Source organism: Medicago sativa, chromosome 7 (assembly GCF_051527215.1).
Source record: "Medicago sativa cultivar Bolivia chromosome 7, Bolivia_mono, whole genome shotgun sequence".
Taxonomy (NCBI): Eukaryota; Viridiplantae; Streptophyta; class Magnoliopsida; order Fabales; family Fabaceae; genus Medicago; species Medicago sativa.
This window is the reverse complement of record NC_140755.1, coordinates 34,267,417-34,339,505: the sequence shown is the minus strand read 5'-3', so window position 1 is coordinate 34,339,505 and position 72,089 is coordinate 34,267,417. Positions and strand designations below refer to the sequence as shown.

The 72,089-nt window shown below is 36.1% G+C and overlaps 3 protein-coding genes and 1 pseudogene across 8 annotated transcripts; 1 reads left to right on the top strand and 3 right to left on the bottom strand.

The window, feature by feature from the left end:
* The first annotated feature begins 16,414 nt into the window (after window positions 1-16,414).
* Window positions 16,415-17,883, top strand: LOC146905844 (plant viral-response family protein (DUF716)). Its single transcript, XM_085724196.1, has one exon. It carries the CDS (start codon window positions 16,432-16,434, stop codon window positions 17,578-17,580), a length of 1,149 nt encoding a protein of 382 aa, XP_085580322.1. The 5' UTR covers window positions 16,415-16,431; the 3' UTR covers window positions 17,581-17,883.
* A 4,100-nt stretch (window positions 17,884-21,983) lies between these two features.
* Window positions 21,984-25,455, bottom strand: LOC146905843 (FBD-associated F-box protein At5g56370-like). Its single transcript, XM_085725167.1, has 4 exons — window positions 24,661-25,455; window positions 24,434-24,574; window positions 24,063-24,340; window positions 21,984-22,270 (listed from the first exon to the last, which is right to left on the bottom strand). The coding sequence occupies exons 1-3, from the start codon at window positions 25,390-25,392 to the stop codon at window positions 24,068-24,070; spliced, it is 1,146 nt and encodes a 381-aa protein (XP_085581293.1). The 5' UTR covers window positions 25,393-25,455; the 3' UTR covers window positions 21,984-22,270; window positions 24,063-24,067.
* On the bottom strand, window positions 22,528-42,427 carry LOC146905841 (FBD-associated F-box protein At5g56370-like). 5 transcript variants are annotated; one of them, XM_085725164.1, is made up of 4 exons: window positions 41,535-42,417; window positions 41,298-41,438; window positions 40,928-41,205; window positions 22,528-22,554 (listed from the first exon to the last, which is right to left on the bottom strand). In XM_085725164.1, the coding sequence occupies exons 1-3, from the start codon at window positions 42,264-42,266 to the stop codon at window positions 40,933-40,935; spliced, it is 1,146 nt and encodes a 381-aa protein (XP_085581290.1). In that variant the 5' UTR covers window positions 42,267-42,417; the 3' UTR covers window positions 22,528-22,554; window positions 40,928-40,932. The 5 variants fall into 5 exon arrangements, with proteins under 5 accessions (XP_085581290.1, XP_085581288.1, XP_085581289.1 ...); XM_085725162.1 differs by lacking the exon at window positions 22,528-22,554 and adding an exon at window positions 39,047-39,450 and having other exon boundaries at window positions 41,535-42,427; XM_085725163.1 differs by lacking the exon at window positions 22,528-22,554 and adding an exon at window positions 39,047-39,697.
* On the bottom strand, window positions 32,004-37,512 carry LOC146905842 (F-box/FBD/LRR-repeat protein At3g52680-like; annotated as a pseudogene). The gene is made up of 4 exons (XR_015020140.1): window positions 36,691-37,512; window positions 36,440-36,601; window positions 36,067-36,353; window positions 32,004-32,305 (listed from the first exon to the last, which is right to left on the bottom strand). The product of XR_015020140.1 is annotated as an F-box/FBD/LRR-repeat protein At3g52680-like (transcript).
* Window positions 42,428-72,089: the final 29,662 nt, after the last annotated feature.

The window sequence follows — 72,089 nt, the reverse complement described above, 5'->3', positions numbered from 1 at the left end:
ATAAACTTATGAGTCTTGGTTTATTTATCATCCCCTTATAACAACCAAACTAACTTTGAAGTACTCTTGAAGGTGGTTTTTTTATGCTTTAAAACTGAAAGAAGAGAAACCTCTTTTTATTTCTATCTCTGCATTTGTGTTATTGAAGTTCCAAATTTTATTATACTCACGCACTCATACATGTATTAAAATCAACCAATTAATCAGTGTAACATTAATTAACAAGCTAGTTTTCTTTCAAAAAAAATTTAATTAACAAGCTAGAAATAGAAAAGAAAATAAAAAAGATCAAAATTAAAATCTCAACAAGCTAATGAAGTGAAAAATACACGGACCAGGCACGGGTGCAGGTAATAGCAATTGGGGGCAGCTGACCCCACTTCTTAAGATTTTTTTAAACAAATAACCTTTTATTTTATATGTTGACCCCACATCAAATTAATAGTTGACCCCACACAATTTCTTTCAATCCACTAAAGAGAAACTATTACATTAATATTATACTGGAATACAATATTATACTGTAATACAATACCACTTGTTGGAATAAACAAAAACGGATGATCACGATAATGGGAAGTTGCCTCTCGGAAAAAACTCTACACTGAAGGTTAGTAATTACAGCCAACAACACACTACAACTATTATAAACTTATGAGTCTTGGTTTATTTATCATCCACTAATTACAACCAAACTAACTTTGAAGTACTCTTGAAGGTGGTTTTTTTATGCTTTAAAACTGAAAGAAGAGAAACCTCTTTTTATTTCTATCTCTGCATTTGTGTTATTGAAGTTCCAAATTTTATTATACTCATGCACTCATACATGTATTAAAATCAACCAATTAATCAGTGTAACATTAATTAACAAGCTAGTTTTCTTTCAAAAAAAATTTAATTAACAAGCTAGAAATAGAAAAGAAAATAAAAAAGATCAAAATTAAAGTCTCAACAAGCTAATGAAGTGAAAAATACACGGACCAGGCACGGGTGCAGGTAATAGCAATTGGGGGCAGCTGACCCCACTTCTTAAGATTTTTTTAAAACAAATAACCCTTTATTTTATATGTTGACCCCACATCAAATTAATAGTTGACCCCACACAAGTTCTTTCAATCCACTAAAGAGAAACTATTACATTAATATTATACTGGAATACAATATTATACTGTAATACAATACCACTTGATGGAATAAACAAAAGCGGATGATCACGATGATGGGAAGTTGCCTCTCGGAAAAAACTCTACACTGAAGGCTAGTAATTACAGCCAACAACACACTACAACTATTATAAACTTATGAGTCTTGGTTTATTTATCATCCACTAATTACAACCAAACTAACTTTGAAGTACTCTTGAAAGTGGTTTTTTTATGCTTTAAAACTGAAAGAAGAGAAATCTCTTTTTATTTCTATCTCTGCATTTGTGTTATTGAAGTTCCAAATTTTATTATACTCATGCACTCATACATGTATTAAAATCAACCAATTAATCAGGGTAACATTAATTAACAAGCAAGTTTTCTTTCAAAAAAAATTTAATTAACAAGCTAGAAATAGAAAAGAAAATAAAAAAGATCAAAATTAAAGTCTCAACAAGCTAATGAAGTGAAAAATACACGGACCAGATACGGGTGCAGGTAATAGCAATTGGGGACAGCTGACCCCACTTCTTAAGATTTTTTTTAAAAAATAACCCTTTATTTTATATTTTGACCCCACATCAAATTAATAGTTGACCCCACACAAGTTTCAATCCACTAAAGAGAAACTATTACATTAATATTATACTGGAATACAATATTATACTGTAATATAATACCACTCGTTGGAATAAACAAAAGCGGATGATCACGATGATGGGAAGTTGCCTCTCGGAAAAAAACTCTACACTGAAGGCTAGTAATTACAGCCAACAACACACTACGACTATGATAAACTTATGAGTCTTGGTTTATTTATCATCCACTAATTACAACCAAACTAACTTTGAAGTACTCTTAAAGGTGGTTTTTTTATGCTTTAAAACTGAAAGAAGAGAAACCTCTTTTTATTTCTATCTCTGCATTTGTGTTATTGAAGTTCCAAATTTTATTATACTCATGCACTCATACATGTATTAAAATCAACCAATTAATCAGTGTAACATTAATTAACAAGCTAGTTGTCTTTCAAAAAAGAATTAATTAACAAGCTAGAAATAGAAAAGAAAATAAAAAAGATCAAAATTAAAGTCTCAACAAGCTAATGAAGTGAAAAATACACAGACCAGGCACGGGTGCAGGTAATAGCAATTGGGGGCAGCTGACCCCACTTCTTAAGATTTTTTTTGTAACAAATAACCATTTATTTTATATGTTGACCCCACATCAAATTAATAGTTGACCCCACACAAGTTCTTTCAATCCACTAAAGAGAAACTATTACATTAATATTATACTGGAATACAATATTATATTATAATACAATACCACTCGTTGGAATAAACAAAAGCGGATGATCACGATGATGGGAAGTTGTCTCTCGGAAAAAAAACTCTACACTGAAGGCTAGTAATTACAGCCAACAACACACTACAACTATTATAAACTTATTAGTCTTGGTTTATTTATCATCCACTAATTACAACCAAACTAACTTTGAAGTACTCTTGAAGGTGGTTTTTTTATGCTTTAAAACTGAAAGAAGAGAAACCTCTTTTTATTTCTATCTCTGCATTTATGTTATTGAAGTTCCAAATTTTATTATACTCATGCACTCATACATGTATTAAAATCAACCAATTAATCAGGGTAACATTAATTAACAAGCAAGTTTTCTTTCAAAAAAAATTTAATTAACAAGCTAGAAATAGAAAAGAAAATAAAAAAGATCAAAATTAAAGTCTCAACAAGCTAATGAAGTGAAAAATACACGGACCAGATACGGGTGCAGGTAATAGCAATTGGGGACAGCTGACCCCACTTCTTAAGATTTTTTTTAAAAAATAACCCTTTATTTTATATTTTGACCCCACATCAAATTAATAGTTGACCCCACACAAGTTCTTTCAATCCACTAAAGAGAAACTATTACATTAATATTATACTGGAATACAATATTATACTGTAATATAATACCACTCGTTGGAATAAACAAAAGCGGATGATCACGATGATGGGAAGTTGCCTCTCGGAAAAAAACTCTACACTGAAGGCTAGTAATTACAGCCAACAACACACTACGACTATGATAAACTTATGAGTCTTGGTTTATTTATCATCCACTAATTACAACCAAACTAACTTTGAAGTACTCTTAAAGGTGGTTTTTTTATGCTTTAAAACTGAAAGAAGAGAAACCTCTTTTTATTTCTATCTCTGCATTTGTGTTATTGAAGTTCCAAATTTTATTAAACTCATGCACTCATACATGTATTAAAATCAACCAATTAATCAGTGTAACATTAATTAACAAGCTAGTTTTCTTTCAAAAAAAATTTAATTAACAAGCTAGAAATAGAAAAGAAAATAAAAAAGATCAAAATTAAAGTCTCAACAAGCTAATGAAGTGAAAAATACACGGACCAGACACGGGTGCAGGTAATAGCAATTGGAGGCAGCTGACCCCAATTCTTAAGATTTTTTTTAACAAATAACCCTTTATTTTATTTGTTGACCCCACGTCAAATTAATAGTTGACCCCGCACAAGTTCTTTCAATCCACTAAAGAGAAACTATTACATTAATATTATATTGGAATACAATATTATACTGTAATACAATACCACTCGTTGGAATAAACAAAAGCGGATGATCACGATGATGGGAAGTTGCCTCTCGGAAAAAAAAACTCTACACTGAAGGCTAGTAATTACAGCCAACAACACACTACAACTATTATAAACTTATGAGTCTTGGTTTATTTATCATCCTTTAATTACAACCAAACTAACTTTGAAGTATTCTTGAAGGTGGTTTTTTTATGCTTTAAAACTGAAAGAAGAGAAACCTCTTTTTATTTCTATCTCTGCATTTGTGTTATTGAAGTTCCAAATTTTATTATACTCATGCACTCATACATGTACTAAAATCAACCAATTAATCAGTGTAACATTAATTAACAAGCTAGTTTTCTTTCAAAAAAAATTAATTAACAAGCTAGAAATAGAAAAGAAAATAAAAAAGATCAAAATTAAAGTTTCAACAAGTTAATGAAGTGAAAAATACACGGACACAACAATTAGGTCCATCCTTAAAAAAGTGATATATTTAAATTGATAATATTGAAAATGAAAAAAAAAAAAAAAAAACTCTTTCAAAATATGAAAACGGGGAGTGCATCTATAAATCTTTTATATTTAGATGTCTTAAATCTATAATACTCCCTCCGTCCCGTAATAGATACTTATTTGAAAATGTGTATTATTGATCTAACATATTTTGACTATATTTTTCTACTAACATACAAAGATAAACAATATCATATAAGATGTCGTTGGATTCGTCTCGATGAATATTTTAAAAATATTAAATTTTCATAATTTTTTCTAATAAAGAATTGAAGATATTAAAGGTAAAACATATTCAAAAAACCGTGTCACTTAATATGTGATGGAGGGAGTATGATTTTTTTTAATCTCCAAAAAATATTAATGATATTTTGATAATGATGTCATCCTTTATTGGTTATTAATTTGTATATTTTATCATAAATATTTTTTATAAACGACGTTGACCCCACTAATTGAAATTCCTGGATCCGTCCCTGACTTGGTCATCTGTGATCTGCTCATGAAACCCTTACGAGTCTGTTTAAACAACTTCTGCTCCTTAACGGTGGTGGTCGTTGGTTTTGTTTGTGTTTCAAGGATTGGGTGTTGTTGTTGCAATTGCGTGGTGGTGGCGGTGGTTACACCGCTGCGTTTTCTCTTGGCTCCGATCAAAAGCTTCAAACCCCACGGTGTCGTAGTTGCCGTCAAGGGTTTCCATTAAAATCTAGTTCATTGGTCTAGATCTGTTGCGATTCCAAAAATCGATGGATATAGGAAAGAATCCAATTACACAATCGCTGAAACTTGGTGCAGCACGTAATCAAGAAACTTTGGTTGGTGCAACACGTGATTGGTGTGCAATTGGAACAAAGGCAATTGGAGATTTAAGAAGCAATGAACATAGAAAGAATACCTATGATGGTGCAAGCATCACGATTCTACTACCAATGTTATGCTACAACCAATCTGTGATTGGTCTATCAATATCATGTATTTGTATTGGATGGATACAAATTACTTGTGTGCGGGGTCCGTTTAGCTCGAAAGGGCTGATAATGCCTGCTGTGATTTGTCGCAGGGGCTGTTGGTACGTGAATCTTGGTCGTGTTGGCGGTTGATTCAGACACCATCCCTCAAAAAGATAGGCTCAGGCTTGTCTCTGATTAATTGGTTCGTTCAGTTCATATTGTTGAGTAGACGTGTCAGATAAGATGGTTTCCTCTCTGACGGCAAGCTTCAGCTCATATTCCCAACCTACTGTCATCCCCAAGAGTGTCGTCGTTATTCAAGGTCTGATAAGAGAAAACATGAGTATAAAAGAAAATATCGTAGAAATATCATTTATCTAAGACATTTAATATCACACTCTCAATTAATCGACATAGGGTCGCATAATGTTGTGAAAATTGCTCTTCTCCCATAAAAAATCAATCCCTCCCAGCAAAACTTCAAAAATACCCCCGCGTTAGCTTCCTCCTTCTTTCTTCCATTCACAAACGCTACTTTAATTCCAGTTTCAATTTCGTATAGATTTTCAATTTGCCTCCGTAAACGATATCTCTAATTTTAGTTTCTGTAATATCCCGCCTGTCATTAATTAATGGAAAGTAAGATAAAGGATAATATTTTATGAGATGCCAGTTTAATACGGGATAAAGTATCAGTGTCGTTTTTAACACGCTTAAGACAAGGGCATTTTGGTAATTTCACTTGGGAAGGATATTTATTTGATGTTGGCACCAGAATATCCCATTTCTCATTTACTTTCTCTCTCTAGGTTTTCCACCAAAAATCCTCCTCCTTCTCTCTTCTTCATCCACGCCCTTCTCTCTTTCTCTATACCAAATCTTCCAAATCTTCTTCCTTCCATGGCTTAAGAATTCATCTTGTTTTCCCTTGATCTCTTATACTTTTAGAAGTTGGATTTTTGTTGGTTTCTCTACATCTTCTCTCAAGACATGGATTAAGAAGTTAGGGTTTTGGTCAAGTTGGAAGTTGAAGCTTGATCTTGTGCAAGCTATGGATTCTTCATGGTTAAGAAACAAAGAGAAAGATGGTTTGAAGATTGATTGGTGAGCTAAGGCCTTGGATGTTGGTCAATCAAGAATTAGGGTTTGTTGAAAGAAGCTCTGGGTTGGATTTGAGTTGAGCTAGCAAGGATGAAGAAGCTTAGGGTAGCAAGAAAGCAACAAGAATGGAATGGTATGATCAAAGGAAGCAATAAGGATCAAAGCTAGGGTTTTGAGGCATGAAGTGAAGTTGATGCTTGCTTGAGCTTGAGGCTTGGAATTGTTTTAATAACTTGCAAGGTGAGTTCCTTAGTTAGATTACCACCCTTGGTTTATGTGTTTTCTCTTGTAAGATAACTATGCTTTTTCTAGGGTTTACACATAGAAAAGTTGCCCCTTTCATGTCATGTAACTTTACACATGTGAATACTTGCTCAATGACTGTTTTACAAGTTGTATATGATCTCTAGTGCCATGATATGCCTTGGAATGATTGGAATTGAGGTTTTTGAGTGAAAAATATCATTTTTGACAGTTCTGGACTGTCACAGCTCGCCACAGCGAGCAAATGGCTCGCGAGGCGAGCTTGAAGGTCGAATGGGGGTGTCCACTCGCCTCCTACTCGCAATGGCGAGCAGGTGCTCGCCTCCCACACACAATCACTCGCCATGGCGAGCAAACAGTGGGGCAGCTCATTGTTTGTTCGTTTCCGGGTGGTTCTGGCGTTTCGCGAGCGGTTCTTTTCAAGCAATCTTTTAAACTATAATCCCTCAATCATGATTCCAAGGCATAGGTTGTAAAAAGATTTTCTTGAAGGTAAAGCAAGTATTTTCTTTGTGTAAGGTAGCATGGCATATGAGCGAACTAATGACTTTGCGAGCGGGTAGCAAGATATTCCTTAAGCAAGGGAAAACTAGAGCCTCGACATAGTAGTCGAGAACTAGAATGATAGCAAGAATCACTAGGATGATTAGAAGCGAGGTATGTTATCTTCGCACATGATTAAGATAGATATAGCAAGCATAAGTCGTGGACAAGATAGTTATCTCTCCACCACGTTATGAATGAACAAGTATGAGTTTACCTTTAATCGGATCGATCAAGGTTCCGAGGTAACTCGCATGTAGGATTAGTTTTGACCTAAATTTATGACAAGTATAAGTAGGTGGCATGTCTCTTGTTATCCACATCAGGGGGATACAAGGGGTTCTCTTTATGAGAACGATTCAAGCCGTAAGGGACCCGCATGTCACCGAAACTGTAAGACTATGTAATAACCGCATGGCGGTGTTCGTGTCTCTTGTTATCCACGCCAGGGGGATACGGGAGGTTCTCGACCTAAGGGGAACGGTTCAAGCTGCAAGGGACCCGCACGACACCGAGGGAGTCTGATGTACGTACATCGGTCATGTATGGGATTGTACTCGGGGTTACTCCACCTGGGGCTCTCCGTAAAATGAACCAAGATAATGATTGTTTGTTCAACGCTAACATAATAATGAATGAACTTATGTGCGATCATGTAGCTTATGATATGATTATGTTTATGTTATACAAGCATGATTTCAAGTATGTCTAAGTTAAGAACAAGAGCGCTAGGTGCTATAAGACAAGTGCAAGTCATGAATAGAACAAGCAAAGTATGTTATGTCGATGATGATCTTAGGTTCCCCTAGTCGTCCGGTTTAGGATTGTGTCATGAATATGTCATGTTAAGTCTTGATGTGTTTAACGTATTCTTGAGTTAGCGGTCCCAGGATCCCTTGACCGCCATGACACATATGTTTATAGTAAGCCTATAACAAGTAAGATGTTTGTATGACGGCCCTAGCATGCACAACCGTCTAATTATGCAAGTCCCCACACACGTATAATCAACCGTCAGGTTGTAAAGTAGACACGTGGTGACCGTAGGTTCCCTTGAGGTTGCCTATAGCCTAGGATTAGGTGGAACTCACTGAGACATTATGTCTCATCCCAATCCTTAATTGTTTCAGATATCAGGTGGATTAGCAAGCTAGTTGCCGAATGGATGATTCAACAAGTGTTCGTTCGTACCGTTGAAGGATGAGATGGACATTCAAGGTTGCATCTTTTATGTTTTGGATAAGTTGAGCTATATTTTTATGTACGAACACATTTAGTTGTATAATGTATTCATTCGAAGTTTTATTTGTTGTAAATTTTTAATGTATCCAGTACTAAATTAACTCACTTGCTAGATTTTCTAGATACGTCTAGTATGGGTGTTACATTTGGTATCAGAGCAGGTCGATTCAGACCGTGCCTTGGGTCATTAAGTTACAACAAGAAAGTGGGACTATTGGGTTCCGGGTAAATGTTTTAATTGTTGATGTTAGTTGAGCCTGATCAACTCAAGTTAACACTCGACGGTTAGAACGGATGCCTGAGAGCTGAATAGGACCAGGAGGAACGTAGTATGTGATGAAGATGATTTGAGAATGTGGAAACTCGGAGTAATAATATTAAGAGTCTAATCGTGCCAAATGGTGGCCGGAGAGCTTATCAGTTTAAGTTTGATTTCTCTGGTAATGCAAGGTAAAGTTAAGATGGATTGATCCGACAACGTTTGGGAAATTGTTAAAGATATTTTGAATACCCGAAAGTGAAGAATTTGAAAATGTCTAAGAGTGACCGGAAGTTTCGGTAAGAGTCGTTGTTGGAGTAGGACTGTGTTATAGAAAGGAAAAATATATTTATGGAATATAAGTACAAGGCTACAAGATAAGGAGAAGTCGACATATGTGGACATAGTTAGTAGACTCTCAGAAGTAGAGTTATGTGATTGAAGTTATGGACAAGGTTCTATTGTGCGGAAAGTTACGTTAAGTGACAACGTAACGAGGTAAGCTACTTGTAGTGGAAGAAGTTAAGGAGTCAAGTGAAAGTTTTAAGTTATCAGAAATGAGGCATTAGTTTCCGACGTTCCGAGAATTGTATCGAATTAGGTTGATGCTTGCCATGCATATATTATAAAATATTTTACTATAATGGGAATGAATGATATCCATTGGGTTATTTGAGAAGCTCACCAATAGCAAACCTGGGGCGAGGTTTATGTTTTTTCGAAAACGGTTAGTTCGTCTCCAGGGTCTGCAGTAACTATTGGAGAGTTATTTTCGCAATAATATTTTGAGTGATGAAAACCTTTATGACAACAAGTGACGAATGCATATCGCACCCTAAGATTTTCAAAGGAAAAGGCATGAGCAACTATCAACGAAATTGATTTGATTCAAGGTAACTTTGGAAGTTAATGTGTTAAGAGTCAAGATGAGCTTAAACCAAGAATATAGAGGTTCCAGTATATGATTGGACGTTATGGACGTGAAGACATGAAGTAAGAAGTTAAGGTGGTGAGGAGTTATGTTAGATTACAAGATTCTCAGAGTTTGTGGAGTATCAATTACCCCTCGAATCTATTATTTGCTTAATTAATTTACTAAGGCTCGTTACCGTGATGAATTCTAGTATTTGCAATGTAAAAGATTTTAGAAAAGATGTACGCATATGGGTGATTGGAATTGGTGTTCATAATTTTTAAATAGAATTCTGTAGGTACCGGTCGGTTACAACACATGAAAAATAATTTGAACACTTGGAGCAAGAATTGATGACACTGTTGTGTTATCAACTCGTTCCACGAATTTTATGGTAACGACCGAGATCCAAAATTCAATATTTTATATATATAATAAAGAAACATCAACACCAATGATCCGTGTGCAAATTTTATGAAGTTTCTCCAAGAAGAAAAATTAACGAGCTAGTATTGGTAAGATTAAGCAAAGCGTAGCATGCGAGAAACGAAGACGCAAAGTAGGAAGTTCAAGAAAAGTATGCACGATGTGCAATATGAGCATGTTATGGGAATTCGAGTTTTGCTCAGGAATAAATTTAAGAATGGTAATGATACGATAGAAGGTAAGTCTATTAGAAAGTATGTAAAGTATAACCATAAGAAGGTAATATGAGAACACGGTAAGACTATCATGAGATTCTGTCAAACAAGGCCTTATGAAGAGAAATTTGCGGCATGGGATGCCACATGAATGGTTTAGAGAAGAGTTCAAGAAGATGATAAAGTATAAGAAAAGGAATGAGAAGTTTCACCTGTATCAATAGAATGGAGTGTTGGCTACAACCAACCGATGGGAATCAGAGAAGCGCAACGGAAGTGAACCGGATAAGTTGTAAATAGTAAGGAAGCTTAATGAGAAGCATTATGAGACGGGTGAGCAGTTCTCGAAGCATTAATTAAGTAAACAGACTTATGCAATCAGCAATGGATAAGGTAAAGATATATGGATGTATATTCATCTAATTAGATAGGAGAGGTTGAAGTCACTATAATGAAGTAATCAAGTTGCTTAATGGTGATGTCGCGTACGTACAAGAATCGCTAATTAGATAGAACGAGTACGTGTTCTAACAAGAGAAAATACATGTAAGAATCAGAAGGTTCTTTCTTGTGACTCAAATAGACAATTGAGCCATCAAGTGTTATAACCAGTATGCGGAGGAAAGGTGCTATATGGAAGAAAGTAACAACACTCGAGCATTAGTAGAATGAGATTCATACTCTCCTATGCCATAGTGGTTAAGTAATGACGATACTTGCTACAATGATGTCAAATTATGATTTTTCAACTTTTAAAGTAAAAATGGGTTTTAAGGGACTTGGAAACGAATTGTTCTAAAAACATGATATTTTCATTTTTTGAAACCGATGACACACGCCAAAAGTGAGTAAGTTCACTTAAGACGTGAGGACTTCCAGACCAACTCGTCAGTGGCGAGCTTGGGCGAGATTTAACCTTTTTCCAAACATAGAAACTCGTCTTGTGGTCTGCAGTACCGTTATCAGATTGGGTTCATAATGTTTTCTTTAAAAAGGAAATACATATATTCATTCCAAGGATCCGTATACCAATGTTTATAAGATTCCTTAAAGTAAAAAGATAGAACAAGTATCGTTATTATCTGACAGTATGTGGCATTTGAAAGTATGTATTGCACAATGGAAAATAAAGTTTGATGACATGGATAACGATGTTTTCAAAAAGACATCTGAGACGTACAAGTATATGTTAAGGATATTCAAGTGCAAATGGGTTTAGTCGGAAAATTTAAGAGCATGTGAACTAAAAGATCGGTTATCGAATGTCAAGTATAATGACAAAATCTTAAGTCGCTTATTCATGCCAAGTTATATAAGTTACCGAAGGTTACGAGTGCGTGAAATCATAATAAGTATAAGTTTTGATCATGATGTTTTAAGTTAAGTTAAGACTATGAGAAGAATGTTTCCGACGATGCAAGGATTATTTCAAGATGTTATGTTTGAACTCGTTACATGATAAGTGATCTCTAAATTTCGAGGACGAAATTTTTTTTAAGGGGGGTAGAATGTAATATCCCGCCTGTCATTAATTCATGGAAAGTAAGATAAAGGATAATATTTTATGAGATGCCAGTTTAATACGGGATAAAGTATCAGTGTCGTTTTTAACACGCTTAAGACAAGGGCATTTTGGTAATTTCACTTGGGAAGGATATTTATTTGATGTTGGCACCAAAATATCCCATTTCTCATTTAATTTCTCTCTCTAGGTTTTCCACCAAATAATCCTCCTCCTTCTCTCTTTCTCTCCACCAAATCTTCCAAATCTTCTTCCTTCCATGGCTTAAGAATTCATCTTGTTTTCCCTTGATCTCTTATACTTTTAGAAGTTTTATTTTTGTTGGTTTCTCTACATCTTCTCTCAAGACATGGATTAAGAAGTTAGGGTTTTGGTCAAGTTGGAAGTTGAAGCTTGATCTTGTGCAAGCTATGGACTCTTCATGGTTAAGAAACCAAGAGAAAGATGGTTTGAAGATTGATTGGTGAGCTAAGGCCTTGGATGTTGGTTAATCAAGAATTATGGTTTGTTGAAAGAAGCTTTGGGTTGGATTTGAGTTGAGCTAGCAAGGATGAAGAAGCTTAGGGTAGCAAGAAAGCAACAAGAATGGAATGGTATGATCAAAGGAAGCAATAAGGATCAAAGCTAGGGTTTTGAGGCATGAAGTGAAGTTGATGCTTGCTTGAGCTTGAGGCTTGGAATTGTTTTAATAACTTGCAAGGTGAGTTCCTTAGTTAGATTACCACCCTTGGTTTATGTGTTTTCTCTTGTAAGATAACTATGCTTTTTCTAGGGTTTACACATAGAAAAGTTGCCCCTTTCATGTCATGTAACTTTACACATGTGAATACTTGCTCAATGACTGTTTTACAAGTTGTATATGATCTATAGTGCCATGATATGCCTTGGAATGATTGGAATTGAGGTTTTTGAGTTAAAAATATCATTTTTGACAGTTCTGGACTGTCACAGCTCGCCACGGCGAGCAAATGGCTCGCGAGGTGAGCTTGAAAGTCGAATGGGGGTGTCCACTCGCCTCCTACTCGCAATGGCGAGCAGGTGCTCGCCTCCCACACATAATCATTCGACATGGCGAGCAAACAGTGGGGCAGCTCATTGTTTGTTCGCTTCCGGGCGGTTCTGGCCTTTCGCGGGCGGTTCTTTTCAAGCAATCTTTTAAACTATAATCCCTCAATCATGATTCCAAGGCATAGGTTGTAAAAAGATTTTCTTGAAGGTAAAGCAAGTATTTTCTTTGTGTAAGGTAGCATGGCATATGAGCGAACTAATGACTTTGCGAGCGGGTAGCAAGATATTCATTAAGCAAGGGAAAACTTGAGCCTCGACATAGTAGTCGAGAACTAGAATGATAGCAAGAATCACTAGGATGATTAGAAGCGAGGTATGTTATCTTCGCACATGATTAAGATAGATTTAGCAAGCATAAGTCGTGGACAAGATAGTTATCTCTCCACCACGTTATGAATGAACAAGTATGAGTTTACCTTTAATCAGATCGATCAAGGTTCCGAGGTAACTCGCATGTAGGATTAGTTTTGACCTAAATTTATGACAAGTATAAGTAGGTGGCATGTCTCATGTTATCCACATCAGGGGGATACAAGGGGTTCTCTTTATGAGAACGATTCAAGCCGTAAGGGACCCGCATGTCACCGAAACCGCATGACTATGTAATAACCGCATGACAGTGTTCGTGTCTCTTGTTATCCACGCCAGGGGGATACGGGAGGTTCTCGACCTAAGGGGAACGGTTCAAGCCGCAAGGGACCCGCACGACACCGAGGGAGTCTGATGTACGTACATCGGTCATGTATGGGATTGTACTCGGGGTTACTCCACCCGGGGCTCTCCGTAAAATGAACCAAGATAATGATTGTTTGTTCAATGCTAACATAATAATGAATGAACTTATGTGCGATCATGTAGCTTATGATATGATTATGTTTATGTTATACAAGCATGATTTCAAGTATGTCTAAGTTAAGAACAAGCGCACTAGGTGCTATAAGACAAGTGCAAGTCATGAATAGAACAAGCAAAGTATGTTATGCCGATGACGATCTTAGGTTCCCCTAGTTGTCCGGTTTAGGATTGTGTCATGAATATGTCATGTTAAGTCTTGATGCGTTTAACATATTCTTGAGTTAGCGGTCCTAGGATCCCTTGACCGCCATGACACATATGTTTATAGTAAGCCTATAACAAGTAAGATGTTTGTATGACGGCCCTAGCATGCACAACCGTCTAATTATGCAAGTTCCCACACACGTATAATCAATCGTCAGGTTGTAAAGTAGACACGTGGTGACCGTAGGTTCCCTTGAGGTTGCCTATAGCCTAGGATTAGGTGGAACTCACTGAGACATTATGTCTCATCCCAATCCTTAATTGTTTCAGATATCAGGTGGATTAGCAAGCTAGTTGCCGAATGGATGATTCAACAAGTGTTCGTTCGTATCGTTGAAGGATGAGATGGACGTTCAAGGTTGCATCTTTTATGTTTTGGATAAGTTGAGCTATATTTTTATGTACGAACACATTTAGTTGTATAATGTATTCATTCGAAGTTTTATTTGTTGTAAATTTTTAATGTATCCAGTACTAAATTAACGCACTTGCTAGACTTTCTAGATACGTCTAGTATGGGTGTTACAGTTTCCACTCACAATCCTTCTTTCATATAGATTTTCAATTTTAGTTTGCTCTATGATTTCTTTTATTTCACGCTGCAGTGCAAAAAATTATACCTCCTATGAATTCAATTGTTGCTACGTTCATTTAAAATCAAAATCATTCTCTCAATATTGTTGTTGTACTCGTGTGGTGTTGTTCCTTTATGTATTCTCTTAAATGGGTTGTAGATGAAGTAGGTTTCACCGATTTATTCAATAAACTCCTTCCCACTATGCTGAAAATTGAGCGTGTATTTCAACGTGACTTAAGTCATCCGAGTATAACATCTGTGTGACTTAAGTTACCTAAGGGTATTTTGGGAAGTTCGAGTGAACGATTTTTAATAGGAGAAGAGCAATTTTCTAATGTTGTCTCCCCTTCCTTTCAACCTTTCTTAAACGGAACCTTCTTCCATCAAAATCCCATTTTCTAAAGGTCATTTTCATCGCTCAGGTACAATCTCTGACATCTCTCTAAACAATCCAAGCAAACTACCTCCCCTGTTATCCAAATCTTTCTGTTTCAAACCACCTCCATCTATAACGCCTCTTGTCCCTTTTTTTGGGCGGTGGTTCTTTGGAAGAACATTTTCTTGGTGTTTCTTTCCGTGGAGTTTTGTTGCTCAGTTGTTGTACTTCCATTGTCGGTCAATCTTCGGTTGGGCTTTGATGGTTACGACAATGGTGTTCAGATCTAGCGTAGATCTGTTCTATTCGGAGGTTTGTAGTTGTTCTTGTCGACGTCTTTGTTCTTTTCGGTGTAGACCTGCTTCCTTGATGATAGAATGGATCTTTGCTGCCTTGTCTTTGTCTGTTGCGGTGTTGTCGAGTTCGTTATTGGTTTTGCCAGTTGTTTTGTGTTCGTGACTGTTTTGCGTTGCCATGATAGAATGGATATGTCCCGTGTTTTTATGTGTCAATGTAAAATAACTCTTTTGTTTTTCCAGTGATATATATTTGTTTCACATTTTATTGTGTATCAGGGGTAAATATTACTCATGTATTTTTTCATTTATTTATTGAAAATATATGTCTCATGTTTTTTTATGTATAAGAGACAAATATTTGTCCTGTTTTTTTAATATTTATCAGTGATGAATATTTGTCTTGTATTTTGTTTAAAGTAATGGTAAGGAATATTTGTCTTGTGTTATTTTTATTTTTATCTCTATCTCTTTTTTTTTGAAGGATTTTTATCTCTATCTCTTGTTTTTATTTTTATGTATCAATAACAATATTTTTCAGTTTTAGTTTTTTAATATTTATTAATGAATATTTGTATATATCATTGACAAATATTTGTCCCGTGTTTTTTATGTATCGGTTACTAATATGTCTTTTAATATATGTATTATCAGCTATAAGTATGTTTCCCGTGTTTTGTTATCTAATAGAGATAAATGTGTCCCGTACCTTTTAATATATATTAGTGAAAAATATTCGTCTCGTGATTTTTTTTAATATTTATTGGCAACAAATATGTTTCTCATGAATAACGATTAGTAAAATTTATTATTTATAATTGATTATTAACTGGATTAACTTATCTCAGACTTATGTTATCCTAGCTTATTTTTATTTTGAATAAGTGGTTTATGAGATTGATTTTAAAAGTTTGGTACTATATATTTTTGAATGAAATCATTATAATTTTTGTGTTAAGGAAAGCAGAAGAAATGTAAATCGAAGAAATGAAACTATTTTCTTAACAACTTATTAATTTTATTTCATATATCAAATCTTCTCTTATATATTATTATTCTCTTTAATGTTTATAATTCAACTGATAATTTGCTTCAATGTCAATTTTTTTTTTTGTTAAAACCTATTTGTTTTCTATTCCTATGTTTATCATTAAATTTGCCACATGTCAATTTTCTTATGTATTTCATTTTGTTATGCCATGTTTATTCTCTCATTTCACCATTCTAAAATGTATGTATATATATATATGAGTTTCTAAAAAAAAAAAAAATGTATGTATAGGAGATATATGAGTATAAAAGAAAATATCGTAGAAATTTTCGCAAATTGATCGTCAATTAATTGACATGGGGTCGCATAATGTTTTTTTTTTTTTTTTTTTGAGAGAAGGGTCGCATAATGTTGTCTCACCTTCCTTTCAACCTTTCTTAAACGGAACCTTCTTCCCTCAAAAACCCATTTTCCTCTTCAACACACCAGCTGTATTTGTTGACCCAAAAATACCACCAAATCTCATCAAATATTCCCTCCCTCAACTCCCATTACCAAGATCCCAAAATCAAACCAACCAATCCATCAATCCACCCCTAATGGCTCTCATTTCCTACGCCTTAACAGGCACAGGATTCATCATAATAGGATCACTCGAATCTCTCCGTGCATCACAATCCCACAAATTAACCAAAAACCCATCACCCCTTTACATCACTCTCTCAATTTTCACCTCTTTTATAACCCTAACTTCTCTCATATCACTCTTCAACGCACACACTTCAAACGACGCCGTTGGGTTATCCCTTCAGCTTCAAACCCTACCAATCTCACTACTCTTCTTAATTCACTCTCTTCTCTCCCTTCTTTTCCCTTTTCTCCCTTCACCTTTGCTTAATCTCGTTCTCCTCTTCGGTTTCGCCGAAGAGTTTCTCTTATTTTATCTTCAGAGAAAAGATCCTACTGGAGTTGAGAATCGGTATTATGATTTATTGTTAGTTCCTATAGCGGTTTGTGTGATCGCGACGGTGCTTGAATTGGGTGAATATGCATCGAATGTGACGAAATTAGGGCGTGGGATTGGTCTTTTACTTCAGGGGACATGGTTTGTGCAAATGGGTTTGTCTTTGTTTTATAAGAATTTTGTTGCTGAAGGGTGTAATTTGCATCAAGTTAGTATGGGGAATTATAGTTTGAGATGTAAGGGGCATGGGGAGTATCATAGAGCGAAAGCTATTGCGACGCTTCAGTTTAATTGTCATCTTGCTCTTATGGTTATTGTGCTTGTTGGGTTTTATTCGTTTGTTTGTGGGAAGGTTGGGAATTCGGCGAGGGAGGAGATGAGTTTGAGGTATAAGCCGCTTGGTGCTGAGATGCAGTCTTTGGAGAATTTGGATGGGAATTTTACTTTGGAATCTGATGATGAAATTGAAGAGGTTAAAGATGGTAATGTGGGGAATTTGAAGGTGATCAATGGTGTTAATGGTAATTCATATAATCATTGAAATACGAACTTGTTTGTTGTGTTTTTAGATTATGGTGAAAGCAAAGGGACACCTTAGTTTACTTTGTGTAGAGGGGTTTATGATTTCTTGTTATGGTTTAGGGTGTCTCTATGTAACATAATGTTTTTCACATTGAATAATATTTCCTAGTAGTGTTGTCAATTAAGGATCATGGAAAATAGTTTGTTTAAATTCTGCTATGCAATAGTGATATAGTGCTAGCATGCTGATATTTGACAATATTTTGTACTAAATAGTGTAACATAAACAAATAATGATTTGTTCAAACTCTGTTTTGCTATAGTGTCGCTTATTTGACAACTTTGATTTCTATTACATGCGTCTCGTTGCATTTTTTTTAAGTGGCTATAGAGTATGATTTGTGTGATTCATAGTAGTTGTGATTGGAAGTTCTTTTGTGGGTTATTGGTTTGATACAACATAATAAATTAAATATTTGTCATTCCTTAGCTCAAAGCCTGCAAAAGTTGGTTTAGTTGTTGCCATTATGGAACTTACCATAAAGAAATAAAGGGTAGAATAGTCTTATTTGAAAGTGTTGAGTATGACTTATTTTCTCTGATAAGTAGGTAGCTACTCCGTAATCTTCCTGTTAGCAAAATACAGCAGCTACTCTGCTGTCAGAGACGTTGGCACAACCTATGAAGCACAAACACGGACATGAGTCACACGACACTGATTACTGACACTACGTCAACAACTGTAATTATTTGAAAAAATGGCATAATTGAATGTAATCACATGTGTTAGTGTTAGTGTCATGTTGGTGTCAGACACCGACATGTGTTGGACATCGGACACGGCTTCTATTAGAAGTGTCGGTGCTACGAAGGGCACAACTAACCGAATATCTGTGATCAATCTTTGTGATCTTATGTGTGTTAATTTATCTATTTTCATTAGAGCCTGGTTTGTTGTTCTAATAGGAAGACTTGTGGATGCCAAACTTACCAGTGAACATGTAGAATCATGCTAGTTTACAATGTCGGGTATGATTATTGTGCTGATTCACCTTGTTTACTAGCCTGGTTTGTGCATATATATAGTTCGATGGTTTTGCTACTTCATAAAATTGACTAAGTATTTGTCATTCCTTAGCTCAGAGCCTACAAAAATTGGTTTAGTTATCATTGGACTTAATATACATTATACAGAAATAAGGGGTACAATAAATTTATTTGGAAAGATCTATGGATGAAAAACCTACTAACCAAGAATCTTTCTAATTTACAGTTCTGGATATCAAAAATTGTGTTGACTCACTTTCTTGCTTGTTTCCTGTGTTATCTGACTAGACTTGTTTGGATTCACTCAAACTCACATTTATTAAATTAGCAACTCAATAATTAAGTTTTACCACCGAACTGCTAAAGACTTAATGTTGTGAGCTGTTTATACATAATCGAAAGTACAAAGCAGACTCTCCTCCTACGCAATCAAATCCTCCCTTTCTGACCCAAGCCCTATGATCAAAATGTTTTCTGTCATTTGTTCATGAACCAGCAAATAATTTTCTGCATGTTTGCAACTCATGAAGACCTGAACATATTGCATTAGTTTCAAAATGATTTGTTTTCTGCCATTTAGATTCTGGTGAAAGTAAAGGGACAACACAGGTCACTTTTGTGTAGTGTTTATGATTTCTTGTTATGGTTTAGGGTGTCTCTATGTAACAGATTTGTGTGCATTTCGAATAATTTATGTGATTTACATCAGTGTTGTCAATTGAGGATAGTGGAAAGTAGTTGTTTGTTTAAATCTGCTATGCAACAGTGGTGTAGGGCTGGTATGCTGTATTGCTTCTGTTTGATTATATTTTGCACTAAACAGTGAATCATAAGAAAAAAATAGTGATTTGTTCAAATTCTGCTATGTTATAGCGACACTATAGCCGTTATTTAACAACTTTGATTTGTAGTATATTTTCAGATGATTTTTGTGATTCTCTGTAGTTGTGATTGGAAGTTCTTTTATGGATTATTGATTGTAGTGTATATAGTTCAATGGTTTGCTACAACATGATTATAATTACTATTTATCATTTGTTAGCTATACAGAAATAAGAGGTAAGATATTTTTATTTGGACAGCCATTTTGTAGTCGTAAGTATTACTTTGTTGTCAAAGATGTTAGCATAATTTTCCGAATATCCATGATCAATCGTTGTGTTCTTGTGTGCGTTTCTTTATCTATTTTCTTTAGAGCATGGTTTGCTGTCCTAATAGGAAGACATGTGGATACCAAACTTACTAGTCAACATTTAGAATGATGCTAGTTTACAATACCAGATACAGTTATCGTGCTAAATTAGCTACTCAATGGTTCTGATTTGAGATCCATGTTTTGCCCCCAAACTGCTATGAATGCATAAATGTAAAAAACAGAGCACACTATCCCCTATCCCTACACAATCAAATCCTCTCCAAGTGCATAATCTTCTATGTGACTCATGAAGAAGCTGATCACTTTTCATTTGTTTCGAAAATCAAAATCCAATTATCTTTATGTTCTGTTTCAAATCGATCGGACATGTTCTTCAATCTAGTTTTAATGCACTTTGTGTGATGAAGTCTGTTATGTGCTATTACTTGAAACCATAAAGGCATAAACAATTTCCACCATTCTGCTATGCTGGTCATACTTATATGATGAACAACTAATGGACAATTACAAAACATTCATTAATGATATATAGGTGTTATAACCGTTATTTGACAATATTTTTTACTAAATAGTGTATCATAAAACAAAGTGATTTTTTCCAATGTTGATATGCCATAGTGCTATTCCACTGCTATATGACAACACTAGCTTCCAGTACGTGTGACTCATACAGTATAACTTCTGTGATTCACTGTAGTTGTGATTGGAAGTTATGTATATAAATAGTTCAATGGTTTGCAACTACATAAAATTTTGATTTAAGTATTTGTCATTTCTCAGCTCAGAGCCTGCAAAAGTTGGTTTAGTTGTTGTCATCGTTGAACTTATTATACAGAAATAAAGTGTACAATAATTTCATTTGGAAAGATCTTTGGATGAAAAACTTACTAGCCAATACTTAGAATCTTGCTAATTTACAGTTCTGGATACCAAAAATTGTGCAGTTATCTGACCAGACTTGTTTAGATTCACTCATACTCACATTTACTAAATTAGCAACTCAATGATTCTGATTTGAGATGCAAGGTTTGCTACCATTCTGCTAAAGACTTCATGTTGTGAACTGCAAGCCCTATGATTGAAATGTTTTCTGCCAATTGTTCATGAACCAGCAAATCACTTTCTGCATGATCTTTTCTTTGCATCCCATTAAGAAGCTGAACATACTGAATTTGTATTATATTTATGTCCTGTTTCAAATTGATCGTACCTGCTCTTCCATCTGGTTTTAATTTCCATTTACATTAATGAATGTCTGCAAATCATGATTCAAGATCCTCAAGCAACGGAACTTTGTTTCGACATACCATGATCTGGCCGTTTATGTATGCTATTAACGTGTACTATCTTAAGATATTTTGTTCCTTCATTATCTTCCCATCAACTGTTTTGTCTGATTCAAAAATAGCAGGTTCATAATTGTTGGCAAATTGATAAAATAAAAAGATAAAGCAAAATGATGTCTAATGAACGTATGCTCTTTTTTCTGAGTGCATGTCACGCAAGTGTTGATGTAGAGACGATATGTTTGGTGCTGAATTGGAGTATTTGATGTGCTGAATCTGTATATCCACAATATTATTATTGCATTGATAGTTATACTTATAATGTGAAGCAGGTAAATACATCACTTTAAAGACAATATGAAGAAACAGAAAAAGGTTCAAAACACAATTTAACTCTCCTTGTGTTTTCTTTTTTGTCTTTCTATAACACCAACCTAAAGTTGACACTCAAATCAGGTGCTCAAAAGCAACCGAAAACAAAATTGTTTGAAATAGTTTTTCTCAATTTTTTAGTATGCACATTCCCCGGCAGACATTAGAATTTAGGGTTAATTTGTGATTGTGCGACTTTAACACTACTTTTTTTAGCGATTTTAACCTCTTATTTAGCGATTGTGACACCTAACTCTTATAGGTAATATGTCTTTTCTTTAAAAGTAAAATTTAAAAACTCCAAAAAAACGTCAAAAAGTTTGTAACACTAGTTTGAAATTTTACTCACTCTTATTTTGAGTTGACTTTTCACATTTTTTTAAATTTTAATGGAAGTTCGTGTTGGGTATGTGACTAGGGTGTCACATCAATAATTGATGTCACACTTTGGCGTAAAATTGGGAGAGGGCTATCAAATAACAAATGAGAAAAACATAAGGGGCCAAATTGCTCGGGAAAAAATTATGGAAGACCAAAACATCAACATCACAGTCGGGTTGGTTATGGGGTCAAAAGTGCAATTAACAAAATGAAAATATAATAGATCTAGTTCTTTCTTGAGATGGGAATTAGGCAAATCAAGAGAAAGACATATAGCTTATCATGAAACAATTTAACGCACACGCATAAACTTAACCTAAGTTTCCTGTCAATAGCTTCATTTACAATACACATACGGGTTTCAACATATTCCCACTCACCGCCTTGCATGGAAGCATTCCTTTATGCTGTAGTTGTATACTTGTATCCATCCTCTTGCCCTTATGTGCTGATTTGCATCCCATACCCTATATTTTGTAGCATAGACTTTAGTTAGAACAAGGAAGTCTATAAGAAATACTATAAAATTTGGTCAATTCCTAAGACAAATGGCATATATCAGAATTCAAACGAAGAATGAAATCAAACATCTCTAGTAACTTAAACAAATTAACTATATGGAACATTACAATATTGTGAACAAGGAGTCCAGATAACACTCGAACTGCAGAATTATGCAGTGAGTGATACACAAAGTTCTGAGTCTGCAACTCCCCCACAATATTGCAGTAGCCTATGTAGTTGATGCCAACTAACATAGCAGGCAGATTAAACGACCATCATTATTGAGAAATCAGCCATATTATATACTCATCACCCTCCCATGTCCATTATTCCAACAGCAGCATAAATTTAGAGTAAACAAGACTAGAGCCACACCACATCATCATCTAAATCGCTTCAACCAAGCCATACCACTGCCCTTCAATTTTCTTAACCGACCCACACCAATTCCACACTCTAATTTTGTCCAGCTTGCAAACACACTAAACAACTACTAAATGCCACTATAAAATAAGTTACTTTGCCAGCATTCCAGTCTTGTAACACCAAGCACTCGCCAATCACACATAGCCAAAAACACAACAATGAACCCCACCCTACTAGACACTATTTTGACAAAGCAGCACCAACTGCCATAAAACAACTTACTAGTTTCTACTGATAGACAAATAACAGCAAACAAACCAGGCATTTTCCTCCATAAATCCCCCCCACTCCTCAATTAAGACTCCCAATGATATCCTACGTGCAAGAAGGTTGTATTTAGTTGGAAACCAATTTTGAATTAATTTCCAAAAATAATAATAAACCACTTTAAGCGTTAAATTGCTCAGAATGCTCATTTGCCTCCCTCATCAAACACCTATATGACGACCTAAGAACTAACAGTACAAAAACCTGACGGATCGTCTTTCCAAACAACTGTCTCTAACACCATCTCTAAATCTCACCCCTTCAGACTCCACTAATAACTGAGATACCAACTCTTATTCCCATTGGAACAAATCTCTCCGCCACCACAACTCCCACCTCCTATCTACCACTCTTGTAAAGTAACACTCTGACCTCTTTATAAAAAAAAAAAAAAAATAGAGAATAACCTACCAAACTTATTTCTTAACGTTCCTCGGTCAGCCAAGTTTTCATCCCAAAAAAGAGTATCCCCCTCATCCCCCGCCACTTAGGTGATAGCCAAAGAGCACAAATTTTGTTTGAACCCCAAATGTTCTTTGTTCAACATTCCCAAATCACCTAACCATGCTGGTCCCCCTCTCCCTCTTTCCAAATTTCACCTCGGAACTCATCATACATTGAATTTTAAACATTTGTACCACAGTCCATTCTACTTGGTCATTCTATTTGGTCTTCAATCTCCAAACCCGTTTTCTTAATAAAACAAAATTAAAAGCCCTCAAATTCTTAATACCCGACCACATTAAGATTTTTAGGTAACACAAATTCAAAATTAAAACCCTTCATTGTTCGTGGTTTTGTGTCATATCAATATTTTTGAATAACCATAATACAATGACTTGACAAGCATCACTGCAATTCAAAACTTAAACAATTATCAGTAAGAAAGCAAAGTTCACAAAGGTTTGGAGGAACAAGAATCAAAATATATATATTTGAAAATATATGACATATAGACCTAATGAAACTGGGTTCATGTATTTCAAACCATTCCATAGTCCATACTATTGTTGCAAATCTAGAAATTAGAATCTACGGTAACTAATGTAAACATGCCCTAACCTTCGTCAATAAAATGAAAGTATACACATAGCAGAACCCCTTGGACATGAAGATAATTTCATTAGCATTTGGTGCTTTATATTTATACCCACTAGCAAGGCATTAATTGTCATGGTGCGCATTACTTTTGCATTCTTCATAATATACTTTGCAAACTGAAGCTCACACTCCGTGCCTGTATAAGATGTAAGTGAGCATGTTCTAAGTTGAGAGGAAATGCATTCTGGAACAATTTTTGGTTCCTTCCAATCATCCTTGTCAATTCCATGTCCATGAAGCTATTAAAATCCACGAACTTAAATTAGAAAAAAAACGTCTAAAATACAGTTAAAACTAGAGTTAAAAAATATCATCATTAGCATAAGTAAGACCTGATCAATAGTAAGATTTTGAAGCTTAGGGCAATGTTCGAGCAATTCTACCAACCACTTCCAGCTGATACGCCAATTTGATTCAAATATAAGCTCCATATGAGTTAAGTTATGAAAAGTGTGAACTTGTTGCTCGTTGCTCTGTGTGGGTTGCAAAGAGAAATTAACATTAGAAATCAAGTTAAACTTCTTGTAATATTAGCTGGTGAGAAGAGAGTTACTCGTACCAGTTTTACTCGTAGAAACTTTGCATTACAAATCCAAAAAAATGGAATATTCGAATCAGGGTTAGAAATGTCGGCTCTGACCAAATTGGATAAGCCTTTAAACTCTATTTCATCATTTGGCAACGCAAATCCTATATCAATGGTTTGTAATTCCTCTAGAATGGGACATCCTTCTATAAGCTTATTAAAATCTCTTCGCAAAAAGAAAACGCAGTCCAAATGGAGAGTTTTGAGTAGTGGAAAATCAAATTGGGCAACAACAGTCACTATTACAAACTTCAATTTAAGAAACACAAGGTTCCTGCCGCAATTGAAGACACTTGAAATTGTAGGACGTAATCTGATTAGAAAATCGTGATCATCAGCGCCGGTAAAATCTAAGATGAGATTCTCAATTCCTTTTTTAACAGCAACAGGAACAAATAGATTGATATCCTGTGAATCACATCCCGCGGAGGAACCACATTTGAGGTGGAACAATCGGATGGGCAAAGTGGGGTCACGGGTGAGCATGACTGAGTAGACGAAAAGTCGAAAAGTGTTGAAGTCTGCAAACTCGTTGTCGATAAAGTAGAGGGTGAGGACTGAACGCCACAAAGGGTTCCATCTTTTGGAGAGGATGGTTGTCGCAGCAGATTGTTTGGTGGAGAGAAAAGAAAGGATGTGGCAGATAACGGAATCCGGAAGGGCGCTGATTCTGTCGACAGTTGGAATTGAACGTGGGGAAGACATCGCAAGGGGGTGAGAATGAGAATCAAAAAGCAGGGTTCGGGAGATAGAAGATGAGAAGCAGAAGGGAGGGTTTGGGTCGTATATATAATGAGATTTCATTGTCTAAAAAATGTCCTTTTTATCAAGGTGTTAAGATAAAAATAAAAAATAAATGGTTAATTTAGTAAATGGGTCCTATAAATATTCAGAATTTTGTTTTTAGTCCCTACAAAATATAATAACATTTTTTAGTCTCTGTGATATTTTTTTTAAATATTTTAGAGACCAAAAATGTTGACGGAAATTTTTGATAGGGACTGAAAAATGTTGATGGAAAATTTTATAGGGACTAAAAATACTGACGGAAAATTTTATAGGGGCTAAAAAGTGTGATTTTTTTTTATAAGGACTAAAAACGAAATTCTGAATATTTATAAGGACCAATTACTTAATTAACCCAAAAATAAAATAAAAACTATTTATGTGCTCTATTTTTTTTCCTTCTTTCAAGTACCTGTGTTTGGATTATACAAAATAATATAAAAGATATTGAGCTTATAAATATATCAAAAAATTATTATAGTTCCAACCTTCTTGTTTCTACGAGGTACAACTACATCATATATTTGTCGCCCGACTTTGTTCATTATAGGAAATCATCCTACCAACATATCTTTCATCTCATTTTATTACATCTTCTCGACAGCAGGGCCGGCCTAAGGGTCAAGCAACCCAGGGCTTTAGGCTTCAAAATTTTGGGTGAAATAAAGGTCTCTAAAAAATTAATTTGGTTATAAGTGTATTATATGACAGATAAATTACAGAAAATGGCATAGCTTAACTGATTACCAAAGAGGCCTCAATTAATCTTGGTCATGAATTCAAATTTTAGTCTCCACAAAATTGATTTTATAAAAATATTCTGTTATAAAAAATATATTTTTAAAGGCCACATTAATTTTTTTTTTGCTTTAGGCTTCTTAATCTGTTGACCGACCCTGCTCAATAGTGTTGTCTATGTGCTAAGTGGGAGAATTAGACACTAATCCTTTAAATATAACATCATAAAATGATTGTTATTCACATATGCAAGAAACATCATTCGATTTCTATGCGAAGGTGCACCGCATAGAGGAAAAAAGTTTTTGATTGCCATTAATTTATGGACAGTAGAACCACCACATTCTTGTATCTCTGTTAAGGTCGTCCCTATGAAATTGGTGTCCCGACTCTCATAGTAAACATAGGTCTCTAATAAAAAAAAACACTTTTTTTTAAAAAGAGAACAAAAAAAAATTATAAAGTCCTTAAAAAAAAGTTTATAATGTTTTTTTCCGACTACCATTACAAGAAGTGTTTTTAAAAAATAGACAAAATTACAAGAAAATAATAATTGTTCTGGACAGGCCAAAAGGAGTTGTACAACACCATGTGCCGGGTAATTGGAATTGTGTTTGGAGCTTAAAATTGCCGCCGAAGGTTAAGAACTTCATGTGGAGAGCTTGTCGTAATTGTTTGCCCACGAGAATCCGCTTGCAATCAAAAGGAGTTCAGTGTACTGATAGGTGTGCGGTGTGTGAAGAATTTGGTGAAGATAGTACTCATTTGTTCTTTATGTGTAGTAAAAGCATGCTTTAATTTGCTGGCAGCGCATTGGTTTATGGAGCCCTTTGATGGCTGCCTTTGATGCTAATGCTATTTTACAACATATGGATCAACAGCAAAAGCAAGTATTCGGTGTGACTTTATGGAGTATATGGAAGCACCGAAACAATAAGGTATGGAACAATGTTACTGAAACAGCTCAAGCTATTTGTGATCGTGGAGGTTCTCTTCGTACTAGCTGGAGGAATGCTCAGATTATTCGTCATCCCATATCCCTCAACACTCCATTACACCGAATGATTTGAAGTGGGTCATACCAAGTACCGGTAGGTTTAAATGTAACGTAGATGTGTCCTTTTCTCAAGCTTTGAATCGGGTCGACATTGGTGTGTGTATTCGAGATGATGAAGGTCATTTTGTTTTAAGCAAAACTGAATAGACGACTCCGCTCATTGATGTGGATTTGGGTGAGGCCTTAGGTTTATTATCAGCAATGTATTGGGTTCGTGATCTGCAACTGGGTATTGTGGACTTTGGGCTTGATTCCAAAACTGTGGTGGATAGTCTTTATGGTAGTAAAAGTGGCGTCTCTAATTTTAGCGCAGTAATTAATGCCTGTAGACGTCTGTTAGCTTCTGATTTAGTAACCTCTGATGTTAGGTTTATTCGGAGACAAGCCAACGAAGTCGCTCATACATTTGCTAGGGTGGCTTCATATCATGCTAACTTTCATATTCATATTAGGATTCCATCTTGTATCTCTACTATTATTATGAATGAAATGCAATAAGTTTCTTCTTGTAAAAAAAAAAAAATTTAAATAACTTAAAAGACTTAAGTGGTAAAAAAAACTTTCTAGACCAACTTATTACAATAAAATAACTTAAAAAATCTCCTATATAATTTAGCCCAAAAGTTTGGTTTATTTCTAAATAGTAGCTGTAGTATTTTTTAGGCAAAACCATGTACGCGGTTCTTAAACCTTTGCTCCCGTATGAAAGCATTTAGACTAGCATTTGTACAAAAAAAAAAAAAAATTAGGTGCTTATGTTAAAAAAAAAAATTAGTTTGATTTTTGGATTTTAGAATTTAAATTTAAAAAGAAGTGAAGGGAGAAAGGAATGGGTCAAATTTAAACTCTATTTTCAAGCACAATATCCTGATCATGTTTGAATCATACATTCAAATTTCTGCATCAAAATGCAATGAAAAAGATGAAGAGTTAAGATAGCTCAACTGATTGGAGCTAATAGTTAAAACACTTAAAAAGAATTAAAGGATTGAGGTTCAAATTTTAGTGAAAGATAAAATACTAAATTTGCCTATCAAACAAAATGCAGTAAAAAAAGATTTAAAATTTGAACCTTGGATGCACCAAACATGTCCTCCAAAAGATTGGCAGCTAGAGATCATGTTATTTTCTTTTATATTGGGAAGAATGAACTTAATTTAAGAAGAAATGGAAAATAAATTTTATACTGTTATTACAAATATTAAAAATAAAAAATAAATGCATATTTGAATGGTACAAGGAAGTGATATTAGTCATATTATATAAAACTTGCAAACTAGAGCCAAATGTTGTTTCATCTAAGTTGTTGCTTCAAGATAAAATGAAAATAATTCAATACTAATAAAGAACCAACATTTTTCCAACAAAATACATAAGCTATTTGATAGACCAGCAGCAGAAGGAGTAGCAAGCTGATCTCCCACATTTTTCCAAGACGATTTTGCACACAGAATGCTGCCAATTAAGAACCAACACATCGACGTCAAAAACAGTTTTTAATTTGTACTTTGCTATTTCGAATGAAATTGTAATAAAGAAAAGATGCACTTGATCTATCTAGAGATAATATTCTATATGAAAATTAGTTGGTTTCATGAAACAGAACCTTGTTCTTGTAATGCTTGTTTTGCCTTTATTAGCACAGAATGGATATATTCAATAAAAGTTAATACAATGATTCCTAGACATAATGAAGCTCAAGCTAGCATGATGACTGATATGACTCTTTCGGTTTCTTATGAGACCATGACAGCTCCATCACATTCTCCATTTCCCTCTTTGTGAGGTCAGGATCAGAGCAAAATCATCCCTCAGAAGCAATAATGCATCAAATCCAGGTGATAGCAGAAAAAATTCAAAAGCATTTCAACTTCCAACGGTATAAAACTAGGGCAACGTTACTTGACTAAATTTTACATTTCCTTATTTAGACCTCTCAATTCCTTTGAATATTCAATTTAGGGACCCTAATCCCAGATCAAGTTCTTAAAGTCCATGCACCCTACATTTTGACATGGAGTTATCCTTTGAAATATTGTGTACAAAGTCAGATTCAAATCTTAACATCAGAGAGAGAGAGGGTTTTGGGAATGAACTAATAAAAAATTCTGCTCTTTACCCAACAAAAAATTGCTCGCTCCCAACTGAAAAGATGACATTGTCCCTGTGTGACTTAACTCACGCTGGTTGTGTTCTCTGCGTGACTTAAGTCACGCTGCGTGATTTAAGTCATATATCAGCAAAACAGAAACACAGTTCCTTATTTTCTAAACTTCCCAAGTTCGATTTTTTCCCCTCCAAATCCGAATTTCATCATTCTTGCGCCATTCAAATCCAATTTCTCCACAATATCAAGTAAGTGATGATTATCCTACTTCATTGCATTTTTTTGGTTGAAATTTCAGTTTTCTTTAAGAAACTTAACATTTTTAGGTTTTTATAAATTTGTTTTGCATGTTAGTTTTTATGATTGTTAGTGATGAATTAAGTTAGGAATTGTATTTTAGATGTTGTTTAGAGTGAAATGTGGTAGTTTTAGGTATTTGAAATTGTTTGATTTTAAGTTGATTGAAAGTTGCACCGTAGGTGTTTGATAAAATGTTTCAATGATTTTTTGTTTTTGTTTTTTGGATTGTTAATGATGAAATTTGTTAGAAATATGTTTATTAATGTTGATTATAGTTAGTTTGACTGCAATGTGATAGTTTACGGATTGAAATGACATTGCAGAAATTTAAGTGTTGTTGAATTGTTAGAAATGTTGTTGAATTGTCCGTATGAAAATGTCTCATTGATTTTTTGCTTTTTGAAATGTTGTGTAGATATGTCTCAGAGGAATACGTCTCAGAGGTCTGAGGAGAGGAGTGACAAACTTAGGTTAGGGAGAGTGTAGTCCTCTACTAGTAGTGCACGGAGGGAGAAGCAAGCACTACACAGTATCAACAACATTATTAGGAGCAGGCGTATCAGCCTCAATATTAGGGAGGGTATCAGCCTCAGTATCACGAGGGGTATCAGCCACAGTATCACGAGGCGTATCAGTATGAGCAGCCTCATTATGAGCAGCAACAATATGAGCAGCCTCCTCAGCAGCAGTATGAGCAGCCTCCTCAGCAGCAGGTTGAGCCTGGTATGGACGATGATGATAGGGGCTTTCCAGAGGGGCCTTATGAGTTGTCTCTTTTACCGGACTTTGGTAAACACATGACATGCAAACTTTGAAGCGATAAAGTAGTAAGTATAATTGCTTTATTTACTTTAATGATATTTTTACGTAGAATATTTCATGTTTATTTTACGTATTATTTTTTTTAACGGTGTTTGTTAGAATACGTGACATTTATTTTTTACGTAGAATATTTCATGTTTATTTTACATATTATTTTTTTTAACGGTGTTTATTAGAATACATGACATTTATTTTTTACGTAGAATATTTCATGTTTATTTTACTAATTATTTTTTTTAACGGTGTTTGTTAGAATACGTGACATTTATTTTTTACGTAGAATATTTCATGTTTATTTTACATATTATTTTTTTTTAACGGTGTTTATTAGAATACGTGACATTTATTTTTTACGTAGAATATTTCATGTTTATTTTACTAATTATTTTTTTTAACGGTGTTTGTTAGAATACGTGACATTTATTTTTTACGTAGAATATTTCATGTTTATTTTAAATAATATAATTTTTAACGGTGTTTGTTAGAATATGTGACATTTATTTTTTCCTTAGAATATTTCATGTTTATTTTACATACTCCCTCCATTCCTTTTTATTTGATGTTTTAGCTCTTAAGTTTTATTTCAAAATATTTGATGTTTTAGAATTGTTGGTATTGTTTGTCCAATTTTACCCTTGTCACAAACCGTTCACTTTTTAAAAGTGTCACCTTATACTTTTTCAATTGTATACTCCCACCATTATTTTTTGGATGAAAAAATTGTATACTCCCACGTTCATTTTTTGGAAGTGTAAGTAATAAATGTATTGAAATCAGAATTGTATACTCCCACCGTTCATTTAAGAAGATTTGGAATTTTGAGAAGAAAAAAGCAAGGAGTAATCATGGCAGCCAAAAAATAAAATAAGGGTATTGTAGTCCAAATCTACAACTATTTTCATTCTTTAATGATTCCTTAATATGTGTGTAATCAGCTAAAACATCAAATAAAAAGGAATGGAGGGAGTATTATTTTTTTTTAACGGTGTTTATTAGAATACGTGACATTTATTTTTTACGTAGAATATTTCATGTTTATTTTACTAATTATTTTTTTTAACGGTGTTTGTTAGAATACGTGACATTTATTTTTTACGTAGAATATTTCATGTTTATTTTAAATAATATAATTTTTAACGGTGTTTGTTAGAATATGTGACATTTATTTTTTCCTTAGAATATTTCATGTTTATTTTAGGCTAAACTGCACTTTTCGCCCCCTAAGTTTCAAAATGTTGCGATTTTAACCCCCTATTACAAAATGGCAAAAGTGACCTCATGTTTAGGGAAATATGCTCTATTGACCCCTAACATATGGGAAATATGTCTTTTGACCCCTTATCTTTACAAAAAGTTTTTCTGCATTGCCACGTTTGGCCGACATTAATTAAAATCATTAATTGATTTGGTAATTCAAAATGTTTTGATTGGTTGTGTGCAAAACTGTTTTGGACCGTCAACCCACCACTATTAAACTCTTATTCATATTATATAAAACTTGTAAACTAGAGCCAAATGTTGTTTTCAACAAAGTTGTTGCTTTAAGATAAAAGGCAAAATGTTGTTTTCAACAAAAAGGAAACCCAACAGAAGGTGATCTTCCACGTTTTAAGTACACAACATATTACAACCATGGGAAGCAGATAACAAAATACACATTTCCACACCTTCAAACAAGTAGCCATAACCTCATTACACCCAATCTAAACTAAAACCAACAGCAAAACAGAATAGAACAATATACCAGCAGCATATGATTGGCAAGGCGATCTCCCACATTTTTCCAAGATGATTTTGCACACAGAAGCCTGCCAAATCAGAACCAACGACATCGGCATCAATAACAGTTATTAATTTCCATGAGTTATTGCTTCTTGATAATAATCCAGATTCATGAATCAACATGCATTCTTGTAATTTGTCCTTCAAGTTTCTACTAGTACTTTACTATTTTCAATGAAATGCTAATATAGAAAGGATGCACTTGATCTATCTGGAGATAATATTGTATATGGAAAGTAGTAGGTTTGATGAAACAGAACTTTGTTCCTGTAATGCTTGTTTTGCCTTTGTTAGTACAGGATGGATATATTCGATAAATGCTAATACAAGGATTCCTTGGAAAGCTAAAACAATAAATTGAAAAAGAAAATGAATCAATTCCATCCATAACAAAATAGGTTTAGACAACAAAGCATATAAAAAATTTTAACCCAACAAAATGTTTCAAACATGGACACTAGATTAGACCATTGGAAGAAAGAAAAACTTATGTTGCATAATGCATATAATAAAGGATCCACGTGTTGTCTAAATTCAAATTTCAAGTATATACAAAACAGAATATAATGAAGCTCAAGCTAGAATGATGGCTGATATTATTCATTCGGTCTCTTACGAAACCATGACCAGTTATCAAAATTACGAAAAAGTTACATCACATTCTTCATTTCCCTCTTTGTGAGCTCAGGATCAGAGCAAAATCATCACTCAATGCAATAATGCATCAAATCCATGTAATAGCATATAAACATCAAAAGCATTTCAACTTCCAACAGTCTAAAACTAGGGCGACGGATAAGATGAATTACTTGATTGAATTCTACATTTCCTTATTTAGGCCTCTCAATTCCCTTTGAATATTCAAATTAGGGACCCTAATCCCAGATTAAGTTCTTAAAGTCTATGCAACCTGCATTTTGACATGGAGCATACTCGTACCTTAGAGATATTGTGTGCAAAGTCAGATTCAAATCTTAACATCAGATTTGAGTTATCCTTGAAGCCCCTCATTTAAGCCTTAATGTCAGGAATTTGGTGTTCTTGGGGGTCCAATCTCAGCTATGGTTGTCTAACAGAATTAACTTCTATTGTGAATCTACGGTTTATCAAATTAAATCCGCAGGACAACACCCAATGTCAAAATCAATTTTTGTTTGAAAACTATCTGACTCCAAAGTTGAACTTTTATTAGCATTTTTGTACATGAGTCCTCTGTAGTCATTGAGTAATGGTTTGCTGCATAAACTTGGTATACCGCTTTAAATCACTATTTTGAAGTTGTAGGGAACAGCCTAATGATCACCTTCATTCGATTCATTAATCCAATAGCTAGCACTTGGATGCCTAGAAATCACTTAGCTATTTAATCAAAGTTTTGAATTAAGTATAAGGCACACAAGGTATCATCGATTTGAAACAAGGTATCAATCAGAATGTAGGATAGCTAGCAACCATATTATCTCAAACACCAATCAACCAACACATGAAACAAACATGATAGGCAACATCCTAAAATACATATGCAGACATTTGTCCCTGATTTAATTTTGGGCCCTCAAAACTTTGGACACTAGAATTGGTATATGCATGAATTTGGGCCCTTAAACACTTTGGAGGAATCAATTGAGATTTGTTTATATAATTAAGTTCAAAATTTTAAATTTGATTAAAATTTGGGCCCTTACGTTTCTATTTAATGTTTTTGGGGGAATTTGGGACCTCAATTTTGAGGCCGTATGCAATAGCTCGGCTTGCACATGGGGTTAACCGTCCCTGTACATATAAACACATGACTGCTTTTAGCTTTTCCAGAAATCATTATAGGAAAATGCATGATTAATTCGAACATAATTGGTTTTCAAAATTTTCCTGCAGAAAACTAATGGAACATTTTACCACATTTGAACCTCCAAAAGACCTTCTATTCAACAAGCAGTATTTGTTTTCAGTAGAAAAACTTGAACAGAAACCAGGTAATGTGAGACATAGTGTTAAAGCTTTAGAATATATATAAAAAAAAAAAATAGTGTTAAAAGTTTTGAATATAGAAAAAAAGTTTTAATAATAAATAATATGTGGTTCGGCACCCTCTTCATAGATTTTAATAGGAAGATATAAGGTCATTTAATATGGTATTTGAGCCGGACTAAAGATGGAAATGTGGGAATTAGATCCAGGACTCACGCCAGTTTGAACATGGTAGGTGCAGTAATTAAAATGTGTCAACAATTAGGAATATCCAGTGAATTGATTAGACTGAACACAGTGTATTAAAGATATTCAAAGTAAATAAATCAAAAATCCATTTAACTGCTAAGATGAGGCTAGCATATGGCTAGCTACCTTACTTTTTACACAGAAAATGAGACCTCCCTCTATATATATATGCAGGGTCTGCTCTATTCAATTCTAGTTTTGAGTTTTGACACTTTTTGCAAATGACGAGTTCAAACAAATAACCCATGTGACCTCTTGGTCCCTTCTGCACAATATTCAGGACAACTTTCATGTGCCAACTTGCAGGGGAAGTTCACACATTTTCATTATCTTGACAGTAAATTGTTTTTAACATCCAAAGTTTGTTGTAAGTAATTGTTAAAAAATTAATGGATGAGGATAAAGACAAATCTTATACCTTCAACTCCTAAATTCCTCGCTCAATACTATATAAATCGAAATTGCTAGACATTTTTCTCAATCACTTTTGGTCATAGCCATTCTTTTAGCCTATTTGTTTGTGTTGAATAGTCATAATTCCGTGTTTTAATTAGTTCTAACATTCACTATCATTTGATTATATAAACCCTCCATGTGCCTAAGCTAATAACAAACTTGTTCACACATATTTTTAGATAAGCCTAATGACCACCTTCATTTGGTTCTTGAATCCAATACCTAGCACTTGGATGCCTAGACTTGGACACCACTAAGCTATTCCATCAGAGTTTTAAATTGTACATCTTATACTATATATCTAATCTGAAATGAACACAAGTTGCTATCAGCAATTTTAAACAATGCAAACAAGATATCAATCACAAGAATGTAAGATAGCTTGCAACCATATAATCTAAAAACCAATCAATCAACACATGAGCGAAACTTAATAGGCAACATCCAAGCATCAATTGTCATAGGCCAAGCAAGTGGATGCATTTAGTTAAAACAAGAAGTTACTAACGATAAAATTATAATAGCTAAGATCATACTGCCCATTTTTCGTTGAAAACATGTTCACATTCAACTACTTTAGTCTTTTTTTGGTGGTGTCCGGGATTCGAACCCCAAACCTTGCATATATTATGCATTATCCTTACCAACTGAGCTAAGTTCACAGAGATATTCAACTACTTTTGTCTATCTAGCTGCAAATTATGCCATATATTACTACTTTCCACAAGTCCACAATAAACATAATTAGTGCACGCTGTATACTCATTTGCAATCTGTAAACCTTGGTAATGTCAAAAGAGAAAAGAAATTACTTTTATAGCATTAGCAAAGAGCCGTAGAACACATGTTTACTATTAAGTCATACATTGTTGTGCACAACCTATATCTTTATGTGGGAGAGATAAAAGGCATGATAGACAAACTTAAGAAACAAAAATTCAGAATTGACACCCTTTGTATGTAGTGATATGCATCTATATAACTCAAAACATTCACGTTTACCTGGTAAAACAAAGTTTTACGTATTTCAAAACATTCAATTTTACTGTTGCACATCTAGAATCTCGAATCTAAATAAAGTATGAAGTAGAAACTAATGTAGACATGCCCTAACCTTCTTCAATCAAATGAGAGTTTACATGTAGCAGAGCCCCTTAGACACAGAGATAACTTCGTAAGCATTTGGTGCTTTATATTGATATCAACCGGTGAGGCAGAAATTGTCATGGTGTGGAGTACTTTTGCATTCTTCAAAATGTACTCTGCAAACTGAAACTCGGACTTCATACCTTCATAACCTATAAGTGAACATGTTCTAAGCTCGGATAAAAGGCATTTTGAAACAATTGGTGGGTCCATCCAATCACCATCACCAACTTCATTTTCATACGTAGAATCGTGTCAACAACAAAAAAAAAAAAATCTTAGAGAAAGTAATCAAAACGAAGGAAGCTAAATTAAATAAATGATCAACATTTAGCATCGACAAATAAGACCTCGTGAATGATAAGATTCTGAAGCTTAGAACAGTTTTGGAGCACTTCTATCAACCACTTCCACTTCCCAAGCCAATCATTTGTAAGTTGAAATACAATCTTCATGCGAGTTAAATTAAGAAAGGTAGGAACTTGGTAACAATATGGGAGCTTCTGCATGAGTTGCAAAAACAAACATTAGAAATCAATCAATCCAATTTGTTTTAATTTAACATTATGTTAGAAAGCCATGGTATTCATACCAGCCTTGTGAATAGAAACTTTGCATTACAAACCCAAGCAAATGGAATGTTCAAAATTGTTGAGTTAGAAATGCTTGCTTCGACTAATTTGAGTAAACCATTAAACGCTTCATCCTTAAAACGAGACTGCACTAAACCATATGTTCTCAAATACTCTAAAGCGGGACAACCATTGAGAAGGTTCATAAGAAAGTAAGTAGTGCGACGTCCGTTGAATGAGATTCTATCCAAATGAAGAGTTTTGAGTAAGGGAAAATTGGCATCCAACACACAATTTATAGACAGCTTAGTTAACTTAAGAACAATGAGGTTACTGCAAGTGGAAACACATTGAGGTAAGTTAAAGAGAACAGGCGTGGGCGTAGGCGTCGGCGACATGTCAAGCTTGAGATTCTGAATTCCACGCTTGACAACAGATTGAATAAATAAATTGACATCGTGTTTGTTGAAGCCAGAAGAGTACCACATTTGAGTCGGAACGATTGGATTGGCGACACCGGGTCACGGGTGAGCATGACTGAGTAGACGAAAAGTCGAAAAGTGTTGAAATTTGTAAAGTCATGATCATCGAAGTCGAGAGTGAGGACTGAGAGCCACAATGGTTTCCATCTTTTAGAAAGGATGGTTGTCGCAGCAGATTGCTTGGTAGAGAGAAAAGAGAGGATGTGGCAGATAAGGGAGTCTGGGAGGGCGCTGATTCTGTCCACAGTTGGGATAGAACGTGGGGAGAGCATCGCAAGAGGGTGAGAATGAAAATCAAAGCAAGCTAGGGTTCGGGAGATAGAACATGAGAAGCAGGAGGAGGATTTGCTGAAAGAGAGAGAGAGAGAGAGAGAGAGAGAGAGAGAGAGAGAGAGAGAGAGAGAGAGAGAGAGAGAGAGAGAGAGAGAGACAAGGCTCTAGTCGGCGAAGTCAAGAAGTTAGCTTGCTTACGGCGGATATCTTATAAACTTCTTTAGAAAGAAAGAAAAAGTCATGTTTAACAAGGTCATTTCACAACGGACTTATAGTTTATTTCAGGAGTTTTTAGCTTATTTTTCAGACGTTATTGTAAGTAACATTTGAGTTTATAGTTTATCATCTTTTATTTCTACGTTACCTTTGTTAGTTTAACTAAATTCTATTTTTACCCGGTATCATTTATCTATACTATATATACTATCAGGGTTTTTATATCATGTGCAAAATCACAAGTGTTAAGAAATTTAAAATGGTAAGTTTGTCTTAGAACTTGTGTATTTTATGTTAAAATATACTCCTTCCGTCTCATATGAAGTGACACAGTTGACCTTGTTACTATATATACAATTCCACTGTTATTTGTTATTTGTTGGAGGGTGTAAATCATTCATGATACATTCAAAACGCTCATCCAAACCAAATATCGGCAAATAATCACTCTTATTGCTTTTCAACTCATGAATAAGTGCACTACAAACCTATATGTGATTTTCCTCATTCAGACCAAATATTGGCAAATAGTCTCTCTTAAAAAATATTAGAATTTTTGTTATATTCTACTAGATCATTAGAGTTTCCAGGATCATCATGATTAATACACATTTATGAATGGCAAAAACAGAAGTAAAACATTATTGAAAAACTGCCAATGATGATACATGTAGAAGCTAGGATATCACATTCAAAATTTCAAATACCTCCGTCTCTGTAGCAAAATATCTTCTTTTTTTCAATAAAAAAAAAAGAGAAAGAAATCGGAGCATTCATAAAACTCCTAGAAATAAATTGAATAAATGTGATAATCACGAAAATTAAAATTAAAATCTTAGCTTATAATCTATATTTTTGTAATTACTCAAAATTCTTTTTGCAATGGAAGAGATAACCAAATGCAAAACAATAACAGTAATTACCACAATTTTTCAATTTTTCTGTTTAGTAGAATATTTTTTCACGTTTTCCTCTTGAAATGCTCCATAGACAGAGAAAACGAAAACCAATAAAATGTAGTTCATTGGACCCTAGCTATTTCTTTATGTGCCTTGTTTGATCGAATTGTTGCACATACCAACTAAAATTGCTTAATCTGACCAGAATACTTGCAACATCAAAGCTAAAACCACAAAATCATCCTGCTTACTAAATTGTATACAACACAAATTAGGAACTGAGAAGAGATCAAACAAAGAGTGAAATCAAAGATGAGATCAAACAAAGAGTGAAATCAAAGATTAGTGATAAAATTCTAAAAGGTACTAATAGTGAGAGTCATATTGAACTTGACTCTGAGGATTTAAAACAATCAAAGATTGTACTACCCATTTTCCATTGAAAGCATGCTTGGAATCAACTACTTTAGTCTTTTTTTTTGAGGAAACTACTTTAGTCTATGTAGTTGCAAATTAAGATATACATAAACCTTTCCACAAGTCCACAATTAAAGATGTTCATTGTACAAGGTACAGACACATGCGTTAAATGCAAACCTTAATTCTATCAAAAGACAAAAGAAAGTTACATTTATAGTATTAGGATAGAGCCATGGAATCATGAATCATGAACCATGCACAAAGATAAACCTCTACTAACCACACCTACTGATGCAATGGTAATACGCAGAAAACCAAGATCAGTTTGAGATGCCAAAGATCCGCACTTTCATAACCGAAAGTGCTCACTCTCTCAACTTTCCAAGATCCACACTACACAAAGGCCAAAGCTCGAACACTGTAACTCCCCCCACAATATGCTCAGCATCTCTATAGCATCTTGTGCAACATCTTATGTAGTTGATGCCGACTAAAGTAACAGGAAGAAAATGATTCCATTAGATAACAATCATTACTGAAAAATTCCATCAGTAGCATGAACTTAGTGTAAAAAGACTAGAGCCACGTCAAAGCACTTTGACCAAAGCCAAGAAAACTTGAGAGAATTTTCAATGGAGATAATCCAAATCATACCAACTGCCCCTCAATTTTCTTAACTGACCCATACCAATTCCACACTCTCAGTTTGTTCAGCACGCAAGTTAAAAACCAGATCACTACAAAATAAACTTCGTTGCCAACATTTTAGTCGTATAACACCAAGCACCTAACCAATCACACATTATCAAAAAGACACCACTTTGGCAAAACAACACCAACAAGCACAATACAATTAACAAGTTTTTATTGATAGAGATATAACAGCAAACAGACAAGTCATTTTAAAAGATCCAATTAAAGAACCATTGCCGATAGAGTACCCAAAACTAGCATGATTTGAGTGTAACAAATTACATAAATATTGGCTACCATTATTATGATATACCATGGACAATCCCAACCAAATTGCCAAGACTAACCAAACATTCTAAAATACAAGAAATTCAAAGAATAAATGGTTGACTGACTCATTTGCACCTCACCCTCATACACACTGATGAACGTCACTCCCATGATATCCCACACACGTGTTAAATTGCTATAAACGCTCATTTGTCTCCCTCATCAAACTCCTATATGCCAACCTAATAGTATAAAAACCTGACAAATCATCCTTCCAAACCACTCCATCTCAAACACCATCTCTAAATCTCACCTTTCAATCTCCACCAGTAACTGAGATACCGACTCTCAATTCCCACCTCCCATCTACCACCCTTCTAATCTTCTCAAGTTTTGCTCCCAAAGAGAAAGAGAACAACCAACTAAACCAGTTTTCCTCCCAAAAAAGAGTATCTCCCCTACCACTTTGGTGATAGCTAAGAGGCACCAATTTTGTTTGAAACCCCAGCATTCTTTGTCCAACTTTCCCAAATTACCCCACCATGTTGATCCCCCTCTCCCTGCCTCCCGAATTTCACCTTGGAACTCACCATATTTGAACTTGAATTTTAAAAATTTGCAGCACAGTCCATTCTCTTCGGTCTTCAATCTCCGAACCCTTTTTCTAACAAAATGGACCTAATAATAGTACACAACCCCTTAAGAAACTTAGGAAACACAAATTCAAAATTTAAACCCTTTGCCGGTTGTGGTTATTTATCATACCGATATTTATGAATAAACGCAATACAATGATTTGATACGCATCAATATAATTCAAAACAAAAACAATTATCAACAAGAAAGGAAAGTTCACAATGGTTTGGAGGAGCTATAATCAAAATATATATTTGAAAATATGACATAGAGTGCCTAATAGAACAGAGTTCACGTATTTCAAACCATCCCATGCTACCACCGCATACATTTAGAATCTAATGTAACTACTGTAGACATGACCTAACCTTTGTCAATAAAATGAAAATTTGCACGTAGCAGATCCCTTTGGACATGAAGATAATTTCATTAGCATTTGGTGCTTTTTATTCATATCCACCGGCGAGGCAATTATTGTCATGGTGCGCATTACTTTTGCATTCTTCATAATATACTTTGTGAATTGAAGCTCACACTTCTTACCTTTATAAGATGTAAGTGAGCATGTTCTAAGTTGAGAGGAAATGCATTCTGGAACAATTTTTGGTTTCTTCCAATTGTCCTCGTCAGTTCCATATCCATAAAGCTATTAAAATCCACATACGAAAATTAGAAAATAAATATCTAAAATATAGTTAAAACTAGAGTTAAAAAATTTCATCATTGACATAATAAAACCTGATCGAGAGTAAGATTGTGAAGCTTAGGACAATGTTCAAGCACTTCTACCAGCCACTTCCATTTCGTCTGCCAATTTGATGCAAATGCAAGCTCCATGTGGGTTAAGTTATGAAGAGTGTGAACTTTTAGTTCATCGCTCTGTGTGAATTACAAAGACAAACATTATAAGTCATTCAAATCATGTTCAACAATTCATGTAACTTAAGCTATAGTGAAGAGAAATAATCGTCGTACCAGTTCTAGACGCAGAAACTTTGCATTACAAATCCAAGAAAATGGAATATTCCAATTGTAATTAGAAATGTTAGCTCTAACCAAATTGGAAAAACATTTAAATTCTCCTCCATCACAATCAGTCGGAACCCTAAATCGCACATCAATGGTTTCTAATTCCTCTAGAACAGGACATCTTTCGACAAGCGTATTAAAACTTTCATTATCATCTCCCATAGGGTAAACACTATCGAAATGGAGAGTTTTGAGCCGTGGAAAATAAAATTGAGGAACAACATTGAGTAATAGTTTCTTCAACTTGAGAACCACGAGGTTCTTGCAATTGAAAACACTGGAAAATGTGGGATCTAACCTGATTTGAAAATGAAAATCAGTGAAAGAAAAGTCTAAAGAGATACTCTCAATTCCTTTCTGGACTGCAACAGGAACGAATCGATTGATATCATGTGGATCGCATCGGGAAGAGAGACCGCATTTGAGGTGGAAAGATTGGATGGTTTGACGGGTGAGCATGACGGAGTAGACAAAATGTCGAAAAGTGGCGAAATTTCTGAAGTTTCTGTCGTCGAAGTCGAGAGTGAGGACTGAATGCCATAATGGTTTCCATCTTTTGGAGAGGATGCTTGTTGCGGCGGATTGTTGAGTAGGGAGAAATGAGAGAATGTGGCAGATAATGGAGTCTGGTAGTGCGCTGATTCTGTCCACATTTGGAATTGAATGTTGAGAAGACATTTCAGATGGTGAGAATTGGAATCAAAGCTAGAGTTTCTGCAACAAGAGGAGAGGCGGAGAAGTAGCAGGTCATTGAGCGTGAGCAGGAGACAAAGGGTTTGCAGAGAGGGGAGAGGTACTACTTAATCGTGTGCGCTAGAATTTTGGGAGTGGACTTAGTCAGAAGCGTTTCAACCGTTTGATCATGGTTTCGTGGGTGATGTGTGGTGTGACGTGAGGTGTCTACAACCCATAAAATAGTTGAGTATAATAACTTCGGAGGAGTGTTATTTGAACAACCAATTTGATGACAACTTATTTGACAACCATAACTTACAAAGAAAAAGTAGTATTGGCACGGAAACCATAACAATAGAGAGATAAAGTGAAAAATAATGTGAGTATGAGAGAGAAAGTTGTCACAAAAGTTGTTAAAAAATGGTTGTACAAATATCATTTCTCAAAATTATTATACACATGTGCTCCTCCGTTCTTATATACAAGCATTTATTTGATTTTATTTTTGTTTTTAAATGTAAATATTTTTTAAATTATTTTTTTGAAGACATATTTTTTAAATTATTAAATCTATTTATTATTGTCTAGAAGCCCTAGCTCAACTGACAAATGACGAAATTGCAAGGCTGAACGTCGTGACATGGGTTCGAACCTGGGATCTCAGTTGTGTGAGTTTAATTTCAGTGGATTACCACTTCATCTAAGACAAAAAAAAATCATACCACTTCATCTAAGACAAAAAAAAATCTATTTATTATTTTTTTTCCTAAACATACCCCTAATTAATACTATTAATTTGTCTTGGAATATGAAAAGTCAAATTTGATACACATACAAACAAATGACAATTTGATAATATTAACACTAAAAAAAATTAATTACACTAACAAATTTTTTAAGAAATGTGAAAAAAGCAAATGAGACTTACATGTAGAGACGAAGGGAGTATATGCCAATGAATTTGTAAAAAAAAAAAAAAGTACTACTCATTCTGGTCATATTTATAAAAGAAAGTTAGGTCAACAAAAGTTAATGTATTTAGACTGAATTTTTAACCAGATACATCAACTTTTGTTGACCCAAGTTTCTCTTATAAATAGGACCAGATGGAGTATATGATAAGAGTTTAAAGGTAGCGCACCCACATCGTAAAACATTCTTTACATAGACATCCAATCACAACACATCAGATTATACTTTAGTCACATTTTCATTATCTCGCAAAATTGGTCCTCTCATTTTAAAATTCATTAGCTTTAGTCCCTTTCTCATATTTTTGGACTATTTTTATGTTTAAGGGATAATCCCTTACCTCTTGAACCAATTATTGTTGGTATTTGTTCTGTACCGGTCAGAAGACCAACTGCACGATGACACGTGGCCGAACCTAAACCATCTTAAGGTTCCGCGCCTGAAGGAGCACGCTAGCTTGAATATACCATGTAACGCCCTACTTCTATTAAAGCAATACAGCATGCGAATAATACAAATATTCAAGAAATAGACGTCACGTCTTCAATAGTTCTCCAAAACATGCATACTAAAAATTTCACAAAACGTCGCAGTGGATAAATAGCATACATCTCCAAATAGCCATGTCATAAGCATTATACATAAATCATCAAATAAATCTCCAATTTCCACATGTGAGTAAAATCTCAACAACATAGTGTTATACCCTAATTTTGGACCTAAAAATACTAGATCAATTCTTCTTTTCTTGCATTTCAAGTCATCCAAAATATTTTTCTTGCATTTCAAGTCATTTGAATTTGCCCTTGATCAATTGCATCTTTCTCTGCATCTTATTTCAATGTTATTTGCAAAAGTCATGAAGAAGGGTATTTTAGTCATTTCCTGCATTCAAACTCATTTTAGTCCTTGACAATTATTTGAGTCTTTTCAATTGGTTTGTACAAGTCCTTGTTTCAATTCCATGTTAAAATCCATTTCAAAAAATTACATTTGAAGTCATTTTGAGTCAGTTTTAGCCCCTAGGGGCATTTTAGTCATTTCCTATGTTAAAAATTTCTTTCAAACTTTGAAAAATTGTCTCCGAGTCTTTTCAATTCGTTTAAATAAACTCTTGCCTTAATTCCCTGTTAAAAACCATTTTAAAAAAATTGCATTTGAGTCATTTTGGGTCATTTTAGTCCCTAGGGACATTTTGGTCATTTCACATGAAATTTTGACAGAGAGAGGTTACTTTAAAGTACCTCATTTGTGTAATTGGTTCATTTTAGTCCGTTTTGTTTTTTATTTGTTTCACTTTACGTTTAGTCAAAATTACCAATTTTAATTCAATTTTAGTTATTTTATTTTAGTCCTTTTTTGCATTTTAGTCCCTCTAGATTTCTAATTCTGCTTTTAGTCCTTTTTTGCAAATTGCATTTTTGTCCTTTGTTTTTTTAAAATTGCATATTAGTCCCAAAGTTCCAAAATTTGCAGAAAGGTCCCTATGTCCAAAACAATTCAAGGCCGAGCCATTATTCAATCCAGTACAGGTGTCAAATTGTTATTGGTCCAGGGATACACATGGCAGCCTATAAAAGGCCACATCACTGTACAAGTCAGAAAAAATAACCATTCATTCATTGCCAACTCAATAAACACCTTTCCATTCTCTCTCCAGAATCAAACAAATCAAAACCCAGAAAACTCAAGAACACGATGAAGGTTGAAGCAAGCTTCAAACCCTAACCGTTTCCTTCATCCACAATTCCAACAAAAATCATTGAATCCACGTCCAAAACTCATCAATTCATACAGAATTAAGCACCACAAGATCATTAGAAGCAGCAATTTCATCAAGAACGAAAGAAACAATCACAAGCCCTAAGTTTCCAGAATCAAATTCGAAGCTAAGATCAAGCAAGTTCTTGACGGTTCTCAGTGATTCTTCGCAGAATCTTCATCCCTGAACCGTCTCTTCTGCAATTCAAGCTTCAATTCGTCACGTAGGTGACAAGTTCGAAGCGATCACAGAAGGAAGAGAAGAAGAGAGAACGAGTTGAAACGGTACCGATTCGAGCAAATTCACAGAGAAGAAGCATAAGAAGAAGAGAAGATTTCTTCGATTAAAACCAAAGTACGAACTCTTTCTTTCGTTCTTCACCTTTTCATTTCAAAATTTTGGCCGAATCAAAGAATCATAGATCTACTCCGATCTAAGCTTCTCCTCTGAAAAATAATTTCAAAATCGTAAAGAGGAAGAAGAGGCGAACTCAACGATGTGAAAAACATTAAAAACCACTTCAGTACGGTGGCGCCACCGGCGAACCACCGTACCGGCACCGTTGAGGTCACCGGAGAAGAAGATCGGAGAAGACGAAGGAAGTTGCAGAGCTTCTCTCTCTAGAGAAGCTTAGAGAGAGAAGGAGAGGAATGAAATGAGGTTTGGACCGGTTCACGTTCTTTTATAGAGCGTAAACCAGACCGGTTCTTGCGAACCAGTTCGGTTCAGTCTTGGTTCATTCATCCCTGCATCCTGGCCTTTGGATCTAGGGTTCGATCCATCTGGATCAATCCTACGGCCTTTGCTGCTTCCCTGTAACCCTGATCCAATTCATGTGTGGGCTTGGGCTTCTTTCTGCGCAGACTTTAGTTTTCTTGTGATTTTATTGCTATTCACACATTGTTTCTTGCTTTTTACACCACTGCCTTGCCTAAAATTTTTGTAAAAATTCCTAAAAATCTTCTACGTGTTCTTGACAATTTTTTGACATTTTGTGATATTGTTACATGTTAAAACTTGAGGGAAAATATGTGTGGTATTTCTTGTTAGTTGTTTACTATTTTTTGTTAAAATTTGTGAAGTTGCATGTTCCTGAGCCTAAAAATCCTTTAAAAATTCTAGAAAATTTCAAACATGTTTCTTATCCATTTTGTGATGTTTTTGTGGTGATTTTGCATATCAAAAGTTAATAAAAATAATGTGATGATTTTCTTGCTTCTTTGTGATGTTTAGTGTTAAAACTTGTGGAAAATTGCATGATCTTGATCCTAGTTTTGATGCACATTCTTGAATTGGTGTTATATGAATTTACAATGTGTATGTCCCTGATTTGGTGCTATTCTCTGCTGTTTTGTGAGTTGACTTGTTAGTTGCTTGTTTCACAAGTTATGTGAACACTTTAGTATGTGAATAAATGGTAAAATAGACTTATAATGAGTCATAATTTTGGAGCTTGACATTGCTTTGTAGTTTTCATGTTGTGGCTGAAATAAACCTTTTGAAAAACTTGTCACAACATGAGAATTATAGGACATGGTCTTGCTTTGATATTATGATGCATATTAGGTATATTTTACTACCTTGTTGATGAAGTCTTTTGCTTCTTGCTTGTTAACATTGCATTTGTGTCTAGTATTTCTTTTACCTATGATTCTTTTACCACTCATTGCCTTATGCTACTAACCCTCTACTTCATGTTTCATACATCCATAAGCATCTCATCCTCCATCTTATATTTTTAGCTTTTGTTTCTTGCACTTTAAATTTTGCCAAGGCTTAGCATGTAAAACTTAGGGATTTTGTAATTTCTTTTATGCAATTTAAATTCTTGCAAGACCATAGCATGTAAACTAGGGCCTATGTAACGGACAATGGACTCTAATATGAACAATATCACTCAAATCACTTTCCAAATAAACCTTGGGTTCAAAATCCCTTTGTATTTTCCCTTTATTTTCTTAAACAAAAACTTTAATGAATTCTAATAATACTTAGACTTTCTTTTGCAAAATGGCTAATTCAACCTCATATTTTCACAATCTTATGCCCTTGAGGCCTCTCTCTCTCATTCTTCAAAATTCCATTTTTAAAATTAAAATCAACCAATGAAAACAAAAACATTTTTGGAAGAGAACTACGATGGATTTGATCCCTTAAAAGGGTACGTAGGCAAGGAACCAATATTCCTTCAATTCAAATAAAATAAAAATTCAAACACATCTTCTTCTCCCTCCAATTCTTGGCTTAGAAAAACTCTTAGGTGTGAATATCACTTTTCAAATAGCACTTAAAAATAGAGCGCGCGCGTAGAAAGTAAAGACGGTTCCTATAGGATACTATAGTCGTTATGGGTGCCTAACACCTTCCCGTAGCGAAAACAACTCCCGGACCTCGATTCTCAAGGTTTTTGCTTATTTTTTCCCTTCCCAAGAAAAATAAGATATCAAAGGTTAAAAAGGTTCAAACGTAATCAATGTTTGACACCCGAAAAACCAAGATAAAACAGCTGGCGACTTCACTGGGGAGATTCGAGAGTTACGCCTAGTCTTTATTTCCACGCTTGCGCTTTCATTTTTACTTGCTTCTTTCTTGCTTTCTTATGTGAATAAATGTTTAAGTTTCTTGCTAACGTGTGGGGGTGAGAATATCAAAAGTCCTACACCCGTGCTGAGTGAACTTAGGATTTAGGGGGGATATAATCGACAATTCATTCCGAGGGTTGCCTCGTGTATTGGATTATGCGATCAATCCCACATAGCTGAGGCATTTTGGAGGTAATGTTGTCGGCGCGTGTTGTCGCGTTTAGGCACTTTACTTCTAATTGTTCTATGACGCTATGAACCATAGATAACCAAACCCATCCATGGCCATTTTCTAGGATGTAGTGCGGAGGCTAAACCGAGTGTCGTCTCGAGTTTTAGTCGTCACGCGATACTACACTCAAGTTAGACCTTCTTACGGATAATCATGGAGCGAGTGTTTGTCTCGTGACACCGTGATATACGTTGGAGAGGTTGCGACTTGGGAACTTTTAGAACCCGGTTACTATTATCCAAAGTCCTAGATTCACCGGACACCGTGTCCACCCATGACTCCTTGACTTTGAATTTCAACCCACCATGTTTTCTCCGTACTTGAATGTGATCATGCATACATGCATAAATTTTTCCCATGCATTTATCGAAGGGCTTAGACGAATTGAATTTGTAAACATTGTAGGAATGGGGAAGACTAAGCCCTACAAGTTCAAGGAAGTGGATTTGGCTAGTTTCAGAGATTTGGCACTCAAGATCAAGGATCCAACCGGTTTCCGACATCGTTACGGGGCCTTACTTACTCTTCTCCGGACTAATGTGGATGAGAAGCTTATGCACACTCTAGTGCAATTCTATGATCGGGACTATCAGTGCTTCACTTTTCCCGACTTTCAGTTGGTGCCCACACTCGAGGCTTATTCTTGCTTGATGGATCTATCTATTGCTCAGGGGGTACCCTTCGCGGGACTTGAGAATCCTCCTACTCCTTTGGTTATTGCCCGTGATCTTCATCTCAAGACCACCGATGTCTCCAAGAATCTTGTCACTAAGGCTCACATCCGAGGGTTCACTTTGGAGTATTTACTTGAGAAAGCCAACCTCAAAACCACTTGTCAGGACACTCTCGAGGCTATTCTTGCACTACTCATCTATGAGCTTATTCTCTTCCCGAATCTTGATGACTTCGTGGACATGAATGCTATTATGATCTTCGACTCCAAGAATTCGGTTCCTACCTTGCTAGCTGACACATACCATGCTATTCACGATCGATCCGGCAAGGGTCGTGGATACATTCTTTGTTGTGTACCTCTCCTCTATAGGTGGTTTATTTCGCACCTTCCGAAGTCTTTCCATGATAATCCAGAGAATTGGACTATTTCACAGAGGATCATGGCTCTCACCCCTAATGAAGTGGTTTGGCTCACTCCCGCTGCTAGAGTCAAATAAATCATCTTCGGTGGTGGGAAGTTTCTTAATGTACCTCTTCTTGGTACCTGGGGTGGAATCAACTATAACCCGGAGCTCGCCTTGCGACAATTTGGTTTCCCGATGAAAGAAAAGCCCATCCATCTTGCTACATCTCCTTACTTCTTCCATTACTCCAATGCACCCACAGGAATAAGAGAAGATTTCATAGAGGCTTGGTCTAAGCTTCGGAAGAAAGAGGTGAAGCATATGGGTGTGAGGTCCGGTATTGCTCATGGGGCCTATACTCAGTGGGTGATAAACCAAGCTGAGAAGATTGGCATGCCTTACCCCGCCATGCGATATGTGTCTGCATCTATTCCAACCATGCCTTTGCCTCTACTACCACCTACTCAGGAGATGTATCAGGAGCACCTAGCTATGGAGAGCCGAGAGAAGCATCAGTGGAAGACTAGATACTATGAGGCGGAGAATTTGATCATGACTTTGGATGGAAAAGATGAACAGAAGACTCATGAGGTTTTGACATTGAAGAAAGAGTTGGCTAAAGCTAGGAAAGAAATTGAAGAAAAAGATAAGTTGCTTATGAGAGATTCCAAGAGGGCTAGGGGTGCCCGTAACTTCTATGCCCGATGCTGCAGTTATGAGTCTGAGACTGAGTCCGAGGATGATGCTTCCACTTCCTATGCTTGAGGATTTCTGTTTCCCGTTGTTATTTCCAGTTGTTATTGTTTGAAAGGGAATTATCTTGTAAGACTTTGTGATGTTTGATTGTTTTGTCTGGTTTTGATGTTTCGATTGTTTAGTAATGTTTACAAATTTCTAATTCGTCTAAAAACCCTTCGATAACATAAAAAGAGTATTTTTTGCATATGCATCTACACATCTCATGCATCATATGCATGAATTGGTCACAAAAGACTTCTCTCGTGCTCATTGCCTCCTGGTTCTTCTGCCGCAGTCTGAAAGGTGGCTCGTGCTCGTAAGGTTTACCAACCAGATAGAGTTCATCAAACAAGATTGTACAAGAGAAGAAACATGGCTAACTTTGAAGAAGAGAATGCTCAGCTCCGTGCCGAATTGGCTGCTATGAAAGAAGACTTGGCTAAGTCTCATGACGATATGTCTACTATGATGGCTGCACAAGAACAACCAGCCACATCTGCTCCAGCTTCTACTGAAATGATTCCATCTATCCCATTATCCACTGTGGTTTCTGATGCTTGGTTTGTTATGCCCAATGGACGCCCTTATGGACTTTCAACTTTCTATGCTCCTAATACTGCGGCTGGTATTTCTGGCATTGGCAATCAAGGACAGATTCCTGTAACAACTTTTGCTCCTACATCCACCTCTATACCTCAAGTGACTACTGTTGTTACCGATCCTATTGTACACATTGTGCAACAAGTAATCGATGTTGACACTCCGCGTGGACAAGACCCTATAATGGAGGCTATGAGAAAACAGTTAAGAGAGTTAGCCGGGGAACTCCGTGAGGTCAAAGCTAGCCGTGGGAACAGTGTTTCTGCTAAGGCACGTGATCTATGCCTGGTATCCCGATTTGAGGTTCCTAAGAAATTCAAAGTGCCAGATTTTGATAAATACAATGGAACTTCTTGTCCACATAGCCATGTCATTCAGTACGTCCGCAAGATGGCCAACTACGCAGATAATGATGCGCTGATGATCCACTGCTTCCAGGATAGCTTGATGAAAGATGCGGCAGACTGGTACACTGGTTTAAGTAAAGACAATATCCATACTTTTGAGGAACTCGCTGCTGCTTTTGAAAATCATTATGAGTTTAACACCCGCTTGAAGCCGAATAGGGATTCTCTTAAGTCTTTGTCTCAGAAGTCATATGAAACCTTCCGTGAATATGCTCAGAGGTGGAGAGGGGCAGCTGCCCGTGTTTCTCCTCGGCTTGATGAGGAAGAGCTGACACAGACATTCCTGAAAACTCTGAAGAAGGAATACGTTGAAAGAATGATAGTCTCTGCTCCGAATAATTTCTCCGACATGGTTACTATGGGAACTCGTCTAGAGGAGGCTGTCAGAGAGGGTATCATTGTTCTTGAAAAGGGTGAGTCCTCAACTAGCGCGCCAAAGAAGAAAGAATCCGAAATAGGGATGGTATCTGGTAACCAGTCTACAACTGTTGTCGCTCCTATTAATGCTGCTCAGTTACCTCTGCCCTACCAATATATGCATTACTCTCAACATCCTTTCTTCCCACCGTTCTACCAGCAATATCCCCTGCCACCGGGTCAACCACCAGTGCCCGTTAATGCTATTGCTCAGCAGATACAACAGCAGCCTCCTGCTCAACAGCAACAGCAGCAACAACAGGGTCCTCGGCCCAAGACTTACTTCCCACCAATACCAATGCGGTATGCTGATCTGCTCCCAACTCTACTTGCTAAAGGCCACTGCGTCACCAGACCAGGCAAGCCTCCGCCTACGCCATTGCCTCCCAGGTTCCGACAAGACCTCACATGTGAATTCCATCATGGCGCTCAAGGCCACGATGTTGAAGGTTGCTATGCTCTGAAGTATGTTGTAAAGGACCTGATAGATAGAGGACGGTTGACTTTTGAAAATAGTGTTCCTCACGTTCTTGACAATCCACTTCCAAACCATGCTGATGTTAATATGATCGAGGCCTTCGAAGGAGTTCGTGTTCCTCGAGAAACTCCCACTTTAGATGTCCGTAATGTTGCTACTCCTTTGGTACCGCTACATGTCAAACTTTGCCAGGCTTTTTTGTTTAATCACGATCATGCTTCATGTTCAGAATGTCTTCAAAATCCTATGGGTTGTTGTGTGGTGCAAGGTGACATACAAAGCCTAATGGATAGCAAACACTTGATTGCCAGTGATGTTTGTGTGATTGTGCCAGTGTTTCATGATTCTCCTGCTGGAAGGGTATCTCTGACAAAGGATGTTGAACCCTTAGTAATCAGGTTGCCTGGCCCAGTATCTTATGCCTCTACTAAGGCAATCCCTTACAAGTATGATGCAACTATGATTGAGAATGGGGTAGAAGTGCCTCTGGTATCCCCAGCTACGGTTGATAACGTCACTGGAGAAATTAAAACTCTGAGAAGCGGAAAGGTCCGTCCACCCTTGTTCCAGAAGAAGGTGGTTACACCTGTTGCCACAATAACTCCACCAGTTGCTCCTCCTGTTGACAAGAACGCCAGCCCATCAGGACAGTCTATCGAAGAGTCTAATCTGGACGAAATTCTGAGGCTTATCAAAAAGAGCGATTATAAGATTGTAGACCAGCTGCTGCAAACTCCGTCAAAAATATCCATCTTGTCTCTGCTCCTGAGCTCAGAAGCTCGCAGGAAAGTGTTGATGAAAATACTGGAACAGGCCTATGTTGATCATGAAGTCTCCGTGGATCAGTTCAATGGAATAGTGGGTAACATCACTGCTTGCAATAACTTGGGGTTTGGTGACGATGAGCTCCCCGAAGCAGGGAAATACCACAACCTGGCTTTGCATATCTCAATGCACTGTAAGTCTGACATGATATCCAATGTGTTGGTGGACACTGGATCGTCCTTAAATGTAATGCCTGAGTCTACATTGAGACAGTTGGGTCATCATGGAATTTCTCTAAGGGGAAGCAGTTATTTGGTTAAGGTTTTTGACGGATCTCGTAAAGATGTTCTTGGAGAAGTACATTTGCCAATTACCATTGGTCCTGAGACATTCCAGATCACTTTTCAGGTCATGGACATCAATGCTTCTTACAGTTGTCTCCTCGGAAGACCGTGGATTCACGATGCTGGAGCAGTAACTTCCACTCTGCATCAAAAGCTCAAGTTTGTGAGGAATGGTAAGCTTGTCACTGTACATGGTGAAGAAGCGTATCTGGTTAGCCAAGTGTCATCTTTCTCTTGTGTTGAAGCAGGGTCCGCTGAAGGGACGTCATTTCAAGGCTTGATTGTTGAAGGTGCAGAGCCCCGGAGAGCTAGTGCTAGTATGGCTTCATTGAAAGACGCCCAAAAAGCTGTTCAAGAAGGCCAAGCTGCTGGCTGGGGAAAAGTGATACAGATTTTGGAGAACAAGTGTAAAGAGGGCCTTGGGTTGTCCCCGACCTCAGGCCTTTCAACAGGAACTTTTTATAGTGCTGGGTTCATTAATGCTATTGCTGAAGATGCTGCTGAAAGTAGTTGTGTGCCTACGTTTGTTGTACCAGGAGGCACCGTGAGAAATTGGGAGGCCATTGATGTTCCTTTAGTCATGCATGCTTCCATGTAATGTGTCTTGTTGCTCATGCTTTTCTTTGTTTTCAAAAATAACAATCCTTTCGCTCTGCCCAAGGCGAAAGTGATATCCTTGTAAGGGCATGTTTGTTTCGGCATTGCCGTTATCAATAAAAGTTGTCGTCTTTTCCGCGACTCTTTGTTTTTGTACTTTTTAGTGCCTTTTTCTTGGAAATAATGGTAATGCCAGAAAAAACCAAAACATCTTTATTTTCTTATTAATTTCAAAAATCTGCATGAAAATCATTTTTCTAAAATCATCCCAATCATATTATGCAGATTGAACCATAATAAACCCGTTGAACACAGTGACCCTATGGTTCCTCCAAATTTTGAATTCCCTGTATATGAAGCTGAAGATGACGAGGATGATGAAGAGATACCGTATGAGATCACTCGACTGCTTGAGCAAGAAAAGAGAGCCATTCAGCCTCACCAGGAAGAGATTGAGCTTATCAACCTGGGTACTGAAGAGAACAAGCGAGAGATCAAGATCGGTGCTGCACTTGAGCCAGAAGTGAAAAAGAAGATTACTCAGCTTCTACATGATTATCCAGATGTCTTTGCATGGTCCTATGAAGATATGCCGGGTTTAGATCCCAAGATTGTGGAACATCGGATACCGACAAGACCTGAATGTCCTCCTGTCAAACAGAAATTGAGAAGGTCTCGTCCATACATGGCTCTTAAGATCAAGGCTGAGGTGCAAAAGCAAATTGATGCGGGCTTCCTCATGACAGCTGAATATCCTGAATGGATTGCCAACATTGTACCAGTACCAAAGAAAGATGGGAAAGTCCGAATGTGTGTTGATTACAGAGATTTGAATAAAGCCAGTCCGAAAGATAACTTCCCATTGCCTCATATTGATGTGCTCGTTGACAGTATTGTTCAGTCTAAAGTGTTCTCTTTTATGGACGGGTTCTCTGGCTATAACCAGATACGGATGTCACCTGAAGATAGAGAAAAGACATCCTTTATCACTCCGTGGGGAACGTTCTGTTATAAAGTGATGCCGTTCGGCTTAATAAATGCTGGTGCTACCTATCAAAGAGGTATGACTACTCTGTTTCATGATATGATTCACAAAGAAATTGAAGTATATGTTGATGATATGATTGTGAAATCAAGTGATGAAGAGCATCACGTTGTGTATTTGAAAAAGATGTTTGAAAGATTGAGAAAGTACAAGCTGCGGTTGAATCCCAACAAATGCACATTTGGTGTAAGATCTGGAAAGTTGCTAGGCTTCATTGTCAGTCAAAGAGGCATTGAAGTTGATCCTGACAAAGTCCGAGCTATCAGAGAGATGTCGGCCCCTCAAACTGAAAAGCAAGTCAGAGGTTTCCTCGGACGCCTGAATTATATTTCAAGATTTATATCTCACATGACTACTACCTGTGGACCAATTTTCAAATTGCTCAGAAAGAATCAGCCTGTTGTATGGAATGATGAATGCCAGGAAGCTTTTGACAGCATTAAAGAATACTTGTTGGAACCACCTATCCTTGTCCCGCCAGTAGAAGGAAGGCCTTTGATTATGTACTGATAGAGCCAAACCGCAGGTGCACGGCCTATCGAAGTAATAGTAGTAAGAAGAGTATCGTTCCGCTAGGGAGTTGTGAATTCAATTAACTTTTAGAGAATGATTAGAAGATAGAGAAGTTTATAAAAAAGGGGGTTTAATTGCTGAAAGTAAATAACAATAATATAAAAGAGCCTTGGGATTATTGGTTTGCCATAATAACAAATCCTTCACTAGACAAGACTTAAACATCTAATTTCATGGTTTACACACTAACTTCTAAAGACCGGTTTCCCTTAGCCCCTCACCTTTCCGATGAAAGTCCGGTGAGAGTTTACTTCTAGCAACCAAGCCTATTTCGCTGACATGATTTCTAGAAGATGCATAGAGGATTGAAACTACTCTTTGTCTCAATAATTGCAAAGACTATTTCACTGTTTTGCAATTATTGTCTAGATTCACTTGTTCCAACATCGAGACTCCGCTCTCGCTTTATGAATTGATGTTTGGGATGATGGATTAACGATTATCAAACCCTCCGCTTTCGCTTCCACAGTTTGATAATTGTTAATCCACGTTAAGACGGTGAATCTAGATTAGAAATTAGGGTTACATAGAAATTAGGGATTAGGCTTGTTTTATTTAGGATTGAGTCGTTAGACTCCCCAACAATCCCAAGACGAAGAAGTCTACTCACTCATGTTCATCGTAGACATGGGGGAAGAAGAGAGAAAAAACAGTAAAATAAATTGCAAAGAAAGTAAAAGAGAAATAAAGACTTTTTATTAAAATAATACTTGAAATAAACAAAGTAAAGGTGAATGTTTTATGGTGGAGAGCTACTCTATTTATAGCTTTACAATCGACTTAGAAACTAAGCAACTAAAGGGATAAAACGGTAAAGCTGCAACAGGGTAACTTGGGCCCGAAGAAAAGCAGCAAAAGAGTGTTCTGGGGACGGGCACGATCGTGCCACATGTTGGCATGGGCCGTGCCAAGCTTCTGACTTTGGGGGAACATATTTTTGTCCCGTATCTTCGTATTCTTGCGCTGTATTTGCTCCAGTCCTCTTTCTTTCGCTCCAAGGCACCTTCCACCATATATTCATTCCTAAAATAAAATAAAAGACAATTTAAAGTAAAATATTCTAAAAGGAAATAAATTATAATAAAACTAAATCAAATCTTATTTGAAACTAAACTAAATAAAGCATTAAAATAAACTAATCTATGACTCATCATGTACTTGTCAGTGTTAGATAATTTCGTGGGTTGTGTTCTCGGTCAACAAAATGAGACTGGAAAGAAAGAACATGCTATCTATTACCTGAGCAAGAAGTTCACCGACTGTGAGACTCGGTATACAATGCTTGAAAAGACTTGTTGTGCTTTAGCTTGGGCTGCCAAACGCCTACGTCATTATATGGTGAATCATACAACTTGGTTGATATCCCGAATGGATCCGATCAAGTACATCTTTGAGAAGCCTGCTGTTACTGGAAAGATTGCACGTTAGCAAATGCTGTTGTCTGAATATGATATTGTGTACAAAGCTCAGAAAGCAATCAAAGGAAGTATCCTTGCTGAGCATCTTGCTTGTCAACCTCTGGATGATTACCAGCCGATTAAGTTTGATTTCCCTGATGAAGAGATTATGTATCTGAAAGCAAAGGACTGTGAAGAGCCACCGATCAATGAAGGGCCGGATCACAATAGCAAATGGGGATTGGTATTTGATGGTGCTGTCAACGCTTATGGTAAAGGGATTGGGGCCATTATCGTAACTCTGCAGGGGCACCACATTCCCTTCACTGCACGAATAACTTTTGAATGCACAAACAACATGGCTGAATATGAAGCATGCATCTTGGGCATTGAAGAAGCCATTGATATGAGAATTAAGCACCTCGACATCTATGGAGACTCTGCACTTGTTATTAATCAGATAAAAGGTGAATGGGAGACTCATCATGAGAAGCTGATCCCTTACCGTGACTATGCAAGACGTCAGTTGACATATTTTACCAAGGTCGAGTTGCATCATATCCCTCGGATGAAAACCAGATGGCTGATGCTCTTGCTACTTTATCTTCCATGTTTCGTGTGAACCACTGGAATGATGTGCCCGTAATCAAAGTGCAGCGTCTTGATAGACCCGCTCATGTGTTCACTATTGAAAATATGCCAGACCAGGCTGATGAAGATGTGAATGATGGAAAACCTTGGTATTATAATATCAAACAGTTCTTGCAGAATCATGAATATCCACCTGGTGCCTCCAATAGGGATAAAAAGACCGTGAGGAGATGGGCCAGCAGATTCCTTCTGGACGGAGAGATCCTATACAAGAGGAACTATGCCATGGTCTTATTGAGATGTGTTGATGAACAAGAAGTTGAGAAATTGATGCACGATGTACATGACGGCACCTTTGGGACCCATGCTACGGGTCACACCATGTCAAGGAAACTGTTAAGAGCCGGCTATTACTGGATAACTATGGAGCGTGACTGCTACAGACATGCTAAGAGATGCCACAAATGTCAAATCTATGCTGATAAGATTCATGTGCCTCCACATGCCCTCAATGTTATTTCTTACCCATGGCCTTTCTCTATGTGGGGCATTGACATGATCGGGAGAATTGAACCAAAAGCTTCAAATGGACATCGTTTCATTCTAGTGGCAATTGACTATTTCACCAAGTGGGTTGAAGCTGCTTCCTATGCAAATGTAACCAAGCAAGTGGTAGTAAAGTTCATCAAGAATAACATCATCTGTCGATATGGTGTTCCCAACAAGATCATCACTGACAATGGTTCCAATCTGAACAATAGCATGATGCAAGCTTTATGTGAAGAATTCAAAATTGAACATCACAACTCTTCTCCTTATAGACCTCAAATGAATGGTGCAGTCGAGGCCGCTAACAAGAACATCAAGAAGATTGTTCAGAAGATGGTCACTACTTACAAAGACTGGCATGAGATGCTACCTTTTGCCTTGCATGGTTACCGTACTACGGTGCGCAGTTCAACTGGGGCAACCCCGTTCTCTTTGGTATATGGTATGGAAGCAGTTCTCCCTCTGGAAGTGGAGATTCCATCTCTTCGAGTGATCATGGAAGCAAAATTAACTGAGGCTGAATGGTGTCAAAGTCGGTATGATCAGTTGAACTTGATTGAAGAGAAACGTATGGATGTTATGGCTCATGGACAGTTGTATCAAGTACGAATGAAGAATGCTTTTGACAAGAAAGTCCGGCCTCGTGAATTCAAGGAAGGCGAACTTGTATTGAAAAGAAGGATAAGCCAGCAACCCGACCCAAGGGGCAGGTGGACACCTAACTATGAAGGTCCATATGTTGTCAAGAAGGCTTTCTCTGGTGGTGCCTTGATCCTTACACACATGGATGGTGTTGAACTTCCGAATCCTGTAAATGCCGATATAGTCAAGAAATACTTTGTCTAGAAGTATGAAAAGAACAGCGTGGTAGGTCGAAAACCCGAAAGGGCGGCCTAGGCAAAAATGCGCTTCCCGGTGGATCGAAAACCCGAAAGGGCGATCCAGGCAAAAGTTAGGGACAAAAAAAATGATGAATATGAAAAAGCTCGCTGAGATTGTACGCAACTCAGGCAAGAATGAGCGTCTCGATGAGCCGAAAACCCGAAAGGGCGGTTCATGCAAAAATGAGATTGATAGTAAAAGACAAGTAACTATATCTGGCAAATCACCATCACCTCTTGGGGCATCCGCAGCTGTCAATGATCATCTTCATCAGAAGCTTTTATACTTGTGAATTCAGAATTTCTATGAAATGTAGCGGTCATCGTGTTCAATGTACCACCAACCAATAAAATTACCATTTTCCAAGCTTTGTAAATCCGTGGAGTTATGCCTTTGGCTGACTCTCACTCTTCTACATCAATTTGAGCCTGTGCTGTTGTTTGAAACTCTACTTTCTTGCTACTTTCAATGCTATATACAAAATATTTTCTTTCTATTTGATAATGTCAACGTCTGAAACAAACATTTTTGAAAATTGAAAAAATCTTTTCCGTCTATTTTGAAAGCAAACATGAGCAATAGGGTACATTCCAGTGAAACATGCACGAATAAATGAGTGTCGATGTCTGTTTCAATACATATTACAAACAAGTTGTTCCCCAGGATGATCTATGGTCAATGGCAAGAATGAAAAAACAGAATGAAAGTGAAAAAATGAAAAAGAAAATGAAAAGCTCGCTAAGTCGAAAACCCGAAAGGGCGGTTTAGGCAAAAATGAGCACCCCGCTGATTAACAACCTATGAAGGCAATTCAGGCAAAAATGGGGCAATGAAAAGAATCTATTCCCGGTGAATCGAAAACCCGAAAGGGCGGTTCAGGCAAAAATGGGATTGAAAAATAAAAGAAAAGAAAGAATGAAATGATATGAAAAGCATTGACCACAGATGCGAATATCCAATGTTTACCCAGCACTGACACACCTAACAATGGCGACCTGTATCAAAGAATCTTCCAAGGTTCCCTCTTCTACAGGTTTTGTGATATGATATATTGCCCTCAGCCATGGCTTCGATACGTCTCTCAACGACGATCTCTCCAAAGAGGATTCTTGTGTGTGTACGCTATATCACGAGCCACCACGTACCCAATCTTCCAATGATTTGTCTGTCTCTGTGAAATTTCCCTGCCAAACTCTAAACCAATCATGCATTTCCAAGCATTCATACATGCATAATCATACATTTTATGTGCTCATACATTTAATGATCTTGTTATACCATACATACATGTCGCATTTCCAACCTCAATTTCAAATCCAGCTCAATCTCAATTTCCAATTCAATTCAATCTCAACCCACAGTTCAATGTCTATGTTTATGTCCCTGTTAAACTCTCAATTCAATGCCATGTCTATGTCTCTGACTATTTTCAACTTCCAATGTCTCTTCCAATGTCAACTTTCAATTCAACTCAATTTCAATTTCCAATTCAATTCAATTTCAACTCTCAAATCAATGTCTATGTCTCTGTTAAACTCTCAAACTCCATTCAATGTCTATGTCTATACTTGCGTCTCTGATTATTTTCAACTTTCAATATCAACTTTCAATTCAATTCAATGTCTCAATCAATGCTAATCCACTCTCAATTTGCTCTTGGGCCAACAATAATGGTCATGTCTATCTTCAAATCAAGTCAATATCAACTTACCCTCAATTTGTATCTTGTTAAATCCAACTTCCAATTTGTATCTTGCTATATGTCTTGTTATTGGTCAAGTGGCTAGTTCGATCCAAAGAACAGCTTGTACCTGCTTGTATGCCTATGTTTCCGGTCAAACGACAAGTTCGATCCAAAGAACAGTTTGTACCCTGCTTATGTTTTGTTATCAGGTCAAACGACAAGTTCGATCCAAAGAACAGTTTGCACCAACCTACATGTTGTGATATTGATCAAGCAGCAAGTTCGATCCAAAGAACAGCTTGTATCAACTTTTTGTCTATGCTTCCAGGTCAAATAGCAAGTTCGATCCAAAGAACAATTTGTACCTGCTTATCTGTTTGAGTTTTCAATCAAGTGGCAAGTTCGATCCAAAGAACAACTTGTATCTTCCTATATGTCTATGTTTCCAATCAAGCGGCAAGTTCGATCCAAAGAACAGCTTGTACCTGTCCTGTATTTCTATTCCTAGTCAAGTGGCAAGTTCGATCCAAAGAACAGCTTGTACTCACCTTTTGTTTGTACTCCTCGGTCAAGTGGCTAGTCCGATCCAAAGAACAGCTTGTACCTACCTTTTGTCTCCTGGTTTATCTACCCTGTCAATGTCTACCGAGATCCCCAGTGATATGACATGCTTTGTAGATTCCAGTTGTTTGTCTTGCATTCATAATCGAAATGTTGCATGGCATTCATGTTTTTGAAAATCTGAAAGCGTATTTTTATGTCCAAAAACAGTGCAAATGTTAATATTTAAGTATCTTCGTCCCGTCAAGTCAAAGACTTCGTCTCTTGACCCTCCGGACAAAGAAACTTAAATAGGGGCAGCTGTTATACCCTAATTTTGGACCTAAAAATACTAGCTCAATTCTTCTTTTCTTGCATTTCAAGTCATCCAAAATATTTTTCTTGCATTTCAAGTCATTTGAATTTGCCCTTGATCAATTGCATCTTTCTCTGCATCTTATTTCAATGTTATTTGCAAAAGTCATGAAGAAGGGTATTTTAGTCATTTCCTGCATTCAAACTCATTTTAGTCCTTGACAATTGTTTGAGTCTTTTCAATTGGTTTGTACAAGTCCTTGTTTCAATTCCATGTTAAAATCCATTTCAAAAAATTACATTTGAAGTCATTTTGAGTCAGTTTTAGCCCCTAGGGGCATTTTAGTCATTTCCCATGTTAAAAATTTCTTTCAAACTTTGAAAAATTGTCTCTGAGTCTTTTCAATTCGTTTAAATAAACTCTTGCCTTAATTCCCTGTTAAAAACCATTTTAAAAAAATTGCATTTGAGTCATTTTGGGTCATTTTAGTCCCTAGGGACATTTTGGTCATTTCACATGAAATTTTGACAGAGAGAGGTTACTTTAAAGTACCTCATTTGTGTAATTGGTTCATTTTAGTCCGTTTTGTTTTTTATTTGTTTCACTTTACGTTTAGTCAAAATTACCAATTTTAATTCAATTTTAGTTATTTTATTTTAGTCCTTTTTTGCATTTTAGTCCCTCTAGATTTCTAATTCTGCTTTTAGTCCTTTTTTGCAAATTGCATTTTTGTCCTTTGTTTTTTTAAAATTGCAGATTAGTCCCAAAGTTCCAAAATTTGCAGAAAGGTCCCTATGTCCAAAACAATTCAAGGCCGAGCCATTATTCAATCCAGTACAGGTGTCAAATTGTTATTGGTCCAGGGATACACATGGCAGCCTATAAAAGGCCACATCACTGTACAAGTCAGAAAAAATAACCATTCATTCATTGCCAACTCAATAAACACCTTTCCATTCTCTCTCCAGAATCAAACAAATCAAAACCCAGAAAACTCAAGAACACGATGAAGGTTGAAGCAAGCTTCAAACCCTAACCGTTTCCTTCATCCACAATTCCAACAAAAATCATTGAATCCACGTCCAAAACTCATCAATTCATACAGAATTAAGCACCACAAGATCATTAGAAGTAGCAATTTCATCAAGAACGAAAGAAACAATCACAAGCCCTAAGTTTCCAGAATCAAATTCGAAGCTAAGATCAAGCAAGTTCTTGACGGTTCTCAGTGATTCTTCGCAGAATCTTCATCCCTGAACCGTCTCTTCTGCAATTCAAGCTTCAATTCGTCACGTAGGTGACAAGTTAGAAGCGATCACAGAAGGAAGAAAAGAAGAGAGAACGAATTGAAATGGTACCGATTCGAGCAAATTCACAGAGAAGAAGCATAAGAAGAAGAAGAAGAGAAGATTTCTCCGATTAAAACCAAAGTACGAACTCTTTCTTTCGTTCTTCACCTTTTCATTTCAAAATTTTGGCCGAATCAAAGAATCATAGATCTACTCCGATCTAAGCTTCTCCTCTGAAAAATAATTTCAAAATCGTAAAGAGGAAGAAGAGGCGAACTCAACGATGTGAAAAACATTAAAAACCACTCCAGTACGGTGGCGCCACTGGCGAACCACCGTACCGGCGCCGTTGAGGTCACCGGAGAAGAAGATCGGAGAAGACGAAGGAAGTTGCAGAGCTTCTCTCTCTAGAGAAGCTTAGAGAGAGAAGGAGAGGAATGAAATGAGGTTTGGACCGGTTAACGTTCTTTTATAGAGCGTAAACCAGACCGGTTCTTGCAAACCAGTCCGGTTCAGTCTTGGTTCATTCATCCCTGCATCCTGGCCTTTGGATCTAGGGTTCGATCCATCTGGATCAATCCTACGACCTTTGCTGCTTCCCTGTAACCCTGATCCAATCCATGTGTGGGCTTGGGCTTCTTTCTGTGCAGACTTTAGTTTTCTTGTGATTTTCTTGCTATTCACACATTGTTTCTTGCTTTTTACACCACTGCCTTGCCTAAAATTTTTGTAAAAATTCCTAAAAATCTTCTACGTGTTCTTGACAATTTTTTGACATTTTGTGATATTGTTACATGTTAAAACTTGAGGGAAAATATGTGTGGTATTTCTTGTTAGTTGTTTACTATTTTTTGTTAAAATTTGTGAAGTTTTGCATGTTCTTGAGCCTAAAAATCCTTTAAAAATTCTAGAAAATTTCATACATGTTTCTTATCCATTTTGTGATGTTTTTGTGGTGATTTTGCATATCAAAAGTTAACAAAAATAATGTGATGATTTTCTTGCTTCTTTGTGATGTTTAGTGTTAAAACTTGTGGAAAATTGCATGATCTTGATCCTAGTTTTGATGCACATTCTTGAATTGGTGTTATATGAATTTACAATGTGTATGTCCCTGATTTGGTGCTATTCTCTGCTGTTTTGTGAGTTGACTTGTTAGTTGCTTGTTTCACAAGTTATGTGAACACTTTAGTATGTGAATAAATGGTAAAATAGACTTATAATGAGTCATAATTTTGGAGCTTGACATTGCTTTGTAGTTTTCATGTTGTGGCTGAAATAAACCTTTTGAAAAACTTGTCACAACATGAGAATTATAGGGCATGGTCTTGCTTTGATATTATGATGCATATTAGGTATATTTTACTACCTTGTTGATGAAGTCTTTTGCTTCTTGCTTGTTAACATTGCATTTGTGTCTAGTATTTCTTTTACCTATGATTCTTTTACCACTCATTGCCTTATGCTACTAACCCTCTACTTCATGTTTCATACATCCATAAGCATCTCATCCTCCATCTTATATTTTTAGCTTTTGTTTCTTGCACTTTAAATTTTGCCAAGGCTTAGCATGTAAAACTTAGGGATTTTGTAATTTCTTTTATGCAATTTAAATTCTTGCAAGACCATAGCATGTAAACTAGGGCCTATGTAACGGACAATAGACTTTAATGATGTACACCGACACAAGCACTGACACATGCACACACATCACATGGTTATTTTAGATGTATGCTTAGGTGATTAAATGCTTAGATGTATGCTTAGGAATCGCGATACTTAGAAAAATTCTCTTTTCCAAAAAAAATATGAACAATATCACTCAAATCACTTTCCAAATAAACCTTGGGTTCAAAATCCCATTGTATTTTCCCTTTATTTTCTTAAACAAAAACTTTAATGAATTCTAATAATACTTAGACTTTCTTTTGCAAAATGGCTAATTCAACCTCATATTTTCACAATCTTATGCCCTTGAGGCCTCTCTCTCTCATTCTTCAAAATTCCATTTTTAAAATTAAAATCAACCAACAAAAACAAAAACATTTTTGGAAGAGAACTACGGTGGATTTGATCCCTTAAAAGGGTACGTAGGCAAGGAACCAATATTCCTTCAATTCAAATAAAATAAAAATTCAAACACATCTTCTTCTCCCTCCAATTCTTGGCTTAGAAAAACTCTTAGGTGTGAATATCACTTTTCAAATAGCACTTAAAAATAGAGCGCGCGCGTAGAAAGTAAAGACGGTTCCTATAGGATACTATAGTCGTTATGGGTGCCTAACACCTTCCCGTAGCGAAAACAACTCCCGGACCTCGATTCTCAAGGGTTTTGCTTATTTTTTCCCTTCCCAAGAAAAAATAAGATATCAAAGGTTAAAAAGGTTCAAACGTAATCAATGTTTGACACCCGAAAAACCAAGATAAAACACATAGTCAATAAAATAAAAGACCAACATCCTAAATCAGAGCCCCTAAACTAAGACTCCAAAAACAGATAACGGAGGAAGCTCCAGCTATCCTTAAGCACCCACCAAGCAAGCAACAAAATACTCATGCACGCCGTCTACCCATTCATACAAATAGGCAGGCGGTCAACCGAACGACCACTGGGGGGTTAGCTTCACAACATCATAATTCAAGATATAACCAAGCATAAGCATTCAAGGATATATGCATAACACATATACATACTCAACATTCTTAGAATACTATCATCACCTATATAATATCCCTAGTTCAACATTAATCATGTTATCATACTTCTATCAAACACATCAAGCATTTTCATACCTTAATTCATCATCAAGATTCATCACTTAACAACATCAATCAATATAAGAATTACTCACATTATTCCTCATTTAGCATAATTAATTCAACAAATACAATTTATCATTTCAAGATATAAACACGGAAATTATCGTCACCAAAGAGATTACCCAATCACATACATACAATTCACACTTTATTATTTTATTTTTTTTACCAAAATAAACATCATCAATTAAAATCACCAAGTTCACCAATGCACATAAACATTTATGCACATATTCAACTAAATCACATAATTCACCATTCACAACATCCACCAAACACATAAGCAATTATGAATCATGACAAATCATGTAATGCACCTAGACACGACTCCTATTTGCATGTGGTACCATCAGAACAAGGTCGTCACCTCTGATGCAACAAAAACATCATTGTCAACGGCTATAATCAACGGCTATATGGATGTAAACATCTGACTCGACATATGATGAATGAACATATGACTCCATTAACCATGCATATGTTCACAACAATTCAACGACTATATACATATATACATGCATCCACCACCAATCGCATCCAATTAAGTATGTATAAAATTCACCATCAACAATCAACATTTAGTATATTCAACACCAACAACATTGACGACTTCATCACTATCAAATTATCATCAAGAGGCAACACTTTCAGAGAAAGTCGACATATAAGAAACTTAACCAAAACCAAACAAACATATACAATTGCCTCAACAAAACACATGCACTACTCACATATGTTCATAGTAGCTTAGGCATATGAGTATCCTAGGCCAATTCTAAGAAATCTCAAAATTACGACAAGTTGTCTCATTTCTTTCATTTCCCAAGTTATCCGACAAAACAAATCAAACACGTTGAGAAGCCTCAACTAAGTATATACACAAATCACATATGAGTGCAATAGTGTATACATCAACGTCTCATAGGCCAATTCACTTAAATCTCAAGGTTTTGCAAAGTTCGTATCATTTTACCGTTTTCCAAAGAATTCAAGTTTTCAAGACAAAACCAAGTTAAAGTCCATGAATCACATCCAAAACATTTTTACAAATCATAACAATACTAGACAACCTTAGTCTTACACTTTTTCCTTGAGAAATCGAGTTTTCGAAAAATTCATGTTCTTGAACTATTTTCAAAACGTTATGATACGATTCACAAAACCAAGTCCAATCTAATTCAAATGATGTTACCAAAGGTTTAGAAAGCTCAAATACATTTAAATACATCAATAGAATCAGTTTGGAACCACTTGGATCGACCCTGGATGCCCGGAACACCCAAAATAGGGTGTTCTGTCACTGGGCAACTCGCCCGTCACGACAATCCTGCTAGGGCGAAACTCACCCGACACGACAATCTCGCTAGGGCGAGTTACACCAGAACAGTTGTAACACCCCGTTTTCCCAACATAAAAAATTCATAATAAATTATCAGAGTAATTCACATAAACGAAACGCTACATCTCTTTATCATAAAATCTTAACAAAATAGATAATAATTTATCCTTCAAAAATTCATCAACATAACATTTAAAAACTTCGCAGCGGATTTAGTTTAACAATAGAAATAGTCTTGGCACGCAGACCTCATCATAAAAGTCTCATAAATCTTAGTTCAATAATAATTATTAAACTTCAAAAGCAATACGTAAAGGAACAGAAAATTGTATCAAAATCCCCATCCCGTTACGTATTAGAGCACCTAAGGACACAGTGAGTGATAGTCACCCACGACCGCAGCTAATCTTGATTATCTGCAAGTTACCCATACGAAGAGCAACATTTTCAAGCAGAAGGGGTGAGATTTCTCAAACAATAATATTAAGCTCATAAATCATAAATTACATTTAACAACATAAACATCTTATAATTTAACAACTATAATTAAATACATAAACATCATCATTTATCTTAGCAAAATATCATCATATAGCAGTCATAGTCATCGTCTCATATCATCATACTGAAAGACATAACAAAGTAATTCGTTAAAACATCACAACTTAACAACTTGACTTGACAATGCATCTAAACTCGACTATGCAACTCTTAACGTCTTAAACCATCTTGAATTATCATGAAATGCAAATGCATGTGGTACCATTTTAGGGCATAAGCCCTCATCGTCGTTGAGCATAAATATACTCTTAGGGCATAAGCCCTCATCGTCGTGGTTGAGCAAAAGCTCCATCGTCGTAGTTGAGCAAAAGCTTCATCGTCGTGGTTGAGCAAAAGCTCCAGGGCATGAGCCCTCATCTATAAATGAGTATGCATGGACTCAACAGTATATGCAGCATATAATTATCTTACAACTCTTGACTTAGACCGACAATTACTTCTTAAATAAGACTCAGCAGTATATGCAGCATATAAATAATTCATCTCATATCAGCATCATAGTACAACAACATCAAATGATAATCAACAACATCTTAAAAATCGCATCAACATAAGCATCATAATAAACACATATAGTGCATAAATAACAATATCACATCTTTGTATAACCCATCTTTAAAGCACTCATCTATAAATAACACATTTTTAAATATCACATCTTCAAATCACACATCCTTAAATAATACATCTTTAAATATCATCAAATATTCATCATCATTGATTCATGCACTAACATAATATAATAATATATATGTATACCTATATATTAATCATAAACACGTATTGTAGACTATAAAAATAAAACAGAAGTATAATATTAAGTTAACAGGATACATGTTGTAACACCCATACTAAACGTATCTAGAAAGTTTAGCATGAACGTTATTCTTAGTACTGGATACAATAAAATATACAACATTAAAACTTCGAATGAATATTCTTATACAACAAATGCGTTTGTACATCATAAATACAACTCAACTTTTCATAAATATACTATGAGCAACCTTGATTATCCATACATCCTGCAGCGGTACAAACGAACACTTGTCGCAATATCCATCCGGCTACTAGCTTGCTAATCCAACCTGTTTATCTGAAACAAATAAGGATTGGGATGAGACATAATGTCTCAGTGAGTTCCCCTAAATCCTAGGCTATAGGCAACCTCAAGGGGAAACCTACGGTCACCACGTGTCTACATTACAACCTGACGGTTGATTATACGTGTGTGGGGACTTGCATACTTAGACGGTAGTGCATACTAGAGCCGTCATAATCTTATCTTAACTTGTTATAGGCTTCACATCCTATATGTGTCATGGCGGTCGAGGGGGACCTAAAACCGCATTGCTAAAGATACGCTCTACGTATCGAGGCCTAAACATATCATAATCATGGCACGATGCTAAACCGGACGATTAGAGGAAACCTAAGATCGTCATCGGTATCATGTTCATAACTTGCTCTATACATAACTTGTACTTGTCTTAGCATCTAATGCTCTTAACTTGATCATACATGTAATCATTCTTGCATAAACATAACATAATCATATCTTGCATAAACGTATCTAAGTTCATTCATTAGGTTAGCGTTGAACAAACAATCATTATCTTGATTCATTTTACGGATAGTCCCTGGTGGAGTAACCCCGAGATCAATCCCATACATGACCGATGTACGTACATCGGACTCCCTCGGTGTCGTGCGGGTCCCTTGCGGCTTAAACAGTTCCCCTTAGGTCGAGAACCTCCCGTATCCCCCTGGCGTGGATAACAAGAGACACGAGCACCGACGTCTTGCTTACTCAGTGACATGCGGGTCCCTTACGGCTTGAATCGTTCTCATTATGAGAACCCCTTGTATCCCCCTGATGTGGATAGCAAGAGACATGTCACCTACACATATTAATCATGGTCTTGTCGTGCATATAAGTTAAACATATACATACTTGCTTGTTTACCTCGAAACCTTGATCGATCCGATTAATGGTAACTTATACTTGTTCATACTTAACATGGTGGAGGGATCTAACCTATCAATCCACAACTTACATATTTGCTAAGTGATCTAGCTCATATGCGAAGAGATTACACTTCGCGTCTTACTTACATATGTATTCATATTCCTATACTTGACATACTCAGAGATTCATGCTGTCTTGCTAATTCTCAACAACTATGTTGAGGCTCTACATTCATGCCATTCTTAATTCATAGCTACCCGAGTAATATCGGCTTAAACTCTCTTGAATCACTCTTGCCATTCATGTTAAGATTGCCATGATTTTCATTTCAAGAATCGTTTGATGTTATGTGCATTGCCTAGATGTTGTTTTGGGGTTATAAAGTTGTAAAACGTTGAAAGAAAAGCTTCGGAATGCACCACAGACCCTGAACTGGGCCAACAGGCCAAAGCAAGTTGGCCAAGTCCAGAGAGCCGCGCTAATAGCTCAGCTGGGGCGTGGCTCATCCTGAAAATTTCGCCATTAGCGTAGATTTCGCTAATAGCGTGGTTCTTCGGGTATGAGGTACAAAATTTCCAGTTTTGACCCAAAACTTATCCAAATCGATCCTGCAATGCACCATAATCATCCAGCAACATATATTGACTTTAAATAACATATTTCATGGCAAACTAACATGTAATCAACAAGAATTAATCAAAAGAACATTAGGGTTCTAAACCCCTCATAATCATAAATCAATACTTTCTAACATGAATTTACTCAACCAAAGGAAGGTAAACTATCTATGGAACTCACCTAAACATGTTTTCTTTCTTTCCTTCAAGTTCCAAGCTCAAACCCTAGACTCCTCTTCATTCTTGATCCACAATTTTCCAACCAAACCATGCTTAAATCCATGCTTCCTCTTGTTTCTTGCTTGCTAAGCCACCAAATTACATATCTTGTGAAACTTTGATGCCTTAGGGAAGGAAGGATGAGGGCGGTTCATAGAGAGAAGGAGGAGAGAATTATCTTCCCAAAACCTAGAGAGAGAAGTGAAATAAGAAATGAGATATTTTGGTGTCAAAATCACTTATATACTCCCTTGCGCGCAAATACTTAAATGCCCTTCGTCTTAACACGTGTTTGCCTGACACTGATACATAAGTCCGTGCTTGACTGATATTACATAATAATTTCATCCGTCGTACTTAACATTCTTCACCATAATCACTTTCCATGAACCTGAGTCCTCTGATACATTTAATAGATAAAGTTTCCTTTAGCTGATGAGCGGGATGTTACATTCTACCCCCCTTAAAAAAAATTTCGTCCTCGAAATTTAGAGATCGACTACCAATCATCATGACAAGACTTACTATCTATGGTCTGATTCAAACTTTTTCCATTCATACATATCCCAAAGGGTTCATTGTATCATGTCCTCATCTTGTTTCTTAACCCACATGCAATTGAACATAGCCTTCTTGATCTCAATATCACTCAAACTTAGAGTCATCTTAATATATCATGACTTGGAACTTACCTTGCTACACATAAACTTCTTGTCTCATACTCGCACCTTACCCACTTAACATAAACCATTCATAAAGGTAACTTATCATAAACTTGAACACTCAGGATTTTCCTTTTGACTGGAATCCTACCAGAAACCAGGTTTGCCCTGCAGTGCTTACTTGTAACTTTAAAACATCTTTTCATACATACATAATCTTATCGGGTAAACATATAATTCACACCTCAGTTTACTTATTGTACCTTGAGACATGCGTCTCTTTCTGACATTACTTATCTTGACGATTCTACGAATCTCTTATCTCTTTTCAGAGTCTTAAGAAATCTTTCGATCTCATTACCATTCTTATTGCACCCAAATTCATGGATGACTCATATAACTTGTCGTAGAGAGGTGAAATTAATTACGCCTACACATATAACATTCATCAACCCATCTTGTAACTTACATGCTCTTACACTTCCAACTTAAACCTCTTGCATTTGAATACTCTTAACATATACTTGTGTGTCTCATAAGACTTTTCGAAAATCCTTGTTGTTCACTTCAACACATTTGCTCTCCATAGCATTCGCTTACTTCCAAATGTCACTTCTTGTTAAATAATAACGATACATGTTCTAATATATTGCTTCAAAAGTTTTCTAAACATGAGTATTCGGATCCTTGGAACGAATAGAGACATAACCTTTTAAAAGAATTTTATGAAAATATTATGTTAAAAACAATTTCGTTTCCAAGTCTCTCAATACCCATTTTAAATTTAAGAGTTTTTAAATCATAGTTCGAAATCTTCATAGCAAGTATCGTGATCATTTAACAAGTTTGACATAAGAGGGCGTGCACTTCATCGTGCATAACTCATGATTCATATCTCCATCCATAATGAAATTCTTGAACTTCAAAAGTAACTTCTTTCTTATTCTTTCTCGACTTACATACATATCTTGGAGGCTCACATAATTGCATAACATAAATCATATAGGATCCTTAACCCTCATAACATTATCTCATTTCCTCGTTCTAAGAACAATAAACTTGAATCTTCAAAACATCATATCCGGTTACGATCACATATTATTATCTTATCCTGCATAACACTTCTTCTTTTAATACCGGTTCTACACTTGATAATTCAATCATTACTATAAGTCACAAAAGGAATCCTTCAACTCTTACATGTATTTCTCTTGTCATAGCACATACTCTTATATGCATCTTCCTTATCATAGTACATATTCTTCACTGACCGCATCAGTCTCATTACTTATTCAATATCTCAAAAACTCCTCGCTTGTTCCATAATGCTTCTTAAGAAGACTCTTACTATCAAGTTTCCTGTTCCATACTGTTAACTTTCGTTGCGCCACTCTGATTCCCACCAGTTGGCCTTAACCAATACTCCAATCCTTTAAGACGACTAAATTCCACATTCTCTTTCCCTATGAACATCATCTTCTTGAACCTTTCATGTGGCAACCATTGCCATAAACATGCACTTCCCAATACCTTGCAAGATTGGATCTCACGGTAGACTTGTCGAATTACCATATTATTTTACTTGGGAATAAACCTTACTTTCTCACTGGTTGAGTTCACCTCATGACACACACTTATCATACATATACTTGTCTCTGAGAAATCTCGAATCCTCATAGTAGATCCATCATAAATTATACATGCCTTTCATGATCTTGCTTCATTGCATCCTTGTATTCTCACATACTATGTTTTGCGTAATCAACTAATGCTTGCTCGTTAATTTCTTTCTTTAAGAAA

Excerpts from the sequence above, each read along its gene's own strand:
- LOC146905844 (XM_085724196.1), top strand. The coding sequence starts at position 16,432 with ATGGGGTCGCATAATGTTTTTTTTTTTTTTTTTTTGAGAGAAGGGTCG.
- LOC146905843 (XM_085725167.1), bottom strand. The coding sequence starts at position 25,392 with ATGTCTTCCCCACGTTCAATTCCAACTGTCGACAGAATCAGCGCCCTT. Across the intron at positions 24,575-24,660 it reads AGTTTCTACGAGTAAAACTG|AGCAACGAGCAACAAGTTCA; the intron begins GTACGAGTAACT and ends CAACCCACACAG. Across the intron at positions 24,341-24,433 it reads AAAATCTTACTATTGATCAG|CTTCATGGACATGGAATTGA; the intron begins GTCTTACTTATG and ends GGATTTTAATAG.
- LOC146905841 (XM_085725162.1), bottom strand. The coding sequence starts at position 42,266 with ATGTCTTCTCAACATTCAATTCCAAATGTGGACAGAATCAGCGCACTA. Across the intron at positions 41,439-41,534 it reads AGTTTCTGCGTCTAGAACTG|AGCGATGAACTAAAAGTTCA; the intron begins GTACGACGATTA and ends TAATTCACACAG. Across the intron at positions 41,206-41,297 it reads ACAATCTTACTCTCGATCAG|CTTTATGGATATGGAACTGA; the intron begins GTTTTATTATGT and ends GGATTTTAATAG.